Consider the following 63,614-nt stretch of genomic DNA (forward strand, 5'->3'; position numbering starts at 1 on the left):
CGCCCTCTTTTGATCCAATTGGCGATCGCTTCAGAACGAATGAAATTGCAGCCGCTGCTCCGTGAAACATTTTGCCTGCTAAATATAAAATGACATGTGTGAACACAATAGACACTGTCATTTTGTCATCATCACGTTTTGTTCTTACCTTCTTTTTTATATAAATTTTGGCGAGCGAGCGCATCGAGCGAGCCGAAAATTTTTGTTGTTCAGCTCACAGAACATGGAATTTTTGTGTGAACACAATAAACATTGTCATTTTGTCCGCGTCATCATCATGTTTTGTTTTTATCTTGATTGATTTGGTTTTCTGCCCCCCCCCCCCCACCATTCTCCCTCCCCCTTCCGGGCGAGTTTTTTTTTTCTTCTTCTTCTTCTTCTTCTTCTTCTTCTTTTCTTTTTTTCTTCTTCTTCTTCGTTTTTTTTTTCTTTTTTTTTCTTCTTCTTCTTCGTTTTTTTTTCGTTTTTTTTTTTCGTTTTTTTTTTGCGCCCCCAAGGAGTGGCGCCCGGGGCACGTGCCCCCCTTGCCCCCCTAGATACGCCACTGCAATGATATACCGTATTACTACTACTACTACTCTTACTATTACTATTACTATTACTATTACTATTACTATTACTATTACTATTGCTATTGCTATTGCTATTGCTATTGCTATTGCTATTGCTATTGCTATTACTATTACTATCACTATTACTATTACTGCTACTACTACTTGGACTGATAACAAGAATAATGATAGTAGTAGTCGTAATAATAATAATGATAATAACAAAATTTAAAAACAAATAACAAGAATCAATCAAGGGAAAATTCACATTGGTCCTGATATATATTTGTGTCATGTGTCCACGCGCAAAAAAAAAAAAAAAAAAAAATCTAGTAATAATGCAAACATATTGGAAGATTTCAATTGCTAAAAAAAAAAGAAAAATCAAAGGATAATGTGAGTAATACAAATTTGGCTAGCACCTTTCTCTACAATTTGGTTTACAAAGAGATTATTGACCAAGGACATAGAAAGGCGCCTACGTGAGGACGTATAAATGACGCGTTTATACAGAGCACGGTAAGGGCACTGGGCTGGGTTTTTGCTATGGTACGCCAAAAGGAACCAGGTCTGGTCCTGTTAAAAAAAAAGAATCAGTAATTCGGTACACAATCACCCAAAATGTTATTTTTATGTCAAAATGAAGAGCAACAAAATCAGCAATAGAAGATTAATTTTGTAACAAAATTGTTAGCGGGGAAGGGATACTGTAACAGAACCACACATGGTTCCTTTTGGCGCGCCATAACAAAAACCCCGTTCCTTGACCCGTGCCGGATTTGATGTAAACGCTGTTTTATACTATTCTGTTTGTGTTTCATGTCATTCAATAGTCTTTCTTTCAAGGTTTTCTCTAATAAGGAGTGACATTCTGCTTTAATCAAAACTGATTCACATCAGGTGTTCATGAATGTTTAATCTTGATGATGTGAATCATGTCTTCTATATCGACGTCTCATTTTTTAGACAGATCGCAATATCACGAAAGAGATTTGCTAAAGACGCGATCCAGGCTACACATGCAGGAACGAGGACACTGAACCTACATGTATATAGACAAATATAACCAAAGCATATGAGGATTTTCTGGTTCTTTGCCTTATAGGGGACCTTGCTTCTGCACTGTTCGTACACCAAACAGATTCGTCGGAACCTGTTATTTTCTTTCCCCATCGTTGAATCTTTTATACATTTCACAATAGCTCTCCCCGAAGTAAACAGAACTAGATATTCAACAGGGCGCTACGTCTCCACCCCCTCTCTCGATCTCTCTCGATCTCTCTTTATCTGACTGCCTTGAACATTTTTTTAAATATATATTAATGTGTCTCAGTCCCTGAGTTCATTCGTAAGCGAGCAAAGGTCCACGTAAAATGTGAATGACGGTAGCGGAGCATTAATAGGAGAGATTAGGGGCATAAAAGAGGAAATTCAAGAGGATGGTTCCTGTCAGGCTGGCTTCACTTTGCCTGGTTGTTGGCGTAGCGGTCATTCGTGAATCTACAGCCACGGACTCCCAAGCAGGTGAGGTTAGAATTATGAACCAATCAAAAAACCAAAGAATGAAGGCGGCATAGTTAAAGCCGTAGATTCATGTTCCAACAGGAAAGAATAGTAGTAAAATTTCCTTCAGCAATACCGCTAAATTAAAAAAGAATGAAACCCAAATCAAAGTGTTAACTGATCAAGGCGAAACATGTTGTTCGTTATCATTGAAAAAGTATATTCAAGCTTGACATATTGTTCTATTTCTTTCCGTAAGTACTGCAAACGCTTTAACGCCGACATGAACCTCAATAAAATTAACTTGAAGATTACTTGACACCACAAGGGAATTTTCTTTTTCCTAGTGGAAATTTTTGACGTGGATTAACCTCTGTGTGACATTTACTGTTGTGATATAACATGTTTGTTACTTTTACCCTTTTACCACTTTTACCCTGGACATATTTTGACTTTTTAACATTTGAGCCCTAGCTGTCATGATGGTTCCTCCAAAAATTTTCACTTTTCACTAGGAAAATGAGCTGAATTCTCTCCCAATCGATGTAGCAACTCCTATTTTTTGCCTGAATTATTAATCCTTTGTTAACAAATTTGTGTTTCTTATTTTTGTTATGATGATAAGATGTACACATATTTACAAATACACACATACATGAGGTAGAAGTGTTGTACTCATCACATTCCACACATTATCTAGTGTATCCGAACAGTTACAGTACCCAATGGACAACTACCGGTCTCGGGATAATTACCACACGGATGGTTACCCCCCCCCCCCCCGGCAATTGCCCCCCCCCCCCTAGTTCAACTACCCCTCCCCCCATAACTATCCCACCTCCTCCAATAACTACCCCCAGATAACTACCCACTTTTACCTAATTACCCTGCAGGGTACCCCCCCCCCCTCCCCGGAAAACTACTACCCAGAAAACTAGGCCCCGGATGTAAATTATCTAGGTTTGAAATAATACATGAGAAGACAAAGCTCATTGACGTTTTAAGGCACCTTTCTCTTGCACTGTAATTGTTCACTCTGTTTGCCCCGGGGGAATTCACTAATTGCTCTGCGGGAAAATTGTCCTGGGAGTAATTTCCCTCATAGCAGCTATCCGGGAGGTGGTTGTCCGGGGATATTTGCGCTTGGGGTAAGTTATTCGGGGAGGGGGAGGGTACTTACCCTAAGGAGATTGTCCTGGAGGGTATTTGTCCAGATTGTAGAATCTGGGGGTAGTTATGCGGGGTAATTATCAAAGATGTAGTTATCCGGATGGAAGTTATCCGGGGGTAGTTGCCCTAGAAGGGTCCCTGTTGATGATTGCCGTAAGAGGGTAGTTATCCGGGGTTTGAATTAATATCCGGAGGTAGCTATGGGGAGGGGTAGTTATCCGTATCCGGGGGTAGACATCATACGGGTAGTTATCCGGGTGGAATTTATCCGGGTGGTAGTTGAACTGAATTGAATTGAATTGAAATTAAATAGGTTTCCGGGGTAGTTACCCGAATGGTAGTTGCCCTAGCAGTGTTTGCCTATCATAGCAGGGTATATGTCCTGGAGAAACTGACCTGAAGGGTGATTGTCCTAGGAGGGCAGTTGTCCGGGGGTTAATTGTTGCCCGGGAGGGGGGGGGGGGGTGTCCTGAGGGGTAATTATTCGGTTGTTAGTTATCCGGAGAGTGTTTTTCCAGGGGGTAGTTGTCCTAGAACCCATTTCATTACCCTAAATAGCTCCAAATCGAGGTGTGTTCTGCTTTTCTTCAATCTGTTAAGAACTTATTGTACCAATAATTAGGATTACTTTCAAATGTACAGCCTGTATGCCAGTGTTCGGAAAAAAATGGAGATTGTATTGTATTTATATGCAGAAAATTCTGCATATCTTGGATTGAATTGGAAAAAAAAGGAAGAAATTCATCTTTTCACCACCTTTTCCACTCCCTGGCAACTGATGACGAGGGCAGATCAAACTAACTTGTTTCTAATAAACACATTTTGGCGAGCTTCTGCCGGAATGCTTGCCATTTTTAGCCAGTTCAATGGCATTTGTAAACATATATAACCAACGCGTTAACAAGGATGCGCGTTTTAATTTGGTTGTTGGTAGCCCAGTATCATCCACGCACACTGTCCACAGATTTTTGGGGACACTGCCTGGTGGGAGCGTGAAACTTTTACGTACTAATACAAAAATAATGAATATGCATGCCATATAATACATCTTCTTCGCCTTTCGTAGGAGGTCTGCTGCTACTTTAGAGTATAATACTGGACGGCTGTTACACTGCGAAGGCCACATTTCAAACAGATCATGTTGCCTATTCGAAGTTGGGCGTAGCCATCCCCCGTCTATTATCATGGTATACATCGTTGAGGGTAGTATTCAGTTTGCTAACGCGGGTGCTCCTGCTCCATGCTGGAGCAGTATATTCTGCTGCACTATTAACGAGGGTTAGCCTCAAGGGCCGCACCTGTTCGAATGGCTCTGGTATGAGCTTCCCAGGAAGAACCAGCAAGACGGAGTTGGAGCTAGATTGCTCCTTGATGTCACTTTGTCTCGTAGTGCTTCAACGTGCTGTGTGAAGGTGAGTTGTCTGTCTGTAAGATAAGTTGGGGTGGTGATTCAAGGCAGTCTGATGTAGACCTTTACTCTACCGTTGTCCAACTTCTGTCGGAATACAGGAGCGCGAAGTAGTCTGATATGCGTAATTTGATTGGATGAGGAGTTAGATGGCAGATCGGTGAGATAGATGTTGAAAAGCGTTGGGGCCAATGCTGAAGCTTGGGGAACTCCATTTTTCAATCGGCATATTCGGCTGACCTGTCCGTCGCTTGTCTTCAAGATGAAAATGCGGTTGGAAATAATATTACAGATGAACCCCACGAGGTGATGATCACAGATGGTTTGAAGTAGCTTCAGACTAAGGCCTTGGAGCCACACTGATCATAGGCTGCGGTGAGGTCCACCGAGATCTTGAGACGCTTTTCAAAAGCCTCATCTAAGTCATCAGTAAGGTAGACGATCTGATGGACGGTAATACTCCTTCAACGAAGGTAGCCATCTTGTTCGTCAGGCAACTGAGGATCGATGACAGGTTCCAAACGGGCTGAGTGAGTCTTTCAAGAAGGTTGAACTGTGCACAAGGGAGGGGATGGGACGATTCTTCTTAATTTGCGTCATCAGTTGGGTCGTTGGGTTATGGTATATGGCGCCGAATATTGCAATATGAGACTGGATGTTGGATTCGATTTGTGATAATGGTTCTTTTCCGCTTGTTGAATTATTGTCTGAAATAAAAATAAAAACTTGCTTCCCCGATGTAGAGAGCTTGGGGTATTATTGTTTGCATGTTAGACTGGATAGTACATTCTTGTTGTTGTAGTCCGCTGGCGTCAGAAGTAAGATGTGACCGGGTCCCAGTTTGACTTCCTGGCCCGTATTCTACTGTAGACCAAGGTTTAAACCCATTTTAGACTCACCTATGGTTTAGCTAGACCCGAGGTTTAATTTTGTATTCTGCTAGCGAGGTTTAGTTAAACCCAAGTCTATTTCAGGTTTAAATTAAACCCGAAATAGTCTTGGGTCAAGCCACCATGGTGCCCTCTATGGAAGAAGAAATTCTCCCTCTCTGAGTACTTTTCTCTCCACAAATCCACTTAAATTTATTATTGGCAGTGTATCAGCCACATGAGCGTGACTTTCTTGGATTTTGAATAGTTTGTACGGGTATTTATGTCGAATAAGGGCATGCTGTATTTTTGCTTGCGACGACTCGTGAAGCACTGTGATTATACTGTACAGTTTGTGTACGTGTGCGACGCACATCACAGGATACATGGTAAGCGTCTAATAGCGTAGCGCTATCATATTTTTGGCTAGCTAGCTTTGAATGCTCAGTACCAGCAGATCCATCGCGCCGCGCCGGCCGGCGGCACGGTTGCTGTGTGCGCTGGATGGGACATTCGACTTTTTGTCTCTGTGTGTCTAACATGATTGTCAATTTTCACAATTCTGTTCCTAAGTTAATATTACATATATTTAGTTTATCATCATTTTTTGTAACATGCTGCTGCATATACTATCACCTTGCATTTTGTCACTATAGGCAAGAGAAGAGTAGTACACTTGTATAACCATGTCACGAATCAAATTTTTCGTGTGTAACATTGATCAAGTATCACCCTTTTATCACTGAGCCCAAATTTTAAATCTCTTTCTTTGTTGTGCTTCAATTGTCAGTTGATGTGAGGATTGTGTCGGACAGTCGATACCCATACGCTGGTAGACCAGAAGTTCTTATCGACGGAGAGTGGACAAGGATTTGCGCGGACGACTGGGATATGCAGGATGCAGCAGTAGTGTGCAAACAGCTAGGGCTTGGCTTGCCGGACAGGGCAGCATTCGCAGGAAGGAGATACGATTACATCATCAATTGCGTCACCCAGCTCCATTGCTATGGAAATGAGGACAACCTTGGGAAATGCCAGGGGTTTGCAGTGGAGCCAGATAATCACGGCTACAATAAAACGATCACCTGCCTTCCACCAATAGGTGAGGACGTTTTATTGTCCAAGCAATATGTGGAAAAACGTCAACCTTAAACACAACTTTAAAAAAAAGGACCTAAATAGTGAATGAATAGTACTGTCTTCTCAGGATGAATTAAGAGTCCCAACTCTGTTAATATATTGGTGGTGAAACAGCCCTTTTAGTAGCTTCCTGTAGTTTCCTGTGATCTCCCAATTGTTAATGCGTCATTAAGATACCCCGTAACTACATCCCCTTCTGTCCGAAGCTGGGCAAATGCTGGCTTCAGTGATTTGGTAAACAGTCTAGGAGCAGAGCTGAGATCATTAGAAAGGGCCTTGTGTTGGTACAACTACCTTGCCAGCGGAAGCTAAAATATTATCTAGATGATGGGTTGATGGGAAGTGAATAGTATGCATCTTGCAAATTAATAGATGCGATGTATCAGTTTGGAGTGAGCAGTGACAAAGCTGTATGTATATCGTCCATTTTGAAATACTGGAAAAGGGTACCTGCCCAGATAACATTCCTCCGTTGGGCCAACGTCTGGTATTGGTCGGCACGGTCGCGGTCGGCGAGATGATGTTGGCTCAACATTGGTCCAACGTCTTTACGGTCGCCTCTTATTGACTGTGGATATTTGTTTGTTTGTTTTGTTTGTTTTTATTGTTCCATATTCCACATTTCAACAAATGAACCATAAACATAACAAAAACAAATGCATGGTAAATTGTCAAATACAGCATTTAAGACAATTAAACATATTGCTTGGCTATCCCACGTTGCATGGGCCAACGTTGGCGACGGTCGGCGGTCGCAGTTGTTCAAGTTCAAGGTCAAGTTCAAATTTGTTTTCATTTCCACCAAAAAAAAAAACAGAGAAAAATATATACAATGTATAAACAGAACATATTTGTAATAATTGCAAAAACGTCAATTATCACAACACATGTGATAATGAGCAACAAAATTAAGGAGACATTATTGCATCTTTTTAATATATTACAACATGTGCATAATACAAATTACATAAAGATGGGAATAAAAATGGAGGGTTCAACTAAAAAGCAAAGCTTATACGATATGGGACCCTCAGAAAATACATAGGAGAACGAATAATGAATGGAACTACAAACAGATAAAAAACCAAAACAAAGATAAGAGGATTATTATGCGAAAAAAAAAATAAATTTGAGTAATCAACAAAGAGAATAAAAGAAAGAACATCTGATGATCTACAAAGATAATATATAAAGCAAAAAACAAGACCAGACCTAATAAACTTCCCTATGTGGGACTCCACATTTTATATTAAGCATTTATGAATTACAACCATTTAAAGAGACATATTGCTTCATGTAGCTCCCGAACCATTCCAAGGCCTTCCCAGGCACTCCGTAATGATGTATTATTCATTAAGTAAAATGTCATGATTAATGGTGTCGTCGGACTTGGAGAAGTCCAGGAACAAACCTATCAGATGAGAATATATGTCGATAGCATGTGCCACTTTTTCTGTAAAACCCAATAATGCATGTAAAGACCTATGTTTTTCCCTAAATCCAAACTGAAAATTTGAAAACATATTATTGATTTTCAAAAAGTTAATAGTTTAAATAAATATTTTTTTCAAGAATGTTGGGCAATGTACGTAACAAAGAATTGGTTAGTGATTATTAACGTCTAATTTGTCACCTTTTTAAACCAACCTTTCTTCTATTTTCATACTTTCGGGAACGATACCTTAAAAAGGGATAGATAGAATATATGAGCTAAAGGATCCGCAATTGACGATATTACCAACTTCAGAAGAAAATTACTGATGTCATCGTGTCCAGTACTTTTTTAAAACTAAAATCAGAAACATTGTTGATTATCTCCTGATTATTATGTTGGACTTTGAAACATTGAGTTAGAATTTGGTGGACCTAGAAATTCGAGAAAAAATTGTTAAGGTAGCTTTTGCACAACCTTTGGCCACTGTCTTACTTTTGTCAGGGATGCAAAATGGATATCGGTTCGCTATCCTAAATTGGGCCAACGATTGATGGTCGGCACGGTCACAATCGGTAAGCTAACGTTGGCACGACGTTACAAACCCAACGTCATTTTGGCCCAACAGTGAAAGGTGACGTTGTCGACCTCTTTTCCAATTTGAATGCTGCATTGGCCCAACATTGGTTCAACATCAATCATGTACATGTACCTTGGCACAATGACCGAAATATGAAATTGGTCCAACGTCATTATGGCCTTCGGGCCACATTGGCCCAAAAGACAAAGTCTGATATTGGACCGACATTGGAACAATGCCAGACCAACATTATGCTGACAACTTTTCCACTTTGAATGCTACTTTGATCCAACGTTGGTCCAACATCATGCGTATACGTTGGCACAACGTCGTAAACATGACGTTCGCCCAACGTCATTTAGGCTGTCGGGCCAACAGTGAAAACCTGACGTTGGCCGACGTTGGGACAATGTCAGACCAACGTTATATCAACCGTTTTCCACTTTAAATGTTGCGTTTGTTCAACGTTGGTCAAACATCGTGCACAATGTCAGAAAGATGAGGTTGGCCCACCTCACTGTTGGGCCATCGTTAATGAAAGTCTCACGTTGGACCGACGTTGGTGCAATTTCAGACCATATTTATATCAACCATTTTCCCATTTGAACGCTGCGTTGGCCCAACGTTGTTCAAACATCATACACGTACATTGGCATAACGTCAAAAACATGGCGTTGACCCAACGTCACTATGGAAAGTCGGGCCAATATTGGCACAGCAGTGGAAGATTGACGTTAGACCAACTTTATATCAACCACTTTTAGCCCTTGTTATGGAGTTCTCCCAATGTTATACCAGCAATTTTTTTACTGTCATATGACATGATCACAAAGTTAAACCTTCCACTTTTCGACTTGTAAGTACGTTATTACAACATTAGATCAATCACTTGTCAACTTGGTTATGACGTAATATCAACGTTGGACCAACATTGTACCAACCACTTTTCCACCATACCAGGCATTGTCCAAGCGTTATACCTACCCCTTTTCAAGCGTAATATTGTGTTATCCCACACCTCAGATCAAACTTTCTTCCACCTTGAATAATCCGTTGGCCCAACGTCAGAAACATGACGTTTGCCCAACGTCAAAAACATGACGTATGCCAAACATCATATAACTTCTTATAACTGTATCCCAACATTATACCTACCACTTTTCAACTGTGACATGACATTATCACAAAGTTAAACCAACCTCTTTTCGCCTTTGTAACGACGTCGTTCCAAAATTAGACCAACCACGTTTCAATGCATTCAACCCAACGTCAGAAATATGACACTGACCAAACGTCATTTTGGCTGTCGGGCCAACATTGGTTTACGGTGAATCTTGATGTTATGCCAACATTGATACAATGCTCTACCAGTGTTATATAAACTATTTTCAACCTTAATGATCTGTTGGCCCAACGTTGGTCCAATGCCATGCATGTACTTTAACCCAAACAAAACCCAAATCAAACACATAACATTTGCCCAACATCATTTTGCTCGTCATTTCCGCGCCATGGGAAACGTTGAGAGTGACAATAGCGAGGGAATATCTCGCTCTGTATCACAATAGATGTCAGAGGTGGAGGTGGGTGGAAGGTACAAAGCCTCGAGCTTCAAGCGGGAGACAAAAGCATATTTTCTATTCTCCTCTTCATGCCATCCAGATTTCTGAAAAGCATTTTGTAAAATAAATGGTTGTCATCAGTCGACCGTCAATTCGTTATTTGGCAGTCTCGTACCCTGTACCTCGTTCAATATACATTGTCTCTACCACAGACTCTTGATATGGATATCATAACATGCAAAGAATGTACCCGATCACCATCACGATCAATATGTATCGCATCAATCCTTGGTGCCACTGGGCTTTCCTCAGTATACAAGAAGATGACGGAGGTCATTTTACGAAACTGTGATAAAGCCGCACTTCATTTCCTAGTTTTGCTTCACTTTTTCCTCAGAACGAAAGGAAATCCAAATCCATGACCGCAGGATAATTCTTAGCAACCCATGCATTATGATGCACAAAGACGCACAATGTAACACACGCATACACATACACACGCATATACTCGTATGTGTGTGTGTATATATATATATATACGAAGAGCTTGCAACCAAAATGCGCTTAATCCATTGAAAAAATGGTGGATTTAGCGCCTTTTGGAAGCAAGTTCTTCAAATATATATATATACAAGAATATTTTTACCTCTAGATAGTTGCTCCCATGAAATATCTGCACGTTAAGCCAAACATAAATTCTACCCTCAAACATAACCTAACACTAATCTTCTTCCTCATATCAAACTAAACCTAATACCCCATAACAACTTCAACTTTAACCCGAAGTCCTTGTATACCAGAAAATAAGACAGAATCAGTTTTCGCAGGAGTAAATGTCGTAAGTCGCGTATTATACTCATGGTGACACTACATTTGCTCCGGGTGCACGCCACCAGACCGACACGCACGAGTTATACACCTCAAGAGTCATATAGCCCATGAGTTCCACACTAAGTAAACAAGGCCAACGAGACCGGCACATTACGCCCCGTGTTGTCATGTCAAACTCGTGCGCTGATTTTACCCAGTGTCAAACTCATATGGGCCTTATTTACCATGTATTGAACTCATGGGATGTATGTCTTATAGGCTGCATGACTCATGGATCTTTTTTCAAGGTCGAATTTTACTCGTGGGCTGTATGACTCGTGGGTGTCGGTCACTAGGGATGGCCCAGAACGGCTCCTTCATATCGGCACAGCAATATGAAGGAATGAGCCTTGTAGTATATATATATATATATATATATATATATATATATATATATAACAGCAATTAGTTTTTTTTATCTTCGTTTCCTTCTCTCCCCCCCCCCCTCATCTGCGATCTTCTACCTCCTTGCTTTGTGACGTGTTTTCTCATTGTTCTTTGTGACGTCCTATTTCGTGCGCTTCTTGTATTTTCCTTACCTTCCTAGTTTTCTTTCTGACGTCCTACCTTGTGCGCTACTTGTGTGTGTGCGCCCTTGTGCGCTATTTGTGTATGTGCGCATTTTGTTATGGACGCGCTACCACTGACCGGCGACGCATCTTTTATTTTTGATTTATATCTGCTTGAAAATAAAATTTGTCATTGACTTGACAAAGCTCTATGGGCGAAAATTCGTCAAAACTACGTCTCTCACGGAGATTTCATATTGAACTACTGTTGTGAATATATTATAATATAATATAATAGTGAAAACGTTGAGCAAAGAAAATGGGTTTTCGTCGGGATTCGAACCCGAGACCTCCGGATTGCTAGACCGGTGCTCTACCGACTGAGCTATTGAAAGCCCTCTTATAGTTCCGTGTTCGTCCCAAACCCTTAACTCTTTGCTTGTGTGGTCAGAAGCTATAGTGTGTGTGTGTGCCACAATATAGCTCTCAGAAAGAGTTGCGTTAGTGTGTCACCTAATTGTTGCCAATTAATTATCGACTAAACAATTAAGTAGAATTTGTTCAATATCTAATTATACACTTAAGTACGAAACAGAAACTGAACTTCGAAGAATCAAACCACTCAAACTTTGAATAGGTTGCAAACAGTCAGTTGGCCTGAGCTTTAATATAATCTACCTTTTCCCATCACATATTCAAATACCTGTGTTACAAATGCAATAATCACAGTCAAATGTACTGTTTTGGTTTACAAACATATTTTATTATGAAGTTGATGGTTTTGTGGTTTTGCAACAGTTTCAGTATTCGGAATTCTTACAATATATTTTGGTTGATTTGTCCAAAAACCCTAAGGTGCACCAATAAAATGATACCGACTTTGCATGGGGGTGGAAGTGTAAGGCTCCGCGATGAGGGAGATCACGCGTGAGTACTCATGTTGATACAGAGTTTGTCGACGAGTGGTAATCAATGACGAGGTCGTTGTCGGAGATAATCGAGGTCGTTCGAGACCAATTTGCCGAAAGCGTGGAGTTCGAGGAGGTAACGCCAATGGCCGGCGTCTACGAAGAAGACATGGAGCTTACTTAGCCCAGCTAAGTTTGTAGTAAGGCGAGGAACGGGATGACTGTATAAAAATACACCAAAATGCCTTCTAGAAGACGTTCTTAACATTATCCCATACAATTACTGTTGCTTTTAAAAGGAAACCGAGTAACCATCAATATTATAATAAACAATTCACTTTACGGTCATTTAGTATGTCTTTATAACCACTGCTTTTCTTATTTGAATACGATTGCCGAATACGAGCATACAAGGTGGACTCCATCTGAAGTGTCAAATTGCATAAAAAGCGGGCACATTTTAAAGTGTCAAATAGCATAAAAACTATTGGTTACACCGATTATATTCAATTGATACGTGCAGAAGAAGCCTTATAATTGCAACCGTATAAACGAATGCAAAACTATACAATAATACTTATACTGAGCAATTAATATCATTTTGTCTCATCACCAACTGAAAATAATAATTTCATCTGCCATATTTCCAGAGCTCTGTACAAACAACTAACAAACGTTTACAACAAAATGTAGTAGCACTTATCACCGGCACTATTGTAGTTGCTTTCCATACGCTATCCACAATTCATAACAGTTTAAAATTATAACTGTTACATCTACTGCAATGTGACAAAAATTTTTAAGCATTAAACAGGGCTGCACACTAACCCATTTTTTCTGCCGGTCCAACCTGTCTCTGTCGGACCGGTAAATGCCCCGTTTTAACATTTTTTACCGGTCTGAACAGAAAATTTACCGGTCAACAACGACAACCTAAAAAATAAACTTATTTTCTTGTTTTTTATGGACGTACCCCCCCCCCCCCCACCCATGTACATTTTACAGATTAATATTTTTTTTAAACTTGCATTATCTATTGCACAAGAAATTAAAAAAAAAAAAAGAGAGGAAAAACTAGAATGTTTGTTTGTGAATTACAGTGTAAAATGATAACGAACAAAATTAGATTGTATCAAATGCGTTTGTGACTTTTTCTAAACATCGGCGCACGAACTTGCTGCGTAGCCTGCTCTTGGTGGTCAGTTGGATTGCGACGATTTAATTAATTATTCTAGCTGTGAAATTTTCTGATGTACGCGCTCCAAGGAGTTCTTTATTTTTCTCCCGATAATCTATTCGCATTTGTGCATGCGTTCTTAAAAGGCACACGACATCGCATGCAGGGCCGAATTTGCAATCCTTTTTGCGCCCATTTCCACCTCAAATATTAGCGGGATTGTGACGATTTCATAAATTACTTCGGCTGTAATCTTTTATGATAACGCGCCAAAATGGGTTGAAAATGTGTCCTTCATTTTTTCCCGATAAACTCTTCGAATTTCGTAAGTGCGTTCTTAAAAAGATGCACCACATGGCCGAATTCATGATACTTTTTGCGCCTATTTCCACCTCAAATATTAGCGGGATTGTGACGATTTCATAAATTACTTCGGCTGTAATATTTTCTGATGCAAGCGCCAAAAGAGGTTGAAAATGTGTCCTTTATTTTTTCCCGATAAACTCTTCGAATTTCGTAAGTGCGTTCTTAAAAAGATGCACCACATGGCCGAATTCATGATACTTTTTGCGCCTATTTCTACCTCAAATAATCAGTGGGATTGTGACGATTTCAAAAATTACTTCGGCTGTAATCTTTTATGATAACGGGCCAAAATGGGTTGAAGATGTGTTCTTTATTTTTCCCGATAAACTCTTCGAATTTCGTAAGTGCGTTCTTAAAAAGATGCCCCACATGGCCGAATTCATGATAATCTTTGCGCCTATTTCTACCTCAAATATTAGCGGGATTGTGACGAATTCATAAATTACTTCGGCTGTAATATTTTCTGATGCAAGCGCCAAAAGAGGTTGAAAATGTGTCCTTTATTTTTTCCCGATAAACTCTTCGAATTTTGTAAGTGCGTTCTTAAAAAGATGCACCACATGGCCGAATTCATGATACTTTTTGCGCCTATTTCTACCTCAAATAATCAGTGGGATTGTGACGATTTCAAAAATTACTTCGGCTGTAATCTTTTATGATAACGGGCCAAAATGGGTTGAAGATGTGTCCTTTATTTTTTCCCGATAAACTCTTCGAATTTCGTAAGTGCGTTCTTAAAAAGATGCACCACATGGCCGAATTCATGATACTTTTTGCGCCTATTTCTACCTCAAATATTAGCGGGATTGTGACGAATTCATAAATTACTTCGGCTGTAATATTTTCTGATGCAAGCGCCAAAAGAGGTTGAAAATGTGTCCTTTATTTTTTCCCGATAAACTCTTCGAATTTCGTAAGTGCGTTCTTAAAAAGATGCACCACATGGCCGAATTCATGATACTTTTTGCGCCTATTTCTACCTCATATAATCAGCGGGATTGTGACGATTTCATAAATAACTTCGGCTGTAATCTTTTATGATAACGGGCCAAAATGGGTTGAAAATGTGTCCTTTATTTTTTCCCGATAAACTCTTCGAATTTCGTAAGTGCGTTCTTAAAAAGGTGCACCACATGGCCGAATTCATGATCCTTTTTGCGCCTATTTCTACCTCAAAATATCATCGGGATTGCGATGATTACATGTATAACTTCGGATGCAATCTTTTATGATACACGCGCCAAAATGGGTTGAAAATGTGTCCTTTATTTTTCCCCGATAAACTCTTCGCATTTCGTAAATGCGTTCTTAAAAGATACACGACACGGCCAAAAATCATGATTCTTTTGCGCCTATCGTTTCCTCAAACTTCAACGGGATCGCGATGATTTTATGAATTATTATTCGGCTCTAATCTTTATGATGCACGGGCCAAAAGGGGTTGAAAATGTGTCCTGTATTTTTCACCCAATAATCACTTCGCATTGCGTACATGCCTGTACGTCACGGCCGAATTCACGATCCTTTTAGCGCCTATTTCTACATCAAATATCAGCGGGATTGCGATATGTCATTAATTATTTCGGCTTTTATCTTTTGTGATACATTCACCAGAAGGGTTGAAAATACGTTCTTTATTTTTCTCCCGATAATTTCTTCGCATTTGTGCATGCGTTTTCAAAATAATTGCATGCAGGGCCGAATTCGATATTCTTTTTGCGCCTCATTGTTTACTCAAATTCCAACGGGATTGCCAAATTTTCATGAATTACTATTCGGCTGTAATCTATATGATGCAATCGCCAAAAGGGGTGAAAATGTGTCCTTTGTTTTTCTCCCGCTAATCTTTTCCCATTTCGTACATGCCTTCTTAAAAGGTATACGACACGGCCGAATTCACGATCCTTTTTGCGCCTATTTCTACCTGCAAATATCAGCGTGATTGTGGTGATTTCATGAATTACTTCGGATGTGATCTTTTGTAATGCACGCACCAGAAGGGTAAAAATGTGTTTTTGATTTTTCTCCCGACAATCTCGTCGCATTTGTGCATGCGTTTTTGATGAACAACACGGCATGCAGGACTGAATTCAAGATCCTTTTTGCGCCTATTATTTCCTCAAATTTCAACGGGATTGCGTTGATTTCATGAATTGTTATTCGGCTGTAATCTTTTATGATGCACTCACCAAACTGTTTCCTTTATTTTTTTTTTCTCCTCTATAATCTCTTCGCATTTCGTACATCATAAGCTTTTGAAAGATACGACGCGGCCGGTCGAATTCATGATCCTTTTTGGGACGATTTCTACCTCAAATATGTAAGCGGGACTGCCATGATTTCATGATTTTTTTTTTCTCCCTAGTATTATCTCTTCACATTTTGTGCATGCGTTCTTAAAAAGTTCACGGAAGGGCCGATTTCGTGATCCTTTTTTGCGCCTATCTTCATTATGATACCATTCTGAGCGAATGAAAATATTCATTTGTGAAATGACTGTGTAAAATGAAAATAAACGCAATCAGATCCATTTACTGTATCGCTGAATATCGAATGTGTTTTTACTTTTTCTAAAAATCGACACTAGTATATAGTTCTAACATAACTGCCACGCTGCAGCGAAGCCGGGATCGGATCGATCTTGCGTTAAAAATCATGAGTAAAATTAATGACCCAGAAATGCGTGCGCTTCTATCAATGCTTCTTGTCTGGCATGACCGCCGATCGCAAGCAATCGAAAAGCAGTTACACTGTATAGTAGCCCTACTACATATCGACCACCCTTATTGAAACCGACCGCGTATAATTCGCGCACTGAACACTTAGTACGCACTTTTCTGCGCGCAAAGCACATAAAAATGGATTGGCTTTGAATGTAGATTAGGATGGTGTGGGAAAACGCGATAATTCACTGTTTATTAATGGTTTTAATCAAGGACAAAATTTCGAATGAATATTTTCACCGAATCGTAATGACAGCACAATGTAATGTCTATGGAAGTTTCTAAAAGGCTTCTAAAAAGCTTCTTACAACACGGTGTTCAATACAACTCGGTTTACGTGCATTGTCAATGCAAAATCAGCGGTCAATCCTAAAAACGCGATTTACCGCGGGGAGCTGAAACGAGGCCACGCAAGTTCGTCGGCGATATTTTTGCACTGAAACTTCGAATCGAAAAGGGAACAACGGCATTTGATAGAGCTGGATGTTCTCAATCACGTAGGTCAAGTTTTTTACGTGAATTTCAGTGTTAAATATTCTTATCAAGCAAATAAACATTAGGCGGTCGATTAGTAGTAGGTCCAACCCTACATGCTTTGCATAACATTGCATTGCATGCAGTGCGTGAGCAGCGCCAAATGCGCAAGCTAGCGCGACTCCGATAACTGGTCGACTGCTAGTGCTCAAAACTAATCCCGTTTACTGTACAAATTGCACCGGTAGACATAAACGAAAACTTGCGTAAAACTTGTTGAACAGTGCGATATCTTGCATTCTGTTTCTCCCTGATCGGGGCTGCTCTTTTTCTTTCTACTGACCCCACCAATGTTTTTTTTTTTTTTTTTTTTTTTTTTTACTGGTCATGTCGGACCGGTAACTTGTGGATTTCCTGAAAAGTTACCGGTCCGACAGTGACTTTTACCGGTCTTTGACCGTCGGACCGGCGCCAGTGTGCAGCCCTGCATTAAAACTATTCCTTTGTGTGCTGTCAAATCACACATTCTATATCATTACAGCTGCTTAACAATTACATAAAATGTCAACTTACGGAAATCTCTGTGGTCTTGAGTTTGGAGATGTGCTTTGGTGTGCTGTGGCAGCCAAAAGGAAGTCCCGAAATTGCAAGTCTGACAATTACTTGCTAGTGGGGGGATCCAAGTCGTGGCTTTCTCACACCCAGAATCCACACACATCCAGTCACACCACTGTGAGGATGAAGAGCTCAACCTCTCAACTCAAAGGTTCAATATGGAGTGCACCGATTTTCCCTCACACAACTCTCTCCTAAACCCAAGACTGCACACACCCCAAAAAACTTAACCAATTATCTCCTACCCTGCCAAGTAACCTAGCAACTAGAAAAACAATTTAATTACCGCATTCCTATGCCTATATAACTGTACACAGCCCCAGCACAGCTAGCTAAAACACCTGACTGAGGCTTTGTTAGATTTGGCCAAGCGCGGAGACCTACTACAGCACTAGGCTGAACAAGAGAGAATGCGAATGAGCATGCCTTGCCAGAGTGAGTTTCAGAAAAGGGAATAAAATGCAAATGAGTTTGCCTTGCCAGAATGAGCTTAGGGAACAGGGTGACATAGTGTTTGCCAGTGTTGGGGGATAATAGCATGTGCTAAAGGACGACCGTATTTATGTCGTCTAACTGCTTATGCAATGTGGCATGGAGTTGGGTTAGCGTTGGTCCAACGGGGCCAACGTTGGCATGAACTTGAGTGTTGTTGGTGTATAATCTTTTGATGATACTATGACAACTTGGGTATAAAGTTGGTCTATAGTTTGGATAATCATAGCGTCATATATCCATCACGAGCCTTCATAAAAACGAGTGCGAGTACGAACGCTGATGTGAGTTTCTACGTTTTTGACGTCGTAGAATTGTCCGAAATCGGTTCCATGGCTTACCAGAAACAAACCGAAGAGATCGGGGAGGTAAAGAAACCTAAGAAAACCAAAAATCTGTGAATGCGGCTTATCGATAAATGATGGTAAAAGAGCGAAATATTTCATTCAAAATGGACCGACTGCCAGATGTCCGGTGACACAACATTTGCCCCTGATGTAATTGCTCCGGTCTCATTTTCTCCAATGTCTTAGGGTTAGGATTAGGGTTGTAATAGGCATTTAGGTTTACTTTGATGCGAGGATTAGGATTAAGGTTAGGATGTTTGGCTTAGCGTGTAGACATTTCATAGGAGCCTTTTTGTATGAGCAAATGTCATGGCATCACGTGATCTAGTAATCTGAAGCACGCCCCCACTAGTCCCTTGTCCGCCAAATGGAATCCTCACCTGCAGGTTCCAACGAGTCCTGGCTTTTCTGGGTTTGCCTCAACCTTCAGATCTGAGCCTAGAAGATACAGGCCCCTAATAGATAAGGACGGATATGAAGATTGCCAAACTGCCTGCGATTACGGAGAGAAGCAGACGATTAGACACTTTCTGGCCTGATTAACCAAAATGACCTGGATGCTTTTAACAACCAGGACGGAACTTGCATGGAGTACTGGATGGGTGGAGTTAAGTGATCCGAGAAGGAAAAGGCACCGAGTTCTTTGCCTGTTGCCCTCCCCCCCCCCCCCCCCGGTCTCTCATGCTGTTGGTATATCACTCCGTTCATATTTTTGCCCTTGCATTGTTCTTGTTTTGATATCGCTTCCTTAATCACCTTTATCCTTCACAGGTTGCCCTTTATGATCCGTTGGATCATCAATGAACCGACCTCTTACTTTTATGATTCCATGACATTTGCTCCTGCGACAATAAATTGCTTCCAAGAAATATCTGCACGTTACTTAAAGGCCAAAGATAAATTCTACCCACAAACACAAACCTAGCCCTCATCCTAATCCCAACATCAAACTAAACCTAAAACCCTATCACAACCCCAACCCTAACCAGAAGTCCTTGAAGAAAAAAGACTGGAGCAACTGACGCAGGAGCACAAGTAGTTACACTATTTTATGCTGAAGGTATATTGATAAATAACAATTGTAAGGGAAGGGATAAGTTCCTGATTGCTCTACCAAGTTGTAGGTCTAGTTGTAATGATGTTTGAGTTTGTTTGGTTTTTATTGTATTTGAGTATCTGAGATTGATTTGTATAGATAGGTTAATTAATTTTTTTTTTTTTTTTGAGGTTCAAGATATTCTTATCTGTACATAATGTGAGCGGGGCCCTCGGTAGAACGGTATACAAACTGAAAGGGCTACCCTGCTTAAAGAATTGCTTTCTTTGTTATGTGTCCATAACCTTCTTCAGTCTGTGTATGTTGTGTGTATTCCACATCGTTTTCTTATACCCGAATTGTTTATTATCTTGCCGGTGAATAAGATACTGCTAGGATCGGAAGCTCAGGCCCCTTTTGACTACACGAATGAAAAAAAAATGGAATGAAATGAATTAATTGAATTAGAAGAAACTTTCTCTTTTTTTAGTTAGATAAATGCTGATACTAGTGTAGAACCAAATCCGGAAGACGTAGCACTACATTTTAGGGCCCACAGAGACAGCTGTTGTTAATTATGTATCAACTTCATCCATTCTCTCGTTCATGTGGTTGACAGGATACGGTATCCGACTTACCGATGGAGCAGACGAAACGAATGGTATTGTGGAGATGGAAGTTGAACCCGGGAACTGGGTCAGAATAAGTAATTACACCGATGAAGGGCCGGACAGCTTGTGTCGTCAACTTGGATTTGAGTCTGGAGAAGAAAGAAAGAGAGAAGGTGACGTCTTTCCACTTGTTGCTAATGTGCACCACTGCGACTTAAGGGCTTTTTACACTTGTAAATTTTTGCTTAGCCCCGGACTATCGGTGGGGCTAAGGGGGGGCCTTAGCCCCACCGATAGTACGGGACTATCCTTAGCCCACTTTCTGTTTACACTCGTTTTTGCCAAAGTGGGCTAGCCCCACCGATAGTACGGTACTATCTGGCCCTGCAAAATAGCAGGGGTTAGCACCGCAATTGCGGTGCTAGCACCGCAATTGCGGTGCCAAGCAAGTGAGTGTAAACAGAACGAAAAAATAATCCTGGGCTAAGCGACGGAGACGAAGTGCGACCCTCACTGACCAATCAGAAACGAGGTAATCAAGTGCTGCCGGTGCGTGCGTGTACGTGTACAGTACACAGCGTAATTATGAATATTCATGTGGTTTGGAAAGTCCGGGGCTAAGAAAGACGAGTGTAAAAAGGTCAGTTTTCTCCTTAGCCCCGGACAAGAGATAGTACGGGACTAATTGGCGAGTGTAAAAAGCTGAAAAAATTGGTACGGGACTAACGATAGTCCTGGGTCAGAGAAAGTCCGGGGTTAAGAAACACAAGTGTAAAAAGCCCTTTAGGAATCCACTACGTTCCATCGTGCGATATAGGCAAACCGCAACCGCAGAGTAGTTTCTTAGAGGTTTTCTGCACTAAATCAGGTGAGGTTACTAGTATCACTTGGCTTGAGTTACAAAGCGCCACATGTATAAATCGTATTTTCACAATTTTTGCAGTCTTCATGCACTAGGCCTACCTGAAAACAAAAGAATTTCTTCTGAAACTACAAAGCTTACCCATTGACAACAAAAATGGGTCTCATTTATCTCCTTGACAAAATAACTATAAAGATTCTGAGAAAATACGAACCATTCGAAAATCATTGTAAATTGCTTTAATTACTTGAGAGACGCGACCGTATATGAGGGGAAAAACACGGAACTTATCAATTCCTTATCTATCCACTAAGCATGTTTTAATCGAAGACCCTCTGAAGCAAAATATTGACTGCAGTGACAATGAAATGTGAATTGCAGCAACAGTAATAACTGTAGAATCATAATGCGAAAGCTACGGTAATAATGATTACGTAAAATGTTCTTTTAAGCTAGCCAGTGTCAATATAATTGTAATATTTTATCTGAAGATACTGGCATACGGCTAAGAGGAGGACCGGATAATGACCCTTTCGTTGGCAGAGTAGAAGTGAATCTCTACGGTGTATGGGGTGTTATCGACAGCCGCGATGGATGGAGCATACGGGAAGGCACTGTGGCGTGCCGCCAACTCGGCTTTGGTAGTGCGGTCACGGTCTACGACAGACCTGACTATTTCGATAGGATGTATACGTATTCCACTATCTCATACGGTGTCGTTATGAGAAATTTGCGCTGTTCCGGGCACGAGATGTATCTCCAAGACTGTGAGCACGATGCGACAATAACGGTCAGAAATTCGAGATATGGATACGTGGGCTCTTACAACGCTGGTGTCCGCTGTCTTCCAGGGGGTATGAAAAGATACTAGTACTATCATTTAGCGTAAACTTATTTGTCTAAGTGAGTTTTGATAAACAAAACCAGTCAAACAAGATGAGTAATTTTCATACAACAAATTGAAAAATAAAGAAGTTGTGCAATTCAAAGTTGAAACATTATTTCGCTAACCTGAGCCAAGGGCTCAAGATTAAGCTATTGCATTCGGTTTTCCAAACTTGTCCGTCGTGCGTCGGTGTTCATGCGCCCTGTGTCGTTCGTCGTCGGTCCTCTTTTTATAATCTTGCCGCCTCCTTAAAAAACCAAACAAACAAACAAACAAACAAACAAACAAAAAACTCCAATGATCCGACAGTAAACTAACTTGGCAAGAATATTCCTTGTGGCTTGGGGGTGTGAAGTCGTTCAAATGATTCAGGTGGCTCAGTGAGGACTTAAGGGAGGAGTCCCAGTAGGCCCTCTAGTGAGTAGATTTAAAAACTGGTTTTTTTTTATCATATCCAGGGACAGTACAATCAGTCATATTGCAATGATAGAATTAAAAGGCAAAATAAAGTATACGAGGCTCGATATTAGCAGTGGCTTGATGGGGCCACCAGAAATAGATGTAGGACCAACTCGTTTTTAGAAATTATTTGGAGGCCTGATTTGGATATCAAAATTTGTGAGTTTGTACATTGTATTAACTGTTGTTTCCTTTTTCAGCAAGAATAGTGAAGAATAAGTTACGGCTCAGTGCTTGATAACTGCAAACATTTTAGTTTGCTGCCGGCACCTCCAGGCTTGGCAGATCGCTGCTAGTCTTCATAGCAAAGTTCCATCCATTTAATTCCCAATTCGCCCACTAACTATTTTTCTCACAGCCAAATTCTATCTACCCAATAAACGAATTCCGTATACCACTATAATTGTTGAAGGGGAACTCTAAACAAGTTTGATTTTTTGAAAGAAAGAGTAAATTCTTCCAAAGACAATAGCGAAAATTTGATGAAAATCTGATTTATGCTTAAATTAGGAAATTTATGAAATTGTAAAGTTTTGCTATTTTTTGTTTGTTTTGCTAAACAGTTGTCGAACAGTTGCTAAGGATATGCAAATGAATTAGCTTCACCTTACAATCTTCCATTACTCATGAACAGGAAACTGATGAAAATTACAATTTTCGGCTATAAAGTGTAAAATATCATGTCATTCCTGCCTTAATAACTTCAACATAATCATCAGTGAGAAGAATCATTATAGGGAGTGAGAATGGGGCATTTTTGCGTTTGAACAAAAGATTGAAAATTTTAATATGTTGTGTACAAACCAAAATCTATGATTAATGATGACACATTTTGAGGTGATAACATCATCAGAGACTCAGTCACTTGCATATTCGTGTTGACTGCTCAAAGTTCTTAAGGGTCATTCAAGCCCCTATTAGGCAACTAGATGCTAGAGATAAGTTGGGGTGGGGCCTGTGATATCGTGTAGTTTTGCTGCTCTCCTCGTGCTTGCTACCGCATATGTTTACAGTTTAATCAATGCGAACTCACATGGGCTGGACAGTGTTGGAGTAATGCTAGAAATAAACCGCTAAATATGCACAGCGTTCAAACATGTCGATACGTGTACTATGATTTATTTTGGTCTTGTTCGACATCAAAAAGGCCCGAGAAATAAATTTGACATTCATATCTTCTATTTCAAAATGCATGATCAGATTTTCACGAAACTTGGCGTGAATTATTTTGGGATATAGGCAAGTCATGTCTTTCAAATGGTTCAGGTGACATGGAATGGTGTTTCCGTGTGGGGATACGAGAGGGGGGAGGGTGGTAAAGCAATTGTGGCCCAAGTTTTGAGGTTGATTTTATTCTGCTCCCTTAGAACATTCATGATATCAATTTTTTTTTAACCGAACTTGGAATACTTAACAGGTAGCAGATAGCATTTATCGGGCATTCCGTGTTATTGTACGAAAGTACTTATTGTGAAACAATTTTTTTTAATCATTGCAGTTCCAGAGGAGGGCCAATATTAATGAAATTAATAAGTCCCACCTTTTTTATCTTTCAAAGTATACTTGTACATACTGAACGGATTTGGCAGGAATCATCCATAGTGGGGAGGGGATACAGAGTTGTTTTTTGAAGAGGTACAAGTAGTCTAAGTGCGCCATAGTTTGGCGGGGCTAACAAGCTATAAAAAAAGGCCAGAACACTGTGAATTTCAATAAATACCTCTTTATCCCTCTCGTAGAGCAGGAAAATCATATTTTGTGGAACAAAGTATAAGATAATACCTTGTAAATGCTTGCCCGAGTAGAAAGTAATAGTTCGATCATCCAAAGGAAATTTACATCAAAGTTTCGTTTATCTTTAAATCACAAGATGAAATCAGGTGAATGTCGAGCCCGCTGGACTCTCTTTCTATTGATTTCACTCAAATGCGAGCATTTTAACCATGGTTTCGGTAAAGACGAGTAACATTCTGGAACTATAGATAGGTGATGCCATTTTCTTTTTTAGGGTTATTTTTTTTTAGCGTTACCTTTTTAATGATTATCTATTGTCAATGGATGTCGTTTTGGGTTGTTCATCTTTGTTAAGATGCCATTGAAGTCTTAATTAGTAACACTAAAACTTATTCATGTAGGTTATCTTTCATAAGTTGATTTTACGCCTTTTTTTCTCCTCAAGATCCATGATGTTGAATTTTTCGATTGATCTACTTTATCGTGTATTTGCAGATAATATTATTTGACAAGATGACGGGGTCTCGTGTAATAATTATCACTGTCTTCATGTGATTTTGTGATTTTGTTGAGATTCTGAAATCCCGTGTTGTGTATTTCCACAGAAAAAAAAGAAGAAAAGATAACATCATGGCATTGCTGGATGGATCCATGTGAAATGCATAGACATTGTTCTCGTTCTTATAACAAATTGAGTGGATGTCAAATTCGCCATGAAGAAGAAACGATGTAAGTCGCAATCGTATTTGATGTAACATGAAAAAAAAAATTACTCTACTATACTGCCGTTATCATAATAGCTTCTACGCAGTGTAACGCCCTCGTTGTTCCACTGGAAGCATACGTTCCTAATTTGCGGTTGAAGTACTCATACGGCGACAGTGTGGCAGTGGTGTGTAAGAACGGCTTGTCGTCTGTGACATGGTACTGCGGACCCCTCGGTGTGTGGAGCGGACCGAATGTTAATTGTCCTACTCTGGATCCGGTTTACAGAGGTGAGCAACTGGCCAACGACACAATCATGTCCATTAACACCTATTAGAAGTACCCTTCGTACACGGCCGTCGCCACTTTTTGAATAGTGAGGGCAGTTTACATTAATACCTGGTGCCACTTCCGGGCTTCATTAGTTAAAAAGCAAAAAAACAAAAAACAAAAAACAAAAAAAAAACCCCAAAAACAAAAACGGCCTTCAGCTCATCTTTTACTGCCCCTTCCGGGTTTCTTCAGCTGACAAGCAAAAAAAAAAAAATACAAAAAACAACAACACAACAAAATCCCTCTGGTACAACTTAAGTCGGTAAAAGCTTTACCACATTCTAATTTTGTCTGGTGCCACTTCTTGGGTGCCACTTCTGGGGGCTAAGCGGTCACACCATATGTATTCCTCTGTATTAAGAAAGAAAAAGTGTGGGTTGCGCCGGCCCTGAATTGTATGTGCAGGCTGTGCAAATACTGTGAAACTATTATCTGAATTCCAAGACCATTATTGTTTTCTTTAGCTGCATTAGGCCCACCTGCATTTACAGACATAAATAACATGGCTTTATCTTCTCCATCAATGTAGCCAAACGTGCTGAAAAGTCTTTGTTCGTATGGGTTACTGCAACATTGTGAAACTAGGTAACTCGACGCGATTTCATGACAAACGTGATAAGCGTGTGCATTTTTGCATTTGTTCTAATAGATTGCAACGCTCCCAGTAACCCACCTCAAGCATCCATTCAGAATCCCCGACTGAGATATGAATACGGTAATGAGGTGAACGTAACTTGTAACGACGGCTCTGATTGGTTCATTTGGCGTTGCGACACTGACGGGCTGTGGAGCGGAATTCAAGTTGATTGCCCACCAGCGAACGAAGCGGAAGGTGTGTTTCGTATGTTTGACTGGATTACAGTCAGTCCGCAGCACGTATGCTAATGAGCCGATCCGGCAAGATTTATTCAGCACTCTCGTTGACGATGTTTGCGTTCGAAAGGTGTCTCGTCGTGCGAGATTTTGCGAGACTTTGATAGGGCTATGGTTTTCACAGTGTAGCGACTTGTACATACATTTGTCATGGCTACAAGTCACGGTAAATTGTTCTCCAGACTTTGATCTTTATTTTGATTTTACATTTGCGTATAACATCGGATCTTATCATGACTATAAATCAGTTGAATTTGCGTAAATTTTACCTGCCTTTCACGGAAGATTTTGTTATCTAAAGTTCTTTTTTGGTTCCTGACCGGATTAAGAAACTGTTGTTTCTGATTTTGGCTTTTTCGTAGAGAGGAAACTTAGATACTCATCATATATTGAAGTCAAGGAGACGCAAGCATGATTTATACTAGTTTTTCCGTTTTGAAATGTCTGTAAAATTCACTCCTTAGCCGGAAGTATGCTCCACACAAAGTGTACAGTGGCGCGAAAGAGCTCTCTCATTGGACAGTGCTTGCATTCAGCGCTTGAACTACACGCGTGCCAAGAAACCGCAAGTGGCATGAAACCGTTATGTAGCAGCGTAATGACGTAATGCAAGCGCTGAATGCAAGCGCTGTCCAATGAGAGAGCTTACTCTTGAGATTGCACGGTTTCAAGCTGATCAGCACTGACATCGATGTATATTTTACTGGTACCTGACCGGATTAAGCAACAAATTGTCAAGATATTTACATGGATACAAAGATTAGGAGATGGACTACCAAATAAAGCATTTTCATTGAGACGCAAGGTGAATTTGATATTTTTTTGACGTCTTGAACGTGTACTGCACGAATTACTTTTTTCATCATTTTTCAAGCTCAAATCACGCTATGATATTTTTCATTTGCAATAATTTGAGTAACATGTGATGATAGATTACATATTTTCCTTGAATTTGATACCAAATTTGTGAACATAAGGTGTATTTTTGTTGCCGAAAGCCCAAGGACAAAATCTCCTTACGCAGCTCATTACGTATGCATACATCATTACGCTTGCATACGAGTTGAATAAATACGAGCGAATTATCGGGTGCTGCGGACTGACTGATTACCTGTAATATTTAACGACGCTGTTCTTTTCAATCAGCAGCTACCTGCAGGTGTCCAAAGAAATTGTTCGTATAACAGATAGTAGCTTCCACAGAGTACCGATGAGTGACGTCAAAACCATTCGTCGCCATAGAAACTGGTTTAAAGAAACAAAAAACAAAACTTCAAGTAGTCAGAATACGATCAACGCTGACACTGCTCTTACCCGGTTCCAAGCCACTGCCGGAAGCCCTGTGCAAGAATATCTCGTTTGGAATCATAATAAGCTCTAACGAAAAGCTGTGATGTCATCACTTTGATACTCTGTGCATGCTTCATTTAAACCACCATACATCTTTCCCTTTCTACTGTTGAGTGCCCCCCCCCCCAAAAAAAAAAAAAATAAATAAATAAATAAATAAATGAATAAAACAAATAGAATAAATGGATCTCAGGAGCATCATGTCATTTCCAAGGTAGTCTGTATTTATCACTTCACGTACTTTCATACTTTGAATCGATACATCGATTGCATTATTAACCTGGCGTCATTGGTCATTCAAAAGGCTCTTAAGTCTTTGTCGTATAATCAGATAACACGCTGGAGATTTCTGAAGTACATGTATTGCGATCAGAAATACAACGCACGATAAAAGAACGTGTATTTGAATTTGATGCACGTGGCCCCGATATAGTACTGTATACGGGACAGGCGGCTGTTCGAAGGAAAAGGCAATGAAGATACAGACACACAACCGATGCTACCGCCGCAATCGAACAAGGACCGTAATAATGATCGCGATAACCCGCGATTTTGTGCACTGGGCTAACAGGCTCACATGAAACAGTGATACCGATCACGAGTAACATATGCAAATAAGATGACGTAATGATGTCATGATATCACATCCAATATGTCCAAAGCTACTCTCGTCTTGACCTCATCTATTTTCCATTTTAGAAGCAAGAGGTCAAGGTTCATCCCCAGCCACTTCTGGTCTCCTGGCGCTCGGGGTGATTCTAATGGTCTTCAGTGTGATATTGTTGTCTGTGGCGGTGTTCATCATCAGAAGGTAATCACTGAAGTGGTGGTTTTTTGGGGTTTTTTTTTTTTGCTCTTGTTTCTATTTCTGTTTCGTCACTGATTCCACCAAAGCTTGAAGCGATGCCTTTTCAGGACACAAAACTTGTCATATTTGTGTCCTTTTCATCATATTGCAATATACCGTATCGTTGTTATTACTAGTGAAGTGACTATCGCAACTGCATTATATACTGGGTGAATGCTTCTTTAAGGTAATAATAAACGATACACACATTCATGTTCTTGAGAAATATTGAAGACGACATGTTTGTCAAGTGCGTTTTCTGTGAAATCACTGGAAGAAGAAAAGATTTTTTTTTTTTTGATAGACTGTCAAGTGGATGGAAAGTCAGTGTACCATAATGCCCCAAACATAAAATGATTAATATGCAAGTAGAGGGCTAGTGCCGTTGATTTATCAGGTGGTAGTACTGTCAATGTTGCAGGGTGACAGCATTTCGAAACATCCAAGTAGATTGCACAAAATCCTAGGTACGTGACTGATGGAGAGAAACATGAGGTGGTGTTTATGTGTGAATTCAAGCACTGAACAGTACTATTTTTAAATTCCTATCAGTGTGTCTAAATAGTTACCATGTTGACGATGGCTCTCAGTCACAGACACTCTCGCTTTTATTGTACATAATAGAGACATGCACATTGCAGCCTTGTCACTTTGGCACCTCAATTGGCACACGACACAATTTGCATAGCCCGGTATAGCTTCATTGGAGCTGCGATAAGCCAGTTCGGGGTTCCACTTTGAGCATGAGCAGAAAAAGGTCATCTGTACCAGCAGAGCATGGTGGTTTTTAAATTCACTGAGATAAGCATCTGTAATGTAATGATTATTCAAGTGATCCCTATAAGTGGTGCTTGCCAGCACATCCACCTGACAGCAAAAGCGGTGTCTGACAATATCAATAGAAAGAGATTGTTAATACATTCAATGCAAAATGATGAAATTGATGCTTTCCAAAATGCCATTGGTAGGATCATTCTGGTCACCTGGTCTATGCAAGTTCATCCTTTATTTGAACATGACTGATGAATTCCATAAATTGTTACGTTGGGCAAGCTCATGCCTTCTGTCGCTTGAAACTAGTGGAGTGCCTAATCAACTGAGAAAGAAGAAAAGTCATTTGTACCCATGTGCCCATGAGCTAACCCCGAACTGGCTTATTGGGATTACTGCAACAAGTGAAGTCATACGTAACAAATCCAGTTGATTGTTGTTTGAGTACTTGTGTTCAAAGCTTGTAACTCGGCAACATACTAATCAGCCTATGCAAGCGAAAGCAAGCGAAAGACGCAAAATCAAATTCGTCCTAAAAACATACATGAATGGGCATGTTATGTAGTTTTGGTCGCTGTTTTATAAAGACACTACTGTTCACGTATCGCAGACTCGTATGTTGCTGTTTTTTTTTTTTTTTTGGGGGGGGGGGATAGATTAGAAGACCTGCATGCGCCTAACCTCTAAGTTATATCTATTATCTACAAAGATGCAAATATATTGTATTCTAACACACGACATTGTTGGAAAGTTCATTGTAAATCTGTGTGACATTCGATCACACATATCAATGAATTGCGAAACGAATTGAACAAAAAAGGTAGACACTTATATTTGCATTACTAATATCCTCTATGCGCGTTTCGCCAAAGCTGTCAAAATTCTCTTGTTGATTTGAATGTTGTTTTGTTGGATTGATTATCTATATTTTTCCTTTGTATTAAAGTTCAACGATGTATGTATCTAATAAATACCCGGTACTGACTTCCGGTCTCCATTTTGTAGAAACACCCTACCACCTTTGGCAAAGTAATGGATTACATGGGGCTAGGGCACCACTTAAAAGCAACTTTTGGTTTGCTGTCCCGCAGATCGACAAACATGAGCCAGACGACCAGGCTTGAGGGCGCTCTAACCAAGACTGGCGCGCCGCCCGCTGCAGAAAAAGGCGACGAGAAATCTCGCTCTCCAAGGGCTCTGCCCGCCATACCGAATGATAACCACGCCTATGAAGTATATCACCGAGACGAGACGACGAACCAATCTGCCTATATACAACCCTTCTAGATAAACCAAGGAGTTTGAAAACTCCTCGGCAAAATGCAGTTCGATCGGAGGGAGGGGGGGGGGGGGGGGGTATGAAATACCAGTAATGTGATGTGCCCAGGAGAGCCGAATTCAAAAGGTTCAGAAGTTATGAAAGACATTTTGTGGACACAGCTAAATGATCAAGGGACAAATTATGATAAATATTGATCAAAACAATTGGTTTCTTGTGTAAAGTTGGTATAATGGCACATAATTGAAATATTCGAATATGGCGGGAGTCCTACTGTTCCTTACGCACTCATTGATGAGATCCAGGTGTGTATATAAACAGCATGGTATAAAGCTGCCTTGGTATGATATGTATACGTTTTATGTATCTATGTCCATGTATTCATTTTGTAAACCTTATATAATCAGAAATTGTTAGATGTGGTTATTTAGAACAGCACAATAAACTTAGTGGAGTATGCGTTTGAGCATTTTGTACACTAATATCAATGAATATGCAAGTTGGATTTATATCGTATTAACTCCTTATTTAACAACTTCTTAAAATATTAATGCTTGAAATGATATAAGGCGCTTTGTCCATTTAGGTCTTATGACCATTCATGTCCAATTATACTCCATGTCCAAGTTGGTTTTGATACCTAGATTTGAGTCAAACTAGAAAAAAAAATGAAAGAAAGAGTCATAAAATCGGACACGAATAATGAAGTCATAGAAAGTATAGCTTCAATTGTTTTCACATGGCATTGATACCACTCACATACATAATTATATGCACTGCAAAGGAGTCGATAATGGCAACGCCTTGCAGCTATCTACAGTTGTTACAAAATATTTTATAGCTTCCTTATTAGGCCGTTCATTACGAGAACCGGGTTGCCTGTGTATTAAGTCTATGGAGATTTAAGAATTCAATATGGAACGGGTTAAACAAGTGTATGCAGTCTTTCCATTTATATCAAATTCTCACAACTACTGAATTTTGTTGTGTAAGTTTATTTTCCTGTCGATATTCCTTATTTTTTGCTTCTTGAAATAAACATCTTTTTGAGGATTTGTGTGCTGGTCACCGGGAGAGTTGAGGGGGTGGTGACATCAATATCTCGGATTTGAATATGAGGCTGTTACTATCGTATTTTCAGATCATTTTTTTTTTATTATGGGGTAATCTGAATACATTAAAGTCCATTACTTTCTTTCTTAAATCCGATCTCAATGAGGGTTCTACCGTTCTATTTGGTTGACTTTATTTTGTCTATGAAAATAAAGACGAAGTGAATATCTTTCTTCTTTTTTTTTCTTTTTTTTTTGGGGGGGGGGTATCTTGAACCAGGTGTATGTTAAGACTGGTTATGAGTGTTTCCCTACAGGCGATACACCGATACTGTCATTTGCTAAGCATTCATCAACCAATATTTATCTACATATAATATCATCTGACTGCGGTAATGGGTGATTTCAAGTATACGTTTGTGCTGATGAATGCAATGTCAACACTAGCAGCTGACTAGCACCAGTTATGTAACAACAACAGCATTAAAGATAATTCCGATCATTCGGTGTTAGCAGGCTGACCTCAAGAGTATGACGTAGTTCCGGTTGCTAGTGCTGAGCCCATCGTAGAATGTCTGCTGAACCGAACTCCACTATTCTTGAAAGCAAGATGAAATTAAGCAGAGGTATGAAGATTGAGGTGCGAGTTTGTTTTTTTTTTTTCTCTCTCTCTCATTTGTACAGAGGGAGACAAAATTGAAGAAAACTCCTACCTCCAGTATACTCCCCCGGCTGGTTAATGGGATGATATAGTCTTGGTTAAGGTGAGGGGTCAGCTTTTAACCTTTTGCGAGATAAGCTTTATGATATGTTAAAGAGCATACAATTCTTACGGGAATTCAAAGTTTATTCGATGGATATTTAATTTTGAAATGACTGAGATATCAAAAAACAAAGTAAAACAAAGCGATCATCATACTAATAAAAGGTGAGTCCCACCTTCTATTAGGATCGCTTTGCTTTGAATATCTAAGCCATTTCAAAACCAATTTTCATTAAAAAAAAAGCAACTTTGAGTTCCACTTTGAATTATATGCTCTTTCAAATTTCAAGAGGTTTCTTATTATCTAAAAAACTCATCATCAAAAAACGTTGAAAACCTGTAACAACCCTGTGACACCAGCTGTACCAACCCTGTGACACCAGCTAGCCCCTTAGGGATTGTCAGATTTGTCATCTTCAATTTGTTGTTGGTAACGTTGCTATGATCATAATTATATATGTGTACTGTATGAGAGTTTAGTTGATCGCAGGCTTCTGTGAAAGGCTTTCTTTGTTTGCAATGTACTCTGTGCGATTATACCCCCATCTCACTAGACGGCAATTCCGCTACGATCATCAAAAATCGACAAAGCGCGGTGGATCGTGGCTAATTCATAGCTTTAAATCTTCTCCATCGTATCTTGAGCGGTTCAGAAGCGCGGAGGGTCGCCACCATCGCCATGGTCGGCGACCTCGCTACGGAAGTTTTGAACATGTCCAAAACTTCCGTAGCGAGGTCGCCGTGGTTTTATAGAGCGTATCACAATCGCCTCACGAGCGCATTAAAAGCGCCACATTCGTAACTCTGACGGGGTAGCAACGCGTTAGGCGTAACTCAAGCGCATCGAAAGCGGCCCCTATCGCCCATGAAAATTACCACTTTTACAGCAGGAACCAACCATGAACGAAAGAAAGTGATGAACAGACCGGCAAGGTGGACATGGAGAAAAACGTATAAAATTCATGTTCCACGTACGCTCAGTACTAATCTACTCTGTTTATTAAACTGTTTGTTAGTCATAATATACCATTGCAAGTCAATGAAAGTAAATTAAGTTGTGATTTTTTCAAATATATCATAAAATTGTCTCGTTGTAGGATACGATTTGTAGTTTGCTCGTAAGCCGGTTCTTTAATATCATATACACATTTTACCCTTTTATCTGAATGGAGGACTGAACTAATAAGTGGAATTTAATTCACATCAGGTTCTGATTGGTGTGTTCTAGAATGCTAAGATGTGAGAGTAAAACAATATTCTGCAAATCCATGTTGGTTTGACATTGACATCTGCCTGAAGAAATTCAGTCAGGAAACCCATTTTATACCCCGATCGCTAAGATCGTATGCATGAGCCCGGCATAAACGTATTACCGTCGCCGATCGCTAAGATCGTATGCATGAGCCCGGCATAAACGTATTACCGTCGCTCCGATCGTATCACTGTTGTAGCGAGGTCTTGATAAGCGTACGAATATCGCAATATAATCGCTTTGATCGCAGAAGCAGCGCACCTCGTCGGCTTGGATAAGCGGCAAAAACGTGGCAGCGTCGGACCTTATCGTGGCACTATCGCCTACAGCGCAGGTTGAGCGTAGAGAAACCGTAGTGTAATCGCCTCGGATGCCAAAAATGGAGACGGACGGCGATCGCGCCACGATTTGTTAAATCGTCACAGATCGCCATGGTCGCCATGGTCGCCTTCCTAGTGAGATTGGGGCCTTAAGCAGCAATAATGAGTCTGATAAAGATGAATAATTTATTCTTAGACTTTTTTGTATACACGGTTGCGGGCGTTTATACAACCATTTTTTATGAATCTAAATTTTTTTTTTCCTATGATGTAAGAACTTATCATGTGGTCAAGCAGCATAAAAGTAAGTGGAATACTAGCCATTTTTGTGTGTATTTGTTTCTTTGTGAATATGATTGATATCATCGAATGACAGTTCAAATAAATAATGCAAAAAAAGTGTGTGCATATGTGTGTGGGTGTGGGTGTCGGTGGATGTGCGCGCGTGTGTGTGTGTCTGATGCTCTTTGACATGCGCTGCTTGGTCTGCTGTTCCGATTTTTTTCATTTTTTTTTTCTTAGGTTCTATCAATATCAGCAGAAGTGATAAATAATGATGACAAAATTAATGACGAGCATTGTAACTGCTGACCAGTTAATGGTTGAAGTGATTCGATCATGTGTTCAAATAGGGACGTATTATAGAAATACACCATGATCGTAGCAAAATCTTTGGTTACGATATTGGGTTGTTTCTTGATTGTTTATGTTTTCGAAATTTTAAATGTATGTTTTCGCATCTTTTTTTCCTGCCCTGTGCCGCGATGCATTTTTTAGTATGTTGCCATATCGAGATTTCCTTTGCTTAAACCTCTTTGGTTTCACTGTCACTTTGATACCGTCTCAATGCCAGTTCGATGTTTAGCAACGATGTGGAAACGCGGCCGGAAATTTTGGACACGTCAAAAATTTTCTTGGGACTCTGCTAACTGGAAAAAGGTCAGATTTAAACGTGCCTTTAGACTCCAGACTAAGAGTTAATGTTCAATCTCTCTGAGTAATTGCAATGATATACCGTACTTCTACTACTACTACTATACTACATACTACTACTACTACTACTACTACTACTACTACTACTACTATTACTACTACTACTACTATTAATAATAATAATAATAATAATAATAATAATAATGACAATATTGATAGCAATCATAATCATAATAATAATCATTATCCTAATCATAATAGAATGTAAGGTCCGGATATATGTTTGTGTCACGCTTCAAAGAGAAAATTACTAATAAGGAGAAAATATATGTATTTGAAGATTTCAATTGCTTAAAGAAAAGAAAAATCGAAGGAAATGTGAGGAATCGAAATTTGGCTACAGCACCCCTCTCTATAATTCTGCCACGAAGTTCGGTATACAAAGAGCTTATATTGACTAAAGATATAAATACGCCCTACTAGAGGAAGTGAATTCCGTTTTTAACAACACTCTAACTTATCTGGGCCCCTATGTTTGTTTGTTTGTTTGTTTTATTTTTTTCTTCCAACACAATTTCATACATAAATCAAGATTCTTTTGATAGTTGGGGGCCTAAGGGCTCAAAATGGATTGTTTGGTTCAGATTCTTCCAAAAGCACCAAATTTGGCTCATAGGTCCCTTGTACCATACTCTTTCGATTTTTGATGGGCGCGGCGCCAAGGCTAAAAACCCGGCTTAAAAAACGCCATATTGGTGGAATCCAATATGGCCGCCATCCGGGTTAAAGGTCAACTGCAGTTACAAATTGAAAATGTTGATTAATGTTACGAATCCCATGTGGAAGATATTACGGGGTTAGAGAATGTGATTCTAAATATCATTTCTGCAATTCAAGGTCACTATCACCTCTCAAGGTCACTTTCAAGGTCAAATAAGGGTCAAATCAGGCGTTTTTGTGCATTTTTCGAAATGGCGTCTGTGAGCATTCAACTGCAATTCACTGGGACCCCTATTTTGTCCCATTTGTCATCTCTTCCATACTCCTTCGATGGTTAATTAGGGCCAAGAGCGGTTCCATCCTCCTACATATCAATAATGACTATGACAAATAAATGAAAAAATTATATTTAAGATATATATATATATATATATATATATATATATATATATACATATATATATATATATATATACACTGAAGCATTGCGGAGAGTGGCTGATAGTACTAGTAAATGTCATGTACCTGTGTCATCTTTCCTCCAACTCCACTCCCTGAAGTCAGGGACCACATCAGATAGGGTGGTTTCTGATGATCTGCTCCCACGTTATGACGAGATGATGCCTACCCTCGTTGACGCAGGCTGCCCCATAAACCTTGTTGCTCATTAGTCCTTGCTGGACATGAGCACGATTATTAAAGTACTGTGTAGTTAATGTGTCAGTATATAAATACGGCCGCCATCCTATTCCAAGGTGCCGAATGAGGGTGCAATGGCAAAGAGGGTAATAAACACGCATAATCTTATTTTGTCCTCGTTTTTCCTTCTGACGAGATAGCTGGATAGCCCGTATGCAACTAGCTGGTCAGTTGTATGTACTTGGGGTGGACCACTTTCCCGGTTTATGCACCTTGAGTTTTCCGATAACGGAATGCCGATTCAGGATCTTTTCATGTATCTGGGTTTGTGATTCTTTCACACAAGGGACTTCCACTTTTTATATCCAAGTGATGAGGTGCAAAGTGTTGTGCCTCTACTAGAGGGGACAGTATGACAACAGACACCATTGCTCAGCTAGACTTGAGATAAGTTGAGATAACAGGCCATGATTGAAATGATGCAGAAAAAAAAAATACCGTAGTAAGATCCCTTAAACACTGTTAAACCTAATTACTCTCAGAAAGGGGTTCTTATTATAATTCATGAGTGTATACCTAGTGTTTGAAATCTTAACACGAAAGCAGATATATTGATGTTACTCGTGAGAAAGCCCACCTCTCCCTCTCTCACAGCCCTCAACAACTGCAATTCTATTAGCAGGGCTAGCATTCCTCCTAAATTGACTATAGGCAAGCCATTTTCTAAATTACCTTTTGTGAATATCATGGTTTGACCCCAAATGACCTTTAGGGAGACCTTATAAGGAAAAGTTGACATCAGACCATAAAAACAACTCCAGAATCGAATCCCTTGACCCATAAAACCTCTAAAGCTGACTTTTCAAATTATTGTAACACTTTAAAGTTTTTTTGTTATGGACTGGCCTTTAAACGTAAGTGGCAGCCATATTGGATTTTGTAAATATGCCGCCCCGGAGGGCGCCCTTCACAAGAAATACGCCTTTTTCAGCCGTCGACAACTGCAATTCTATTACTTTAATAGGCTGGCATTCCTGGAATATTGACCATGGGCAAGCCATTTTTTCAATAAACTGTTATGAATACAATGGCTTGACCCCTAAATGACCTTAAGGTGACCTTATAAGGAAAATTGACTTCAGACCATAAAAATAACTTCAGATTCGAATTCCTTGACCCAGAAAACCTCTTAACCTGACTTTTTAAATGATTGTAACCCTTTTATGTTTTGAAATGCAAGTGACCTTTAAACCTATATGGCGGCCATATTGGATTTTGCCAATATGGCCGCCCCAGAGGGCGCCCTTCTTGGCGCCCATCAAAAATTGAAATAGTATGGTTTGGGCTACATGTGTGCCAAATTTTGGTGCTTTTGGAAAAATTTGAACCAAAAATCCTTTGCGCCCCCCACTATGAGTAATATCACATAAAATATCAGTAACCAGATGACAATGTACATGATTCAAAGAAGGAAAATAAATGCGTAAATTAATTCGATTGACAAAATACATATCGTATTACCAAATTTCCAAATAATTACCTGAGAAATTATGCGGAAGAAGGACTGCCTCTATAAGCAAAAGCTTGAAAACGTGGCAGCCCAGGGACCTATCTATAACATAATACACATAATTGTTTCCGGAATAGGGATATACTACAAAATATGATATACGGTATAGATAAATGCATTATGTTTTATATTCTAGTGCATAGATACGAATAAAACAAAAGTAAATTATGATGATGATGATGATGATGATGGTGATGATGATGATGATGATGATGATGATGATGACAGGGTAATGATTAGAATATGTGTTTCATGTAGCTCAGTAGTCTTTCTTTCAAAGTCATTTGCTCATTCTGCTTCAGTCAAAACTGTTTCACATTAGGCGTTCAAGAATGTATAGTCTTGATGATGTGAATTATGCTTTCTGTATCGGCGTCTCATTTTTGAGACAGATATCAATATCACGAAAGAGATTCGCTAAAGAAGCGATCAAAGCTAGACATGCAGGAAGGAGTGCACTAAACGTATGGTATAGACAAATGTAACCAAAGTATTCTTTGCCTTATAGGGGACCTTGCTTCTGCACCATTCGTACTCCAAACAGATTCGACGGAACCTGTTATGTTCTTTCCCCATCGTTGAGTCTTTTATACATTCCACAATAGCGCTCCCCGAAGTAAACAGAAATACATATTCAGCATGGCGCTATCTCTCTCTATCTGACTTCCTCAAACATTTTTTTTCTTTTTTCTTTTTTTTAAAATATGTATTAATGTGTCTCATTCACTAAGTTCATTCGGACGCGAGCAAAGGTCCACGAGTGGCAGTAAATGGCGGTAGCGGAGCATTGTTACGAGAGATTAGGGGCAAACCCAAGGGAATTCTAGAGGATGTTTCCTGTCAGGCTGGCTTCTCTTTGTCTGGTTGTTAGCGTAGCGGTCATTCGTAAATCTACAACCACGGATCCCCAAGCAGGTGAGGTTAGAATTAAGAACCAGTCAAACACCAAAGAACGAAGGCTGCATGGTTGAAGGCACCCGTTGAGGACCGACTGATTTTTGCTATAACACACATTTCCCATAGAGATCTGCCCGAGTATACTCGGGAATAGTCTTCAATGAGTTAACCTACAGGAGGGAACAAGGATGGTAAATCACCTTTAGCAATTGCGCTACAATAAAAAGAATGGCTCAACAAGCGACAGCATATTTTTGTCTGTACGAGCTGAATTTTTCGCGGTGGTTTTATTTTCGCGAATTTCGCGAATTGCCTTTGAACCGCGAAAATAACAACACGCGAAAATAACAACGCACAAATAAGTAAGTACAGTTAGACCCTCGCAACCGTGAAATTAACAACACGCGAAAATGTCCTCTAAGTGGCAATTCGCGAAAATATCTGTACGCGAAAATTTCAGCTCGTACTAGTACTGTTCGTAATCATCGCAAAAGTGCTTGGAGTAAAAAAAAAAAAAAAAAAAAAAAAAAAAAAAAAAAAAAAAAAAAACACCACTTCATACTTACTTGACATAATTATTCTTCTATTTCTTACTGCGAAAGTACTGCCGATGCATTGCTCAATGATTTTAACTACAGCATTACTTTACACTTCTATGATAGTGAAATTTCTTTGTCTTCCAAGTGCAAATTTTTGCTGTAAGTTCACCTTTGTATGGCATATTTTCAGCTGTTGTGACATTGTAAGTGTGTTACTTATACAAAGTAGTCATACATTTTGATTTTTTAACATTTGAACCCAGACATAATGTTTCCTCCGAGCATATTTCCTCAGTCAACGTCAGTTTCACCAGGAATAGGAGGTGAATGCACTCCCCATCGATGTAGCAACATCTTCCAATATTAAATGAGTTAATCAAATACCGGTTCGTAATTGGCTAAACACAGTCACGCGATGGAGGCACATTGGTTATATTAGCCCATGGGCAGAACATTTTGTATGTTCTCCCATGGGAAAACATTTTCTCGTAACAAAATGACAAACGATACCAAACGATTGAACGATCATATTTTTCACGCAATCGATAGGATAAATTTGCCTGTTCCATACAATGTGAAAAAGCAGATGACCGATTATTGTGATGCGTACGAAAGTGTGATAATTTGACTAAGCCATATGATATAACAGATGATGACTTTTGTTGTCGGGAACATGTACCAAACGTTCCGCCCTCAGGGTCTGAAATGCTATTTCGGGAGGCTGTAACTCCCTCGACTTCGTCTCGGGACTTATAACCTCCCTCAATAGCATTTCAAACCCTTCGGGTGGAACATTCGGTATGTTCCCTCCCCCGCCAGTCATCATCTATAACGTCTGCGTTATCAATCTTCCCCTATGGACAGATGTCCCAGTGCGTTCCTATGTGTTCACATAGTCGGCTATGTGAACAACCTCAAACAGTGTGATGAAGATTTCACATTGTTTTGTGGTTTTCACAGTGTTCACATAGCAATGTTCTGTTTCGCACTTTGAATCGATGATTCACAATATGTTTACAATGTCAAAGAGTTTGAATTGAACAGTGTGAAGAGATTTCACACTGTGTTCACAATGTGCTCATACTGTGAGACACTGCTCTCTTCTAGCAGGGCTTTATGGGCAGATTTGTGTCTTTACATGCTTTTTTTTCGGTGGTAATATGTACACATTATTTATATTCACAGACGTGAGGTAGGAGCATTGGTCATATTCCACGTATTGTCGAGATATATTTTCACATTACACTGCCTCGAGAGATTATCTAACACAATGACTGATCAGTCGAGCATGACACATTATTGTACTGGTGCGAACCTGAAGCATACGAACCAACATTGCAGTGCCCGCAACATACATATCCCCCTGTTAAACTGCACGGTTAGAGTTTCATTGTTACTTCCTTGTATAGCTTTGTAAATTTATTATATCAAAATGTTTGATATTGCTGATGATACATCTTTGATCTCAATAGCAAGGACTTTCATGAAATACTAAGCTTTGTTCCGATGCCGTCTCGGTAACATTAATTGTTGTTCCAGAAAAAAAAAAATGAACAATAAGATGTCTTTGCATTTCTTTTTTCAGCCACGCCCACTCAAAATGACAAAGAACAACAAGCTTCACAGTTCCCCCACCAAAGTGAAAGAGAAAACAGACTTATTTACACATTACCCGTCATCGGAATATTCATGTGGCGCATCGAACCATGTATTCAGGAACCAAACAAGAATTAGATTTTTGGCTTTTTGGAGCGAGTAAACTTTGTTTTGACAATCCTCATTGCTGGAGGGCAGATGTAATAACTATGTTATTTGACACTGTGCAATAGCTGGTCCGGATTTTGTACTGTCATATTGCTATATACAATATTATTTTATAAGGTGACAAAACGAATGTGTTCAAACCAGCCAACAGAATAAACATGATAAATTTGATTTCTTAAAAGATGTGTATGACAAATTAAGAACAGAGCATGTCATGAATTCATCACCTCTTTGGTATACCTCCTCTGGTATACCCCAATTTTAAATCTCCACCTTTGCTATGCACTTCACTTGTCAGTTGATGCGAGGATTGTGTCGGACCATCGATACCCATACGCCGGCATCCCAGAGGTTCTGATCGACAACGAATGGATAACGATTTGCGCGGACGACTGGGATATCCAGGATGCGGTGGTTGTATGCAAACAGCTCGGGTTGGGCATGCCCCACTCTGTAGGACGGACTAACGATTTTGGGAAAAGATCCGTGCCCTGTGTCACCCAGCTGCATTGCTATGGCAACGAGGACAACCTTGGGAAGTGCCAGGGGTTTTCAGTGGCAACATATGCAAACGGTGACAAGAAGAAGATCATCTGTTTTCCACCACTGGGTGAGAATTGCGATCTAAGAAAACTGTCAGTTGAAATAGGATCGTTTGAAATCAAAGCCTTGACTACAATTTTCCCGGAGGAATTTATCAGGAATCTTTACGTTGTACCAATGTACGACGATAAAATTTGAAACTCCTTTCACTGTACTCGATGTTGGTATCTTCCATTTCCAGACTACGAGGAAGGCCTATTAGTGAAGCGACGGAAAACATTACCAGTAGTGTATACATCAAATGCTGTAGGTTCCTCTAGGCTTCTACTACGTAACTATATAAACTTACTACACCAATATAATACAATGAATAAGCCAGGAGGCAATCAGAAAGCGCTTTTCCACTAGCTTCGAACTAAGTGTATCAAAAAAAAAAAAAAAACGAATGACGTATCAAATACGTATCCTTGGCAAAATATACCTCAAGTAAATCGAGTGTTTTTATTTATGCGAATGTTACTTTATGTTTATGTCTTTATCAGGGCACGGTGTCCGACTTGCCGGCGGTACAGACGAAAGTAATGGGATTCTGGAGATGGAATTAGAAGCTGGAAAGTGGATCAGAGTTAAAGACATTCCATTTCAATGGCCAAACAAGTTGTGTCGTCACCTAGGATATTGGAGTGGTAATGGAGTAATGCGGACAGGCAGCATTTTTCAACCTGTAGCTGATTTGGGCTATTGCATCAAAAATATATTTCACGCTCAGTCATGCGACATTAGCCAACAGCACCAGAACAAAAGCTTCTGGGACGTTTCCTGTTCGAAAACAGGTGAGAAAAATGATACCGAGAATCACGCACTATTCAAGAAAGCGTGATAACACTGTCATTCTTTTACTGTATAAACAAAGTTCTCAAAACCATATTACATGAAAGCTCAGAGAGTTCACAGTTCACGGAGCAGGGCCTATTGGTCAGACAACGAAATTGTGGTAAGCAACGATTATATTGAAGATATGATGGTTCCCTGCATTTCCATTTTCATATGATATTGTATACATATAACAATTCTTTAAACTTTTTTTCTTTATCTTTTGTACAGTTCACCTTCAATTTGACATTGTTTTACATTTCTCTCCATATTATGTTGTGTTCATACACTAGTTACATATTCGTACCCCGCAATGTGTACTAATTCGTTGGAACAATTCATATAATTAATTTTATGACATATTGTCACCTTTTGTTGTATATAGTATCAAAAGCCGAAAGCAGAAATAAACTGAACTGAACTCAACTAAACTTATAGATATAGAGATATTGACTATAGGAACAACTGTATCAGTGATAGGTGTGATGCCGGTGATAATAATATCATACAATACATAGATACCATCTTCTTTTGGAATATAAACCCTTCAAAGCCAATCAACGCCGATGATAATTGATCTCTTTAAAAAAGGGAATGGTATACGACAGTGGTCCGGACAATAATCCTTTCTTCGGTAGAGTGGAAGTAAACCTCTACGGCGTGTGGGGTGCCATCGACAGCCGCAGTGGATGGAGCTTACATGAAGGCAACGTGGCGTGTCGTCAACTTGGCATGGGTCGTGCGGTGAACGTCTACGACAAGCCCGTTACCGGTGGTTATACCACGAGGGATTACGGTGGTGTTATACGGGGCCTGAGGTGTTCCGGCCGGGAGCTGTTTCTCCAAGACTGCGAGCGCGATGTGGAGTTAAATGTCGGACAAGGTTCCCTGGACTCTTACAACGCTGGTGTGCGGTGTTATCCAGGAGGAGGTATGGAAAACGAAAACGTATTTTTGAAGTCAAAAAGCAATCTGTATTTCAAGATGACATAAATAAATAGATCTATACAGATTCCCGTAGAAGTACACATAGAATGAGAACCTTATGGAATTAAGAATCATTAAAATATAAGCTGAAAAGGAAAATTTTATTGGGTGCATTCACATCCGATTATGAAAAATAATGTCCCATCATCATAAAGGTTTTATATGTTTGTACATAAGTCTGGCACAAGATGAATTGCATCTGTTAATTCGACAACTACAACTCCCATCCCCTAGCAGCTATCATGGCGTAATCCTCTACTGATTATATGAACCATCGTTTTTAATGTTTTTCTAAAAGCATTAGTTCGTCGAAGATTATTTGCATGTAGGTCATTTTGAGAACCGTTACCTCATCACTTTGAATAATGAATTATGATCAATATCACTGTTTCCTAAACGCTGGTGAAACTTTGAGACATCTTCGTTTGTTTGTTTTTGTTTATCATGTCTCAGTTCAGTCAGAAACCGTTTCATTTTTATCCAGTGATCAGAGTCATGATTATTGCAACATATGGCTTTTTGTTATTACAACCTGTTTCACACCGACTTTATGCAGTGCAGAACATAAAGTCGGTGAAATATATATGTTCAGTGTCGAAAAATGAAATAAACTTTGGCTTGAATTGAATTGAATTGAATTGAATTGAATTGAATTGAATTGAACTGAACTGAATTGAATTGAATTGAATTGAAATGAATAATGATATGTTTGATGTTAGTGATGTTGATTGACTATGAGACGATGAACTATATAGTGCCTTGGCATTTCCATCTAAAGAGGCTTACTGGGCACAGAGAAATGTTAGCTCAATTTCCACTAATTAGATTATCGTCTTAGGCGCTCGTGTTTGACTGTTTATTCCTCCCATATTTTTGGTGCGCCATTTGCCCAATGATTGCGAAAACCTAGTTTGTCGTCAATAAACTTGTTTATCAAGTGATAGACGAGGTATTTCAGAATTTTTGGGTAAATGGCGGGTCATATTCCTTTCTGTTTGATTTTGAAAGCAGGTTATCTCAAAATGACTGTTACGACCAAAATCACTCTGAGAATGATCGCACAAAAGAAACAATCAAATAATGTTCAGGCGGTTTATTAATAGTGATATTGTGGGTACAGACTCGTAATCGGTTTTTACATCAGTACAATAATGACCAATAAAAACAATTATAAATCAGTAGTGGAATCACTTACACATATGTGAAATTAAATAATCCTTTGGAAAGGTCCAAATACGATGTTCGATGCACAGATGAATGATCCTTGACGCGCCGATGAATGATTCCTCCGACGTAACTCCAGAGGCGCAGGTTACGATAGTCCACGGTATAGATCCGGGGTAAAATCCACGATATATGTCCACGGCGAAACGTGCAGAATCCAAACGTTATGACGACCACGTCCAGTTGATGCGTTGAATGATGATTCAGCCAATAATATCTAGCTAGGAATCCAGCCTGTCACAGCTTTGCCGTAGCAATGTCCGTTGACATTAAAATATGGAGTCTATCTCCAATGAAGGCAAATTAATTCTCTGCAGGCAAAATGTCTCCCAGCCCTTATCTCCACAAACATAACAGGTCAGCAGGTAACACAGGACTGACTATAACAAGTCACTTCAGAGCCAGAAGTAACGTAACTCTCAGAGCAGAGGTGTTGGGTACTCTGCCTACTGCAGAATTTCTCCGGCTTTTATATCCATTCACCCCTTTCTATAGTACATTCTGTAATTTTCTCCAATAACTTGGGGCCACACACTTGAACATACTAGCAAGTCCAAGTTCCAGGAATCCTGGATGACTCACTGCCTAACTATGTGCATAACATAATTGCCAAAAATAACTACCAATCACATTGGGCTACAAGGACAGTACCTCACTCAGCCAAATATGTTAGCACTTCCTAGAACATTCTAGACTGGGTGAGAAATCATTCTAGTTTGAGTGTGCTATAATGTATTTCCTGTCACATGCATGTACTGTAGTTACATTGTATACTACCTAGAAAACTCTCCACTGATCTGGTCAGCCTGTATGTACTATATAGATACCAAATAGAATGTTCTCCATTAAATCTGGTCAACCTGTGTACATACACATTAAAACAACCATGAATACAGTACATCATACATATACATAACTACTAGTGTGTACATTTGTGACATGACCAATAAGGCAATCTTAATCGCATTTTGACCATTTAAATCAAAGTGGCCAAGAATTTACAATTGTCTATTTTCTTTGTTATCACTGAACCAAGATTGAGGATGGGCGCTATAGTGCTAATATAAAATATAATTATCGATCGCAGCTTCGTATAGACCTACTAATCAATTAAATGATTGATAAGATGAACCAAGCTTAAAGTAATATGAATTCTACAGAATGCAATTCCACACTAGTATCTTGATGACTTTAGTTAATACATGAAAAATCTGACGAAAGGTATGATAGAAGTTTCACATAAACGGAACAAAAAAAAAAAAAAGAATGTCAGGCGATCTTGATGTCCAACACGTTTGTGTTGAATACATACGGAATTTACAGAGATAATTGTTATCACCTTCCAACTCTTTCATCTGTTTGTAAATACATATTGTAGATATATAATTGAACTAATGTTTTCACTGATAATTTCAGCAACTTTTATAATAATCCAAAATATTCTTGCTAGATCAAAACTATAGAATGATGCAATTTTTTTTTTTATAGATTTACTATGTGCAGATCCATAAAATTTGTGGGATGTTGACATCTTTACCCTGGTAATTATGTATTTTGACACCCAGGTAGTTTTATTTCTTCTTTGTTTCGTTCAAACTTTTGTTATGTGAGCTCATAGCGGTTTTTTTGTTCCCTTTTCTTTGTACTTAATCTCATTTGGAGACATTCAGAATTAAGAAATTTATTTTGTGGAACATTGTGTGAATAATCACCAATAAGAACAATGTTAATATTAACGAAACATGATAGCTTAACATTTTAATACCAATAATTTTGTTTTAATAATCACCAATATGAACGATATCAATGTATGAGGAAAGTAGAAACCTCTCAAAAGACAATGCTTGTAATAATATGGGGGCCTCTGAAGAAAAAGCAAACCTAGGGCATACATACTTTGCCTTTTCCTTTTTCTGTGCCAATGAGTCCAATATGCACAAATTTCACATCCAAACTTATGAGAAGTTAAAGGCATAATTTACCATTTGCAGATGAAACAAAAACCTATAATTAGTGCTTTGAAATAGTTCTAAAATGTGAGTCAGGGACAGAAACAAGCGCTGTAAAGATTTGAATCCGTATATTACACAAAATGTGAACAATAGTTATAATAAGAATGCTTCCAGATTAAACCGTCAACAGTTATGATTTATTGAGAAAAATACTGATATCTCCTTATATTTTAGGCTTCATTGCGAAAATTTCATGTGGTAGTATGTTTCAAATGTGATATCTTGAACATATTCTTTTTAAAATCACTGCTGCAAAAGGTAAACAGGCACGCAGAGTGTTAAGATTTGAATCTTGACATTTTTTTTTGGGGGGGGGGGATTTTCATTGCCACTCGTCAACTTCTCGGCCATTATTTTTTATTCAATGCCAAATTTTACGTTCAAAGACAACGGCAAAAGAAATTCATATGAAGATGCCCATTCTGCGGATAATTATTAGACCATACCAATATATATGGCGTACAATTGGACGTCACCTGAAATTTGTTCTTATTCGAATGAAAGGTATTAAAGGTAGCCTACTGTTTATCATTGGGAGTAGTGATTAATAAAATTCGAGTTATCACATTTGATGCATATGTGTAGGTCAGTTGTATCACAAACCGTCCTACCAAATAAAGATCTTATTCGCAATAAATCCTAAACTTGTAAGGAGAAATCACTATTTTTCTAAATAAACCGCAACTGTATACAGTTTATCAAAGAATCAATTTTATTATCACATTCTATATATCTATAACAATTATACTTCACATTAATTATACTGATTAACATTTTTACATTGGTTGTTCCTATCCATAACTCACATTTTAGAACTATTTTGAAGCACTAAAGCTGGGTTTTTTGTTTCATCTGTAAATGGTAAAAATGCCCTTAATACAAGTTAAACACACGATACAGTACTGATGTGATGTCGGTTACATTGCGTGCCTATGCGTGCGGTTGGTTTAATTAATAATAATAATTAGCATTTATCATGTTTATATCGCGCTTGATACACAGTTTCTTAGCACCTTACAAGTATCATAATAATACCAAAACGTAATCTTACATTATTCAACATAACTACAAAACTCTACGATAATTTACATTCCGTAATATACGTTAGCAATAATCAAATACTAAAATCAACATACTTAATAGCATACACATAAAAAAGAAGAAAACGTCACATACAAAAACATGAGATCATAGTAATTTCATCTTATAATTGTTACATTATGTAAAATTATCATCAATGGCAATTCTGTTGCCACTAGCATACTGTGTGTTCTGTGTCTTATGAAGGCATGAGACAGACAGAATAAAAGGTAGAAAGAATCTGTGCGTCTTGAATATCATTATTTCGTTCCCCTGTGCATTTATTTGAGATGGTATCAACATGATCCATGTTGAAATCAAATGTCGCTGCGTTGTGCGTGAATGTTCATTTCGAACTATTGATGTCAATTCTGTCATGACAAAAATAATGTACACAAATTAATCGCAATGCAGCGGCATGTAAGGAAATAATTTATGGCAAAATCACTCTCTCGCTCTCTCTCTCTCTCTCTCTCTCTCTCTGTTGTTGTTGTCATGGCAGCATCCTTAGAGTGTAATGCCCCCGTCGTTCCACCGGAAGCACACGTTCCTGATTTGCGGGTAACATACTCTTATGGTGACGGAGTGGAAGTGGTTTGTAAGGGCGGCTCCCGGTCCGTTACATGGCGCTGTGGACCCCACGGTCTGTGGAGCGGACAGAATGTTGATTGTCCTCCGCTTGATCATATGTGCAGACCTAAGCAACAAGGTAAGCATTTTCAAATTGATGGCATGCTATCTGTACCTATATACAAAATATTTGCTGGAAATAAATGGTAATTGAACTGAAAATGAAACAAGACACGTTTATCTATACAGTGCACTCCCGTTAAACCAAAGTCCTCAGGACCGGCGCGGTTTCTGTCGTCATATCAACATTTCGCTGTAGCATAACCGTAGAGCACATAGAGTTATGTAAATGAAAATTTGGGGACCTGAACTTTTACTTCGTTATAAATTTCGTAATAGCTGTGTTCGTTATAATGGAAGTGGACTGTATCAGGGAGATGTCACCTCCCTGACTGTGTCAACACTTAAAAGTACTCACGTACTGTGCATGTGTATGGACTAACATAACACCGTATAACTAGGCCCTACTTAGCTGAACATGAATTGATCAGTGACTGTTTTCTCGTTTTATTCAAGGTTGCAACACACCAAGCGCCCAACCTCGAGCCTCAATTCAGAATCCCCGACTTAGATATGAATACGGTGATGAGGTGAACGTATCTTGTAACTCCGGCTCTGATTGGTTCATTTGGCGGTGCGACACGGACGGGCTGTGGAGTGGAACCCAAGCTGATTGCCCGCCAGGGAACGAAGCAGAAGGTATGTTTCAGACGTGGGAAACATGACAACAGCGAACTTTAGATCAGCGACGCGAACGCTGGGACGACGATGATTAGGCAAAGAAAAAGTTGTGTTCTGCACATGCACGAGACAGCTATTTCCATTGTCCAACTCTGGAGGCTGCGTCGTCTTAGAGTTCGCGTCGCAGATCCACAGCTAGCCCTTGTCTTTGCCACCGTACACCTTACCAAAGCTGCGCTACGTAGCCTATCACTGCGTTCATACGATCCCCCTCTTCGCGGGGAATGTCCTGTTTGCCAGGACTTTCCCCGGAAATCCCATCGTTTGAGCGCTCGGTGCGCTCCCCTGGCAAGGTTGTCGAGTCCAGTGTCACAGGCGATCCGTTCCGGCCAGTAGATAAGTTCCGCCGGAACGAATCGGTGGAATTTGGCCAGTATATCGGTTCCCCCGGATCCAATCGGCGGGATTTTTGCCTCACCGCCGATACGATCCCCTACCGCCGATTCGATCCGGGTCTCTACCGTACAATATATACAAAGTGGTAATGGAGAAACACCCCTTCAGTAAAATGTACTCTTCCAGTCTCCCTCCACAGTCAATAAACTTCTCCAAATCTCTCTAACCAGCCAATGGAACAAAGTTGCCAATTTGAGACCCGGACTACAAAGCGATTCCTTTTTTTCTTTTTTTTTTCTTTTTTGTCCCTAATCTCTTTCGTCCTCATGGTGGTCATGATACAGTACATGCACGCACCGGGTGCGATATGACGTTGGTCATGCCAACCTCGCTCTGATTTGAATCGTCTTGAACAGATCGAATGAGTCGGGTACTATAGTCAGGATGTTCGGCATGCTTCATGTTAACTACTGTAATACAAGGAGCTTCATATCAAATACACATATGAACTCAAATAGTCCACCTTCATTTTAATGTCCATTTTCAGCGCTCAGAATCTAATCATTTAGTACGATATAACGACCAATAATAATCGCCAACGTCTACACATGCATGTTTTTTTTTTCTTAATCAGTTGTAACAACTTCAAATGACGGGTTAAATTTTGTTTTAGTGTGTTCAGTTGTCTTTATTCTATTTTGTGTCCGTGTGTATTTGCATATGAATGTGTGTGTCTGTGTGTGGGGGTGGTCTGTATCTCTTCTGGAGTATTAATGTCTTACACAGAGATTACTTCAAACAGGCAAGGTATTCTAAAAGGATAATTAGTTTTGGTTGAGATAGGCGATTGAAATCGGTTTGGACTGAAAAAACAAATACATGTGTAGTGGGCAGATAAGGTGGGTCCATCCTTCAATTAGGGCCCCTTTGTTTATACATATCTCAGCAATTTGAAGCAAATTTGTTTGAAATGAACTCTGAATTCCTAAAAGAATTAAATGCTCTTTTATATTGCAGGTTTCTCATTATTTTTTGTTGATTTTTTTTAGTTGGAAACCTGAGCCCCCATCTCAGTCAATGCTGTGCCATCCATTTAATCTTGGATGCCTTCCCTTTTTCATGATAGTGACAGATCTTCTGTTTAAAGAAAATAGAGTGCAACGCATGCAAAATATGGGGTGTCAAAAACCCACGTAAATTTTTGACTTCTATTGATACCCTAACTTGAATATCCAAACAGTGCACCTGTGTCCAAATTCTGGTGTTCCACAAAAAAAGTTACATTTTCTCTTCGTACACATTAAGTTTCATACATACATGTTTATGCATTTTTTAAATGGAAAAATACATATTACATGCACATGTATAAGGTGTACAGCCAATAGTGGCAAGGGGATAGACAGAAATTAAAAGAGATAAGAAAATGAAAAACAGCTATAACTACCTGTAATATGAAATGACAGGAAACAGACAGAGATATAGTTTAATGTATCCCAAATGGAAAATATATAGATAAAAAGTAAAAAAAAAAAAAAAAAAAGGTAAAAGCTGTGGGCTAACGGAGAAAAACATATAATTAAGAATACAAATATAAGAAGAGATTGAGAGGGCGAAGGAGAAAAATAAGGAGAAAGGGATACAAAGGAAAATGTTATTCATCTCGAGTTATAACAGCTTTAATCCACATGTATTGCTCCATTTTAGTCCCCTGCATACTCATTAACAGTTTGTTTGCAGACTAAGCAACATTTTTTTTTTGAAGTACAGCTGTACAATCATTTTCTTATCAGAACAAAGCTCATTGAAAAAGCCTGTTTATCCACGCTGTACCCTACCAGCAAAACCGCCCTCTTCCTTCCCACTTCAAGCAGTCTCTTATAAATATATAACTACGGTATTATCATGCTCTTTCGTTGAATTATTCTTTGAAATTTTATCTAAATAAAGGCTAATGGCATCATACTGTCTGTGCAACAGCTCAAGATGATCGACTACGTTGTGTGCATGCTATTTAGCGAATACTTTGTACAGTAATTCATTTCTTCGCGCCACTTGTTCGAGCGCAATTTAAGTACGAGGTTATAATATACTTCAGTTATAAAAGGGACATTATCAGAACGTAAACATAGGTTTGTTTGTTTGCACTTTATTCAAAAAGTAAAGTTTTGTGAAAATTCTCTTTTTATTTTCCTTATATAGTTGTACGCATGTGACATCATACAATGTAGTAGTCTTCTCTTCCAGCAGTGACTGCGCAGATACTTAAAATATTCGTAACTTTTGAACGGATTGTCCAATTTTCCTCAAACTTCCACTGATGTGTTCTACTAACATTGCTGCATTCTCTCAATCCTTATGTATATGAAGGTGGACTTGTCCTTTAATAGATATTTGAAGTATGTGCCACACTGGGTCTCAGATAGGAAAACAATATACTTTTTTTATATATAATGTGTTCAAACTATCGGGCGTTTTCACATCAGCCCGATGTTTCGAAATAGCGCGCTGTTTTCTGACTTGGGAAATTAACCCGATCACGAAATAGCGCGCTATTTGGTAATGTGAATACAAATTAGCGCGCTAATTGATCGAGAAAATTTCTCGAGTCCAACTCGGGAAATTTCCGAAATAGCAGGATAATCAATAGGCGTTTTCACATCAGCCCGATGTTTCGAAATTTCTGAAATAGCGGGATAGTAGCGCGCTATTTGATAATGTGAAAACGACTCGAGAAATTAGCGCGATGCATCCCATCATGCCTAGTGTGTGTGACCCGATCGATCTAGGCAAACTGCACACAAATCATGAGGAATTTTTAAGAGGGCACACACATTACTGATGCTGTTTGCACATGCTCAGCTGTCGAATTAGCTCGAAAAAAAATTCGGGCTAATTCTCTTCGGGCTGATGTGAATAAGAAATGAAATAGCGCTTTAATTCGCAATCGCGAAAAATATCTCGAGCTTGGATTTTTATCGGGCTGATGTGAAAACGCCTAATGTGAACTAGCGCGCTATTTGATAATGTTCGGGCTGATGTGAATAGGAAATGAAATAGCGCGCTAATTTGCGATAGCGAGAAATATCTCGAGCTTGGATTTTTATCGGGCTGATGTGAAAACGCCTACAGTTTCATTCTCGAGAACATAAGCCATGTTCAGACGTATTTCTAGTCGGAGTAAAATTTTATGGCACAGCAATTGAAGTTATCTTACTATGACCTTGTGTCCACACGACGGTCGTGGGAAGAAACTCCGACCAATTTACCACGGCCTTCGCGGGGATCACCGTGGAGGGTCGGTGTAACTTCTGGAAGTGGTAGCGCCGCGCACGTCGACCATACGATTGTTTTTACCAGAGGCATTTTTCTTCTCCGTTCTTGTTGATGGGAAATTCTGAGCGCTAACTTCTTCGTCGCGATCGGCTAGGTTAGGACTGTACTGCACGCGCAGGTGTACTCGCAAAATGTCAACATTGCGATTTGACCCCGGAAGTGTTACCTACGTCGTAGGGTATGTAAGTTCGGTTACAGTTCGTTATTCCGAAGGTTCGTTATTCCGAAGGTTCTTTAGCCCGAAGATTCGTTATTCCGAAGGTTCGTTATTCCAAAGGTTCGTTATTCCGAAGGTTCGTTAATCCGAAAATGACACAAAGCTCGTCATTCCGAAGGTTCGTTACGGACCCTATTTCATTTCGGATCAACGAACCTTCGGACCAGGGAACCCTATTTCATTTTCGGATTAACGAACCTTCGGAATAACGAACCCTATTTCATTTTCGGATAAACGAGCCTTCGGAATAGCGAACCCTATTTCATTTTCGGATTAACGAACCTTCGGAATAACAAACCTTCGGAATAACGCCATAAATGTTCGGATTAACGAACCCTTTTTCATTTTCGGATTAACGAACCTCTAGGTATAGGGAATTTGTGTGTTTCGGATTAACGAACCTTCGGAATAACGAACCTTTGGAATAACGAACCTTCGGAATAACGAACAGCACCCGAAAGGTCATAGATACTCCGAGGGCTTGTCTGCACAGGCAATTTACTCCGACCGGCTAGTCGTAGCGAGATACTCCTGAAAAAAAAAAAAAAACCTCAAGAGTATCTTGGTCGGAGGAAGAGGTCGTGGTAAGTTCCTCGACCGGAGGAAGTTAGCACGACCTTGTTCAGACGGGCACTACTCCAACCTTTCCTCCGACCTTCCTCCGACCCTTCCTCCGAAGTTACTCCGACCAAAACTGCATTCGTCTGAACACAGCTATCAAGACGAGCTTTACCATTAATCTGCTCTTCTTAAAGGAGACCTCCGGATGATTTTCAGACTTTTACATTTGAACAACTATAGATTAGTTATACCGAGAACAGAGTTTCAGAATTTATAGTGATTGGGATGAGAAATGAGAATGTTTTCAAAATGTATAACAAATTGCAATGAACAAGGATCATGACATGGCAGCCTCACCATAAGAATGCATGAGTTGGGGCTCAAGGAAGCAAAACAAAAGAAGAAGTCATGCATAGATTCTTCACAGGTGAACTTGTTGAGCATGCCTTATTGTAATGGAATTACACTGCTACATTTCTGAAATATGTGAGGCTCTGATATCATCAACACTGTTCAGTGTAATTTGTTTAAGATTTTCAGTTCATTGGTTTCTCTGCTCAAGGACCACAATAAATTCCACGAATCTATAAATCGAGCTGACGATTTATGTACTACATGGTGTGAAATTATGAAAATCGTCTGGAATGCCCCTTTAAATGAAATCAAATTGCTGGAATTTAGTTTGCATGTTATTTGTTGCTATGTCGGACAAGCCTCGAGCAAGCTTTCAAGTTGTTAAGAATTCCTGGGGAATTCCTTTGCTAATCGCACAGATGTTTGAATAATTATAATTACCTCTGGCTGTTGAACCTCATTGGTGTTGGTAGGTGTACACTACAACAGCACTAATGCCCCAGTCACATAGACTTCCCGGATCACCCCGGACCAACCTGGATCTGATCCTGGGTGATCCGGGGAGAGAACCGTGTTGACGCCTTGGACATCCTTGGACATCCGTGATGTCCGTGTAGACAACCAGTTGTTCCTGGCTAGGTATGCCGTATTTTAAGAATGAGACATACTTAAACAGAATTTCTGTCTTTTGCGAAAGCAATTCACTAACAACTGCCATAGATTGCATAACTTTTTGGCGGCACGGAAGATGGGTACAAAGGAAAGGTTCATGTTTTTTTTTTCTCCATGGTCCATTATAATTGCAGGTATGTCACATTCAGAAGCAAGTCATCAAGATTTGTCTTCCGGTCTTCTAGTGGTTGGGGTGATACTTATGATCCTAGGTGTGACATTGAATGCTGTCTCAGTGGTCGTGATAAGAAGGTAACCCTCCGAAAGTGTTTACATTGTTTTCTCTCTCTCTCTCTCTTTATCTATCGTTCATTCTATTCGGGGAGAAATTTGTCATACCCGGAAAAGTTGTTAAGTACATGGTGCTTTGTTGATTTGTGTTCTAGAAGGGTGTTGAAGTAAATTCTTCTTGGTTGCCACCTTGGCAACCTTGGGCAAGTACTTTTTAGTAACCTGTTTAGCAAAATCATAATTATGATTACCATGTAGTAAATTGCTAATTCTAAACCAGGAAGCCGGAGAACATGGATGATACAACTTTTCAAGGGTTTTCTACGGGTGCACGTCACGAGACCGACGGCTGCGTGTCATAAGCCCACTAGTTACACAGCCCACGAGTTCGACACTAAGCAAATAAAGCCCACGAGTTCGACATCAAGTTAAATAAGCCCGGGCGAGTTATACAGCCCATTAGTTCTACCCTAAGCAAAAATTAGGCTCACGAGACCGACACTACGCAAAAGAACCCCACGAGACCGACACTACGCAAGCATAGATCACGAGACCAACACTAGGCACAGGAGGTCCACGAGATCGACAAGATGAACAGCGCCACCTATAGACCAATTAATTGTATGGGCGTGTCCAGATAATGGCATAAGGAAGATATGAAAGATGGAAAAAGAGAGATTGCTAGGATGCTACCCCGTCAGTTGCCCTCCTTCGCCCCCTGAAATGTTCAAGATCTTTAATTGTGTTTTCGTGTGTGCGCGCGCGTGTGTGTGTGTGTGTGTGTTTGTGAAAAATAAACCAAATTCAGTAAAAGTTTGCATCAGCTCTTTCCATGAAATGCCAAAGCACCCTCTTTTCCCTTTCCGCAAAACACATTATGAATATACATGTACATTTGCTTAGAAAAAAAAATAATAAAATGATGTGGACATTCAGATCAACAAACTATATAAACACCCAGCTGAAGTTTACAAGGAAATATTTTACAAAATGCTCAATGCTGCTGTGCACACCTGCTTTAATGATCTGGAGGGGGTGTAGTCATCTGCTGCGATGTTGATTTAGAATAAATTCACAATTCTCTTACGGTAGCAGTTGCAGCTACAGCAGGATTCGGAAAAAGAAAATGCATCCATGAAAACAGCCATTCTATTTCATGAAAATGTACTGCTTTGTGGAGAATAATTTTACAAACACAAGCCACAAATCAAGGTGAATCGCTGCAATACAAAGTGTTTTCATCCATTGAATGTCATACATTTTTGTTACAGAGAACATTATAAATGGAACTCTGAAACGTCTTATAAGGCGGATAGGATATCTGATGAGACCTACCTAACTATTGAAGCGAGAAAGAAAAGGGGAAAAAACTTACATCCTGTCCAGCTTCTAGCTAAAGATTGGGGAATTCTGTTAAAACCAGCACGAGGGCATTAAAGATCTGAAATTAAATCATACATCGTTCTTGTCCTCTCTTTATTTATTTGTTTATTATTATTGTTATTATTATTATCATCATTATTATTATTGTTATTATCATTATTATTATTATTATTATTATCATTATTATTATTATTATTATTATTATTATTATCATTATTATTATTATTATTATTATTATTATTATTATTATTATTATTACTATTACTATTATTATCATCATCATTAGGTGATCCGAGTATCCTCTCGGATCACCTTCTGTATTTGTACGGATTCTTTGTTGGTTCTTCTTCTTATTTCTGGACAAAAGTTGTGTATCTACTTACTCAAAAAGTTCTCAGAGTATCAATTTCAAACTAATACCATATATGTATCATGTCCCAAAGACGACAAATTTTATGTATCACTGTGATCAGTCGACCGTGACGTCACTATGACGTCATTATATGAAAACACATTTTCATTCATATCTCATTGATGGAATGGAATTTTTCAATGAAATTTACGTCACATACATTTCAAGTTATGCGCATTTTACTCATATTCTCAAAATTCATATTTTCTCTTAAAACGTGCGCGTACGCGCGCGTTAAAATATTTGTATGCTCAAATCGAGCTCAAATTCTTTTTGCACACGTTTCAGACCATTTGGAGCATTTTTTGAAAAATTGAAAAAATTGGACGGACGCGTACGCGCGCGCACATATACGCACGTACAGCTCATATGCAATGAAAATTCCCCGTTTTTTTACACTTATCGGATGCGTAAAATGTCAAGGAATATTTCTACCAAGTTTCAAGTTGATCTGACTCAATATGACGTCATACGGGCCCGTCAAAGTTGAAATTCCGCGCGCGCGTCAATGGCGATATACAGTGCAACAATGCAAAAAAACCGCCAATTTTGAATCCGATTTTACTCGTCAGGATGGACGGTGACCCCCCATTTTCTTTACATATTCTGAAAGCTGATGAGTTGTACATGTCATTTCATGGGTTGGCGATGCTGAAAAAATGATTAAAAGATATCATATTTCTTAATAAATTTTAAAAAGTAAATTTTCAAAATGACGTCATCAAATTTCAAGTTCACTCAAGCGTATCTCACTTATTCTTTTGTTGATTTTCGTCCAAATTTCAATATAATGTAGCTTATTAAATGGTCTTTCAGTCATATAATAACAACATTTTGATTGGATGACGGCATCACCTCGTAAAAAGGGATTAAAAGTAACATTGTCAAATTTGACCAGTTTACGTGTTATCTCTATGGGAGTGCAGTTTTTCTGGAAATGAGAACTGACATGACTATTTTTATCGAGCACTAGCTCACTTATGCTTCGGTGAATTTCTCCCATATTTTAGTATGTTGTAGCTGAGACTTTGGGCTATCGTAAGTGTACCCTTCGTTTTTTCATACGTTGTCGGCATCACGTCCAAAAACTTGGTTGAAATTAAAGCTTATCTTCGATGTATTGACATATTTCTTCCTTTCTGCAACTTTCTTTGCAATAACTCAAGAAAAACATACCCTATCACCACCATGTTTTGCACATGTTTAGTTCTTGTCACGTCCATTATTTCATAAAATAACAACTACTTGATCACACACCATCTTGGGTATTTAAATTAGGGTCAAAGGTCATAAATGTTTCATCCTGTATCTTGGTGAATACATGTCCTATCTCTCCCATATTTTGCACACGTAAAGACCATATTACAAGGATCATTTCACAAAATAACCATTTTTGGCTCAGATGCCATCTTGTCTGTGCAAAGTGGGGTCAAAGGTCATATGTACTTCTTCCTGTATCTTCGTTATGACGTGTTATCTCTATGGCAGGGAATTTTTCTAGATGTGAAAATTGACATGATTGTCTTTATTGACGACTAGCTCACTTACCCTTTGATGAATTTCTTCCAGATTTTAGTATGTTGTAGCCAATTTAATACTCTTTAAGTTTTGTTCATCAAAGTTTTAATCGGATGATGTCTTCACCTCGTGAAAATGGATATAATGTAACCTTGTCAAATTTAACCAGTTTACGTGTTATATCTATGGGAGGGAATTTTTCTGGAAATGAAAATTGACATGACGGTCTTTATCTAGCACTAGCTCACTTACTCTTCTGTAAATTTCTCCCAGATTTTAATATGTTGTAGCTGAGACTTTGGGCTATCGTCAAAAATTCTCCGTTTTTTCATACGACGCCGAGATCACGTCAAAAAACTTGGTTGAAATCAAACTTATCTGCGATGCATTGAGATATTTCTTTCTCTCTGCAACTTTCTTTGCAATAACTCAAGAAAAACAGCCCCTATCATCCCCATATTTTGCACATGTTTAGTTCATGTCACGTACATTATTTCATAAAATAACAACTACTTGATCACGTTAAAAAACTTGGTTGAAATTAAAGCTTATCTTCGATGTATTGAGATTTTCTTTCTTTCTGCAACTTTCTTTGCAATAACTCAAGAAAAACAGCCCCTATCACCCCCATATTTTGCACATGTTTAGTTCATGTCACGTACATTATTTCATAAAATAACAACTACTTGATCAGACACCGTCTTGGGTATGTAAATTAGGGTCAAAGGTCATAAATGTTTCATCCTGTATCTTGGTGAATACATGTCCTATCTTTCCCATATTTTGCACACGCAAAGACCATGTTACAAGGATCATTTCACAAAATCACCACTTTTTCCTCAGATACCATCTTGGCTGTGGAAAGTGGGGTCAAAGGTCAAATATACTTCATTCTGTATCTTCGTTAGTGTATACGGAATTCGGTACCAAAGATGGCAGGTCTGACTCCCTTTTCTAAATGAGAATCCAAACATCACACGGTAAATATCCCCTAAACGCAGATGAAACATTTATGGCCATGCCTATTGGGATCAGGATTTGAATCGTTGATTTCCAAATAGATCGGATCACCTAATTTGTCAGTGTTGACAAATTCCAAGTCTAGTTAGGTGATCCGAGTATCCTCTCGGATCACCTTCTGTATCTGTACTGATTCTTTCTTCTTCTTTTTCTTCTTTCTCCTCAAAAGTTGTGTATGGATTAGCTCAGAAAGTCCTCTTCTTATCAATGTCAAAATCATACCATATATGTATCATGTCCCAAAGACGGCAATCGAACTAAAATCAAAGTGATCAGTCGACCGTGACGTCACTATGACGTCATTATATGAAAACACATTCTCAATCATATGTCATTAATGGAATGGAATTTTTCAATGAAATTTACGTCACATATATTTCAAATTATGCGCATTCTACTCATATTTTCAGAATCCATATTTTCCCTTAAAAAATGCGCGTACGCGCGCGTTGAAATATTTGTATGCTCAAATCGAGCTCAAATTTTTTTTGCACACGTTTCAGACCATTTGGAGCATTTTTTGAAAAATTGAAAAAATCGGACGGACGCGTACGCGCGCGCACATATACGCACGCACAGCTCATATGCAATAGAAATTTCCCGTTTTTTTACACTGATCGGATGCCTGAATTGTCAAGGAATATTTCTACCAAGTTTCAAGTCAATCCGACTCATTATGACGTCACACGGGAACGTCAAAGTTGAAATTCCGCGCGCGCGGCAATGGCGATATACAGTGCAACAATGCCAAAAAACAGCCAATTTTGAATCCGATTTTACTCATCAGGATGGACGGTGACCACCCATTTTCTTTACATATTCTGAAAGCTGATGAGTTGTACATGTCATTTCATGGGTTGGCGATGCTGGAAAAATGATTAAAAGATATCAAATTTCTTAATAAAGTAAAAAAAGTAAATTTTCAAAATGACGTCATCAAATTTTAAGTTCATTCGAGCGTATCTCACTAATCCTTTGCCAATTTTCACCTAGATTTCAGTATGTTGTAGCTTATTAAATGCTCTTTCGGTAATATAATAACAACATTTTGATTGGATGACGGCATCATCTCGTAAAAATGGATTAAAAGTAACATTGTTAAATTTGACCAGTTTACGTGTTATCTCTATGGGAGTGCAGTTTTTCTGGAAATGAAAACTGACATGACTATCTTTATCGAGCACTAGCTCACTTATGCTTCGGTGAATTTCTCCCATATTTTAGTATGTTGTAGCTGAGACTTTGGGCTATCGTAAGTGTGCCCTTCGTTTTTTCATACGGAGTCGGCATCATGCCCAAAAACTTGGTTGAAATTAAAGCTTATCTTCCATGTATTTTCATATTCCTTTCTTTCTGCAACTTTCTTTGCAATAACTCAAGAAAAACAAGCTCTATCAGCCCAATATTTTGCACATGTTTAGTTTATGTCACGTACATTATTTCATAAAATAACAACTACTTGATCGGACACCTTCTTGGGTATGTAAATTAGGGTCAAAGGTCAAAAATGTTTCATCCTGTATCTTGGTGAATACATGTCTTATCTTTCCCATATTTTGCATACGTAAAGAACATGTTACAAGAATCATTTCACAAAATAACCACTTTTTGCTCAGACGCCATCTTGTCTGTGCAAAGTAGGGTCAAAGGTCATATGTACTTCTTTCTTTATCTTCATTATCACGTGTTATCTCTATGGGAGGGAATTTTTCTAGATGTGAAAATTGACATGATTGTCTTTATCGACGACTAACTCAATTACCCTTTGGTGAATTTCTTCCAGATTTTAGTATGTTGTAGCCAATGTAATACTCTTTAAGTTTTGTTCAATTAAAGTTTTAATCGGATGATGTCTTCACCTCGTGAAATTAGATATAATGTAACCTTGTCAAATTTAACCAGTTTACGTGTTATCTCTATGGGAGGGAATTTTTCTGGAAATGAAAATTGACATGACGGTCTTTATCGAACACTAGCTCACTTACTCTTCTGTGAATTTCTCCCAGATTTTAATATGTTGTAGCTCAGACTTTGGGCTATCGTGACTATACCCTCCATTTTTTCATACGACGCCGAGATCACGTCAAGAAACTTGGTTGAAATCAAACTTATCTTCGATGTATTGAGATATTTCTTTCTTTCTACAACTTTCTTTGCAATAACTCAAGAAAAACAGCCCCTATCACGCCCATATTTTGCACATGTTTAGTTCATGTCACGTACATTATTTCATAAAATAACAACTACTTGATCAGACACCATCTTGGGTATGTAAATTAGGGTCAAAGGTCATAAATGTTTCAACCTGTATCTTGGTGAATACATGTCCTATCTTTCCCATATTTTGCACACGTAAAGACCATGTTACAAGGATCATTTCACAAAATAACCACTTTTTGCTCAGATGCCATCTTGGCTGTGCAAAGTTGGGTCAATGGTCAAATGTACTTCATTCTGTATCTTCGTTATAGTTTATACCAGGGAGGTACCTCCCTGGTTTATACCGAATTTGGTACCAAAGATGGTAGACCTCACTCTCTTTTCTAAATGAGAATCCAAATATCACACGGCCAATGTCTCTAAACACAGATAAAATCTATATGGTCATGCCTATTGCGATCAGGACTCGAATCATTGATTAAAAAAAAAAATCGGATCACCTAATTTGTCAGTCTTGACAAATTCCGAGTCTAGTGTTAAACTTCCCGTTGTGACAAAAAAGTTCTTTCTCCTCAAATGTTGTGTAGAGGTTAGCTCAGAAAGTCCTCATCCTATCAATGTCAAAATTATACCATATATGTATCATGTCCCAAAGACGACAGATCTAATAAAATTAAAGTGATCAGTCGACCGTGACGTCACTATGACGTCATTATCTGAAAACACATTGTCATTCATATCTCATTAATGGAATGGAATTTTTCTATGAACTTGACCTCACATATAGTTCGAATCAAGGTGATTGTACCCATGTTCTCAAAATTCATCTGTACTCTTAAAACGTGCGCGTACGCGCGCGTTGAAATATTTGCATGCTCCAATCGAGCTCAAATTTTTTTTTGCACACGTTTCAGACCATTTGAGGCATTTTTTTAAAAAATGAAAAAATCGGACGGACGCGTACGCGCGCGCATATACGCACGCACAGCTCATATGCAATGGAAATTTCCCGTTTTTACACTCAGATCCGATGTCTGAAATGTCAAGGAATATTTCGACCAAGTTTCAAATCAATCCGACTCAATATGACGTCATACGGGTCCGTCAAAGTTGAAATTCCGCGCGCGCGTCAATGGCGATATACAGTGCAACAATGCCAAAAAACCACCAATTTTGAATCCGATTTTACTCGTGAGGATGGACGGTGACCTCCCATTTTCTTTACATATTCTGAAAGCTGATGAAATGTACATGTCATTTCATGGGTTGGCAATGCTGGAAAATGATTAAAAGGTATCAAATTTCTTAATAAAGTTAAAAAAGTAAATTTTCAAAATGGGGTCATCAAATTTCAAGTTCATTCAAGCATATCTCACTTATTCTTTAGTTGATTTTCGTCCAAATTTCAATATGTTGTAGCTTATTAAATGGTCTTTCAGATATATAATAACAACAATTTGATTGGATGACGGCATCACCTCGTAAAAAGGGATTAAAAGTAACATTGTTAAATTTGACCAGTTTACGTGTTATCTCTATGGGAGTGCAGTTTTTCTGGAAATGAAAACTGACATGACTATCTTTATCGAGCACTAGCTCACTTATGCTTCGGTGAATTTCTCCCATATTTTAGTATGTTGTAGCTGAGACTTTGGGCTATCTTGAATGTGCCTTTCGTTTTTTCATACGGAGTCGGCATCATGCCCAAAAACTTGGTTGAAATTAAAACTTATCTTCCATGTATTTTCATATTCCTTTCTTTCTGCAACTTTCTTTGCAATAACTCAAGAAAAACAAGCTCTATCAGCCCAATATTTTGCACATGTTTAGTTTATGTCACGTACATTATTTCATAAAATAACAACTACTTGATCGGGCACCTTCTTGGGTATGTAAATTAGGATCAAAGGTCAAAAATGTTTCATCCTGTATCTTGGTGAATACATGTCTTATCTTTCCCATATTTTGCATACGTAAAGACCATGTTACAAGAATCATTTCACAAAATAACCACTTTTTGCTCAGACGCCATCTTGTCTGTGCAAAGTAGGGTCAAAGGTCATATGTACTTCTTTCTTTATCTTCATTATGACGTGTTATCTCTATGGGAGGGAATTTTTCTAGATGTGAAAATTGACATGATTGTTTTTATCGACGACTAGCTCAATTACCCTTCGGTGAATTTCTTCCAGATTTTAGTATGTTGTAGCCAATGTAATACTCTTTAAGTTTTCTTCAAACAAAGTTTTAATCGGATGACGTCTTCACCTCGTGAAAATAGATATAATGTAACCTTGTCAAATTTAACCAGTTTACGTGTTATCTCTATGGGAGGGAATTTTTCTGGAAATGAAAATTGACATGACGGTCTTTATCGAGCACTACCTCACTTACTCTTCTGTAAATTTCTCCCAGATTTTAATATGTTGTAGCTGA

General features: G+C 39.0%; 1 protein-coding gene and 1 non-coding gene across 2 annotated transcripts; one reads left to right on the forward strand and one right to left on the reverse strand.

The window, feature by feature from the left end:
- Positions 1–1,990: 1,990 nt before the first annotated feature.
- On the forward strand, positions 1,991–49,466 carry LOC140245690 (lysyl oxidase homolog 4-like). Its single transcript, XM_072325232.1, has 15 exons — positions 1,991–2,075; positions 6,292–6,603; positions 20,352–20,516; positions 21,697–22,059; positions 25,124–25,279; positions 25,972–26,154; positions 28,245–28,356; positions 30,255–30,396; positions 33,760–33,850; positions 41,190–41,501; positions 41,977–42,049; positions 42,946–43,238; positions 48,113–48,319; positions 48,757–48,939; positions 49,222–49,466. Exons 1-15 carry the CDS (start codon positions 1,991–1,993, stop codon positions 49,464–49,466), a joined length of 2,922 nt encoding a protein of 973 aa, XP_072181333.1.
- On the reverse strand, positions 11,915–11,992 carry Trnaa-agc (transfer RNA alanine (anticodon AGC)). Its single transcript has one exon. It is a non-coding gene; the product is annotated as a tRNA-Ala (tRNA).
- Positions 49,467–63,614: the final 14,148 nt, after the last annotated feature.

Source organism: Diadema setosum, assembly GCF_964275005.1.
Source record: "Diadema setosum chromosome 20 unlocalized genomic scaffold, eeDiaSeto1 Scaffold_20_unloc_1, whole genome shotgun sequence".
Lineage (NCBI taxonomy): Eukaryota > Metazoa > Echinodermata > Echinoidea > Diadematoida > Diadematidae > Diadema > Diadema setosum.

What these genes read in the sequence shown, in the direction of transcription:
- LOC140245690 (XM_072325232.1), top strand. Translation starts at nt 1,991, where the DNA reads ATGGTTCCTGTCAGGCTGGCTTCACTTTGCCTGGTTGTTGGCGTAGCG. An exon ending in CACCTGCCTTCCACCAATAG is followed by an intron (nt 6,604 to 20,351) that starts GTGAGGACGTTT and finishes TGTGGTTGACAG; the next exon opens with GATACGGTATCCGACTTACC. An exon ending in ACCAGCGAACGAAGCGGAAG is followed by an intron (nt 26,155 to 28,244) that starts GTGTGTTTCGTA and finishes TTTCCATTTTAG; the next exon opens with AAGCAAGAGGTCAAGGTTCA.